The following is a 72089-nucleotide window of genomic DNA, read 5'->3' on the forward strand; positions in this document are numbered from 1 at the left end:
CCTCAATCAAATCTCTCTCCCTCTCCAAGGTAAGTGCCTCTCTCCTTTCTTTCTTCCTCCCAATCTTTCATGGAAAGCTTCATTGCTTTATTGTTTTATAAGCTTTCATGTAAAGCTTCAACATATCTCTCTATGGAAGCTTGTCTTTCCCTTCCCCTCTCTTTCCTTTCCCTTTATCCCAGGCCCATCACGTTATGGCTGTGATGAGCCTACACCAACTTTACATCAACTAGACCCATCACGTTATGGCTGTGATGAGCCTACACCAACTTTACATCAACTAGACCCATCCCCGCTCCCTCACATCCATCTTCCCTATAACGACGACATAGTAGGGAGTCTGGGGGGGTAGTAGAAGTGCTAGCGGGGGGGTCAGGTTGCTTTTACTTTGGCAAAAGCAACACTAGGTCTCCTGAGTCATTTCCCCAAGAGAGGGGCTCTTCATCCGCTCATTTTGATCCACCCCAAAGGAGCCCCATCCCACCATTTGATCCATGCACCCTACCATACAATGTGTATGTCAATGGTGACCTCAATAGATGCATGAGGGAAGCAAGTGATGAACCGCATGGATGTACTTGCTAGCCTAGAGTTCACGAACTCCTTTCTCAAAAGTGGAAAGCAAAGGATGAGATCTCAAAGCAATATGTCATTCATGTGCTCAAGGTGGAGTTCGATGTTCCACATGCACGCCTTTTCTTCTCGGAGGAGTCGATTTTTCTCTCTAATAGGAGAGAAAACATCAAGAGAGTGGCAAAGAACAATTTGGAAAAGCCTAGTGTTTACTCACAGGAGGAGTGGAGGCATGCGCGAAGCTTTGTGAGAAAGCACCGACATGCTTTTCAATAACAAGCAGCAAGGAGTGCTTCCCGACTACGGAATCCCGACTACGGAAGCGAGGGGCTTCACACTTTGGCTTGGGAGGCAAGTCCTTCATTGCTCGTTTCGTAAGTATCTATTTTACTAATCAATTCCTTCTCCTCTTTCATTTTGTTTTGTACTATATTGTTTCCTTTAACTAATGTATATTTTCTTAATTGTTTTTTGTAGAGGGAGGTTGTTGGGTGTGACCCAACAAAAGAGGAGTACGATTATGGATATAGATCCCTCCATCTGTGGGCGTGAACGTGTACGCAAGAATTACAATTATAGATACAGATTCCCCCATTTGCAATTGGAGAACGTGAACGTGTACGTGAGGTGTATGCTTGGACAAGTCCATTTTGGGGACTCAAGGCAATCGAGGTAAGTAGTGAAATAGCCCTTATCTTATCTATATCTAATCATCTTTTATTGTTTTACACTCACCTTGCTCTTGTTTGCATGTATGTAACATGAAGGGGACGAGAAAGAGGAAGATCCAAACTATGAGCATGAAGTGGGAGAAGGAAGTCAAGAGGAGGATGAAGACGATGATGAGCACTCAGAATCTGATGAGGATTCCGTCCTCTTCTTTGATTTATTTTTTGTGTATATGGCCAAAGTCTTGACAATTCGAGAAATATAATATATATTGGGCTCACTTGCATTCTTCTCACTTTATGTCTTTTTCAAGTTTATGTTTGTATCACAAAACTGTGACTCTCAAGTTTTAATTTTTAAAAAAAGCTAGGGCAGACTAGGGAGTCTGCACATGACTCCCCAGTCTATCCCAACTTTTTTCTTTCCACGTAGGTCTTTCGCTACTCAGCACTGAAAATAGCATGGAAATAGGCCCAACATCTCCCTACCCTTCAAGTTATAAAGCGCTGCTATTTTCGCTGCTACACTCTCATTCTACTACATCCCCCTTTGGCTCTCTTTGGTATCCTTTTTCCAACATCCACATCATGCACTGTCACTTGTTTTTCCCAATCTTCATTATGTACTCAGGCAATGTAGGCTTTGGGATAATTTCTTTAAATGTGCTAGCACTTGCACCAACCACATCATCTGTTGTACCCTATTATTAATCTTATCAATCACACTTTCAAATGCCTCTTGAGCATCGTTGTTGTTCTCACAAATGACAAAGAACTACTAGCATCAAATACAATCATGCAGTGTTATTTGTTTCCCAATCTTCACCATGTACTCAGGCATGTACTCAGGCAATGTAAGCTCTGGGCTATTTTCTTTAAATGTACTAGCACTTGCACCAACCGCATCATAATGTTGTACCCTACTAGTAATCAATCACACTTTTAACTACCTCCTGAGTAATGTTTTTATCCTTACAAATGACAAAGGACTACCAACATCAAATACAATCTGATTGTTGAAGTCTACAGCCCTAACCTTGTTTCCCTTTGCTACCTTAATCTCCATTAGACTCTTAAACTTTTGTAATTCCAACTTTATGAGACTACTAAGATAAGACTTCTGTAGGGCTTTTAGAGATAACGTAGAGAGAGGTGCTGCCACACCCAAAGAAAACTTATCATTAGTACTATAAGCAATGCAATGCTAGTGCCACTAATGCTAGGAGGATATTAGGCAATGCTAGCAAGGCTACCTGTCACTTACTTAATGCTAGGATTCTCTTAGGTAGTGGCAATAAATCACGAATAGTGCCACTAATGCTAGGAGGATATTAGGCAATAGCAAGGCTACCTGTCACTTACTTAATGCTAGGATTCTCTTAGGTAGTGCTAATGGGGCTACCTAACACTTAATGAGTACTATAAGCAATTATACTAGTAGTGCTAGTTGGTACTAAAAGCATTAGTGCTAGTAAGCATTGCTATTAGTGTTAGTCAGAACTAAAAGTAGTGCCAATAGTGCTAGCTAGCATTTCTAGCACTACTAGTAATGCTAGCAAGCACTATTAGCACTAGATGGATTGCTAGTAGTGTTACATACCACTAGTAGCACTCTAAAAGTACTGGAAGCACCAATGTTAGGAGGATCTTAGGCAGTGCTAGTAGGAGTAGCCAACATTGAGTACTATAGGAACTGCTAGTAGTGCTAGTTGGCACGAAACATAGTACTAGTACCACTAAGTACTAGTACTAGTAGCACTAAATGCACTACTAGTAGTGTTAGGCAACACTAGTAGCACTACTAGTAGTTCTAGACTCTAGTCAACAATAGTAGCACCTCTAACTATGATAGTAGTGGTAACAAGCACTGCTAGTAGTGCTAATTAGAACTAGTAGTGCTAAACATCACTAAATATACTAATAGCACTACTAGTAGTGTTAGCCGATACTATTAGCACTAACACTACTAGAGGTTTAGGGCATACCGACGTTAGAATACCGACGTAAATGTCGAACATCGGTATGCCCGTCGTAATCTTGGAGGGGACAAGTCGGGCGGGCTATTTTCAAAATTTCAAATACCGACGCGTATACCGACGTGTATACCGACGATTTTACCGTTGCGTATACCGACGCATATACCGGTGCATATACCGACGCGTATACCGACGCTCGTAAGTTTTTTATAGCCGAGAACCTATTGTTCTCTGTTTTTCACGGCGTCGAATTGCATCCAGAGAAGGTATGCGTTTCAGCATCTCCTTCAAGCTTTCCTCTTTTCTCCTCTTCTCCTTCTCCACTTTAACTTATATGCTCTTGCTTTTACTAATATGCTCTTGCTTTTGCTTTTTAGGATATAGGGCATTTAGGGTTTTGTGTTTTTTTTGGCTCTCTATGCATATTGAGAGCTCTCTATGTATGCATAGAGAGCTTCATGCATGCATAGAGATTTTAGGGTTTTGTATTACTTGTGTATTAGTTCTTATTCTTATGTTTAATTTACTAATTACTTTGTTTAATATTTTGTTTTGCAGCTCTTTCACCAATCTTTCACCAATCCTCTCCTTCAGCTTCGCAAAAAAGAGGTAGTCCCTCTTTCGATTTTTCTTGTTTATGCTTTTTTCTACATATTATTGCACCCCTGTTTTATGGTTTAGGGTTAGTTTAGGGTTCTTGCAAGCTTATACATAGGATTATTGCAAGATCTATGCATAAAACCTATCATAAGCTTGCAATCTCTATGCATAGCCTTCTTGCAAGCTTTATGCATAAGCTCTATTCATAGATCTTGTGAGCTTGTAAAATCTCTATGCATAAGCTCTATGCATAGGCTTTATTCATAGAGTTTGCAAGCTTATAAAATCTCTATACATAGGTTTCTTGAAAGCTTGCATGGACATTGTACATAGAGCTTGCATAGCCTTCTTGTTGAAAGCTCTATGCATAGCCTTCTTGTAAGCTTAATGCATAAGCTCTATGTATAGGCTTTATACATAGAGGTTGTAAGATTATGAAAGCTCTATACATAGGGCTTGTAAGCTTATGCAAGATCTATACATAGAGTTTATGCATAGAGCTATATGAATCTAGCTGAATGCATGAATTAAGATCTATGCATAAAGCTTAATACATAATGTTTTATGTATAAATCTTATGGATGAGCTTTATGCATAAGACTTCACATGCGTTATGTTTTTATGCATAAAGCTTTTTTTGATGTAGAGTGCCTTGCATGGATGGAGAGCATAAGCTTTTTGAATGTTTATACTCTCTTATACATATAACATATATTTCTTATGCTCTGTTTTTCTATGCATAAGGTATTCTCTTTATTCATAGAGTTTATATATATTATCAAGGTAAGCTCTTATCCATGTAAGACAAGATCATGTTTATTACACCATTGGGTGATGGTATTAAGGGGTAGGATAGTGCATAAGGCTTATAGCATAGAGCTTATGCATAAGACTTATGCATATGGCTTATGCATAGAGCTTATGCATAAGTCTTGCAGCCTTATTATGCAAGCTTATACTTAAGGCTTGCAAGCCTTACTATACATACGATTGCATAAACCTTATTCATAAAGCTTGCATAAGACTTACGTATAGAGCATTACACATAAGGCCTTTATAAATAGCTATTTATGAATAGAGATATCCCCTCTCTCCATCCTTGTTCTAATTACCTTCTTAATTTTGTATGGAGAGAAGATAAGCTAATGTATAAGTTATTTTTAAAATCTCCCTCAACGGCTGGGAAAAAGAAGCCCGTTTGACGCTTTTTTTAATATTTTTAAAATCTCCCTCAACGGCTGGGGAAAAGAAGCCCGTTTGACGCTTTAAATGTTATTTTTAAAATCTCCCTCACGGTCGGGGAAAAGAAGCCCTGTTTTATGGTTTACATAATGCTTTGTGTAATGCATAATGATTTGTATTTAATGAGCTACATATACATGATGTTATCCTGCTAAATGGAGCCTCTCAATCTTGAAGAGAGAATAGCGTGTCCATGCATGCGATGTAAGTACCAAATCTTTCGAAAACGAAGGATTTGCAACCAGCATATTCATGACGCTGGCATATTTCCAATGGAGCGCTTGCAAAATTTATGGTTTCAATCGTACAACCAAGCAAGTGTGCAGCCGCATCTTGATAACATTACGCCTATGAATTCTCGTCCCCAACAAAGGATGAGAATATCGAAGGAGGGAGTGACAGATGGAGCTCAATTAACAGCACCCGAGGGAATGGAAGAAGGTCAGGAAATGGAAGAAGGTCCAATGGAGGAAATGTTGGATGCCTTCATCGAGCAACAAGAAGCTCTCTTCGAGGAGTATGAACATGAAGATCATCAACCACGACATTCTCAACGGTCAAATTATGACCCAGAGGAAGAGGCCATGCGTAAACTTGCACGCCTTCCACTATACAATGGTGCCAACATATCTATATTGCGTGCATCTCTTACGATGCTAAATTTGCAGTCAATTTTTGGATGGTCTAATACAAGTGTCACTGAACTCTTCAAGTAAGTATTTTTTGGAGATTACACCTAATGTTGAAATGATAAATTTTTAACTTGTATTTGACTAAATCTTAATAGTAACGATCAGATATTGCCATACTTGCAGGCTTTTGAAAGACCAAATATTGCTCCCTGGCAACGAGATGCCTCCATCTCGTGCAGATGCCAAGAAGTTATTGAAATCCATAGGCATGTATTACAATAATATTCATGCTTGTCGCAATGATTGTTGCCTCTTCCGCCATGAATATGAGCATTTGCAAGAATGTCCCCATTGTGGCTCTAACAGATATAGAGAAGATGTTCAGGGGGAAGCTGTCCCGGTAAAGGTTCTTAGGCACTTTCCAATCATCCCAAGAATAAAAAGCATATTCAGGTGCAAATCTATAGCAAGCTTGATGACATGGCATGCCACAACTCGATCCACAGATGAAGTGATGCGTGTGCCTGCTGATTCACCTGCATGGAGACACATTGAAGAGAAATGGCAGGCTTTTAGCGGGAAGATCCTCGTAACCTCCGTCTTGGCCTAGCAATGGATGGTGTAAACCCTTTTGGTTTAAGGAGCTCTTCATGGAGCACATGGCCCGTTTGCCTTATGAATTATAATCTTCCGCCATGGTTAGCAATAAAGAAAGGTCATTTGTTGCTCTCATTAATAGTTCTAGGAAAGTACAAGGTTAAGAACATGGATGTATATTTGGAACCACTTATTGATGAGTTATGCACCTTGTGGAACGGAATTGAAGTGAAGGACATGTCAAAGCAGCAGAGTGGCCAAAGACTTGCAACTGTGCAAGGTATTCTCATGTGGACAATGCATGATTGGCCTGGCTATGGAGAATGCTCAGGTTTGTCTAGAATACTCAGGTTTGTCTATATCGGGTTACAATGCATGTCCTGTATGTGGTCCTCAACTTGATTCAAGATACTCAAAAGCATTACAAAAGAATGTCTACCAAGCACATGTTAGGTATCTTCCAGAAAATCATGAATTGCGGGATGGTAATCTAGGAAGACCTCCTCCAAGTGCACTGAAGGCAAGCGATTGGAAGATCAAATGGGAGGAATGTGGCAACTTGGCATGTCATGGGATGAAGAGGCTCTCTATCTTTCACCAACTCCCCTATTGGGGTGATCTCCTTATAAACCATTTGCTTGACCCGATGCATATTTTCAAGAATGTAGCTGACATTCTGTGGAAGACCATAACAGGAAAAAAGGAGACTAAAGGCCAAAGGGACGACTTGGAAGAGATAGGTTGTATGCAAGAGTTGTGGGCTCGCACTAGACCCAATGGAAAGGTGCTACTTCCAAGAGCCCCATGGGTTTTTAGTAAGACGGAGGAACAACAAGTCAAGAGGACAATTTCAGAGTTTCGGACTCCTACAGGTTGTATGCATTGCTTGAAAAGTGCATTTACAAAGGATGATGATCTTAGTGGCCTCAAGAGTCATGATTGGCACAAGTTTCTACAATTTGTGCTACCCATAGCAATAAAAGATTGCCTCACTGAAGACATTAGAGCTACTATCTATAAGATTGGCACATTGGTGCGCTGGATTTCTTCAAAAGAGATAAAGAGAGACACTTTGGAGACAGCGCGTTTAAACTCCATAGAGGCAGCCTGCATGGTAGAGAAGTTTTTCCCTACAAGTTTATTAACAATTCAGATGCATCTGCTAGTTCATGTTGTAGATGAGGTTGCAGTTGCTGGAACAGTCCATTCAAGATGGATGTTCTTTTTGGAGAGGTTTATGAAGACATTAAAGGGATTTGTTTGCCAAATGGCTCGCCCAGAGGGTAGTATGTCAGAAGGATGGCTGATACAAGAGTGACTTGTTTACATCACTGAATATTTAAGTTCTTCAGATCCAGAGATACCTCGACTATGGTCTCAAGAGTCTAACAGGCGAGTCATTGGTGAGGAACCTCAAGGCCAAGGCATTAAGAGAAAGATGGATAACAATTTGAGGGAAAAAATCAACAAATTTTGCATCTTGAACTCTCATGTAATGGAGAAGTGGATTGAGACATATGAAGCTCTCAAGCGACAGCGAGTACAAGATCGTTTAAGTTTCAGAAGGAATCGCACTATAAGAAATCTCCCATATCCAGAAGGTATGCAAGCTCTTCCGGACTTTCCCACAGGTAGATGGCTAGAAGCTACAATTTTAGAAGCCAAACGTGCTGGTTTAACTATAACAGAGGAGGAGGAGGAGCTTACAAAAGGATGCGATTGGCATGTAAGTGTTTAAGTTCTACATGTCTCTCTTTTTTTTCTCTACATGTCTCAGTGTTTGTTTGTCTATCAACAATCTTTATGTGCTATTTGTAGTATCACAAATATGGGGCGTTTTGGTCACATGGACGTCATTTTCGAGTAGAACGAATAGACCAAAGAAGAGCAACCTTTGATTGTGGTGTCACAGCATAGTTTGTTCAAGAAAGTCGTGCAAGTGCAAGTGCAAGTGATGATAACACAATTACTGGAATGCTTGATTACTTTGGAACCATTCAAGACATATTAAAGGTTAGCTTCAGAAGTTTTGAGTTGTTTATCTTTGATGTGAAGTGGTTCAAGGTAATCACGAATGGGCCACATGCAACTGTACGTAGAGACAAGAGTGGCCTCATCCAAGTGGACTCCACAAAGGTATGGACCGATCAGCAAGATACTTTTGTGCGCGCAGAGCATTGTGAGCAGGTTGTCTTTAAAGCGGATCCAAAAGATCCACGCTGGCTATTTGTGGTTCAAGTCGCCCCCCGTAGTAAGCAAATTTTTGAAGAATTTAAGCTACAATAGGGTGATATGGATTCACAGGGTGGTGGGGAGCAGCAAGAACAAGCCGATATCAACAATGAAGAGGAGCAAGCAAATGAAGAGGAGCAACTAGAGCAAGATCCAAATGAAGAGGTGCAAACCAATGAAGCTGAAAAACATGTTGAGGAAGAAGACATAGATGATGAGGACATCCTTCATCAAGGGACTTTTAATGATGAGGATGCTGAAATGTACATAGACATAGATCTCTTTGGGGCTACTGATCTTAATGAGGATGATAGAATAGATAATGATTTTTAAAATGATGTATCTTAATGATTATGCAAATAGTTATGACATATTTGTAATGATTTTATGACATTGAAGGTGCAAAGTGATATGGTTTACCATTGTTGTTTAGGAAAGTTAATGCTTGTCATATGGTCCTTTCATTGTTTACCATTGTTAATGTTTACCGTCATAATCACTAGTGCAGGTGCAAATTGATATGGTTTTACCATTGTTGTTTATCATTGTTAATGTTTGTCATATGGTTCTTTCATTGTTTACCGTGTAATTTTCATTTCGCACACGTTTGTCATATGGTTTTTTGTCCGACAGGCCATGGGTGATGACTCACCGTCGCTCGACTACAGTCCTGATTTCTCATTTAATCCTACACCGCAGGGCATGAGTCCCCAGCAGTTATATGGTTTTCTCTCGTCCATGACTCCAGAGCAGAGAGCCATGGCTCAGAGTTATTGGGGTTGTGGAGCAGGGACATCTGCCTCACCATCTGGCTTCCTGATGCCAGTTCCCACACCCGTAGGTACGACAGCAACTCGCACACCTCATACCACACAGCCTTCCACTCCTCTTACAGCTCGATCTACCACCTCTTCACATAGACGTCGCTCACGTGTAGGTCTTCAGGGGGAGGTTGTTGTGGTGGTAGTGCCACAGATGCTGTGACACCACCACCACGTGAGCGTCGTCCTTCGCTCTCATCTGTTGATAGCACACCCATAGGTTCACCTTCCACTCCCTGGGGTGCACATGACCATGACAACAGCAAGATATACACAATTAGGGATGGGGCACCAATAATGAATAGTGCAGGGAAGGCAATGAAGACACGCATTTGACAATTGTGCACTATACAGTTTCACAACTCTGTCATGACTAAATGGGATCAGCAAGATAAGGAGAAGAAAAATTATATAAATACAAAGATAAAGCAAGGGTTTCAGCCATCTGACCCTATGAATGTCGTCTCTAATGAGTGGATACAGTATACAGCTCGCATTTTGATGGGGCATCGTAGGTCAGAGGCGAGGGATGCATTTAGAGAGGGGAAAGAGAAACCTGTTTGGCTAGATGACAGGGAGTTGGAAGCCATTGCTCAGGAGCTCACAGAGACACCAGAGAGGTTTCAACAACAAAGAGAGGCGGCAAGGGCAAGACTCCAAATAGTAGGGGCTTCTCATCTTGGGAGTGGTGGTTACAAAACCATGCGCCATGAATTCGTAAGTATTTGTAGCAATTTTATTTATCTAAATGTATGTATGTGGGCTAAATGTTGATTTCTAAAAGTTATAATTGTTAATCGTCTGTGTAGGAGTTGGCCATGAATCGCCCACCAAGTAGGCGAGAGGAGAAGTACGCTCACAAACATGGCCTTGTGGCCTTATTTGAGATGCTTGAAGAAGAAGGAGAGACCGTCAATTGGGAGGCATTACCATGATGTAAGATGACCTTCAAACTATTGGTATATGATCAAAAGATTCTTGAGTATTAATGTTTAATTTAATTTCTTGTTTATCTGAAAAATAAAAAAACGAGCACGGTTGTCTTTTGTGCTCTATTTTAGACAGAATGGTGCTGTCTGTTTGCTGCTGTTGAGTCCTGTTCATTGCAGGCGGCCAGGCAACAGCCAGGCAACACTATTCTGTCTAAAAAAAAATTTGCTATAGCGTCGGTATATTCCCCGGTATAGACGCTGGTATAGTTGCCGGTATATGTGCTGGTATACATGCCGGTATTGTCGTCGGTATAGACGCCGGTGAAACGTCGGTATAGACACAGGTATAGACTCGGTATAAGTGTCGGTGTGGAAGCCGGTATAGACGTCGGTATAGACGCCGGTATGCGCGTCAGTATAGGCACCGGTGTAACGTCGGTATAGACACCGGTATAGATGCCGGTATTTATCCCCGATGCTTATACCGACGTCGTCGTTCTGGCGCAGATACCGACGTTTATACCGATGACGGGGCTTTTTTAGACCCCGTTCAATGACGTCGGTATAAGCGCCGATATTAGGCTACCATGTAGTAGTGTAAATGCACTTCCTGAGTAGTGTTAGATATCACTAGTAGAACTGGTAATATTGCTAGTCCATAATATAACACCAATAGATATCCTAGTAGTAGTAACAAACATTGCTAGAAGGACTAGTTAAAACTAATAACACTATTAGGATTGCTAGTCATCAATAAACATGCTAATAGCACTACTAGTAGTGCTAGCTAATGCTATTAGCACTAAAAGAAATTCTTGTAGTGCCAGCCAACACTGTGCTAGTCAACACTAATAGCACAAATAGCAGTACTAGTAGTGCTAGCTAGCACTATTAGCACATAAACAAATGTTGTAGTGCTAGCCAACACTACTAGTAGTGCTAATCAGCACTAATAGCTCTACTAGTAGCACTAAAAGAAGTGGTAGTAGTGCTACCAAGGAAGACATACCATTATAAATCTTTAAAATTCATAAATTTACCTATAGGATTCATAAATACTTTTGAATGGGCTGTTGGTGGTATTTTCTATAGACAGCCCGTTATATAGTAAGCCTCTTCCTCAAGGCATAAGGTAGCAAAGCATACCATATGGTATGGGTTTTTGCAAAGCACACCATATGTGGTAATATGAAAACACCATATGTGGTTGTATGAAAACATCATCTAGGCGTTTTCCTCACCTGTATGGTGAGGACACTATCCTTGCTCGCCTGTTCAAGATTTTGAGAACCCAAGGAGTTGTAGTGTAGAGCTAGAGCTACATGATGTAATATCTTCATGTAGCTTAGTGCAAATATCTTTGCCCCTTCTTAGATATCCTATAATTCTTTTCATGTTGATTACAGTCTTCCTTGAAGACAGTCCACAACAATAGATACTTTTTGCATGTGTTTTGTAGCTTTTCCTTGTCTAGTCACTCAGAGAGATCTACAAGATCTATGGTAGCCTTTTACAACTTAACTTCTATTTTAATTAGGACCTCCATGCCCATATGTACATGCTCTGATGTAGATGTATATAGTGGTATAGAGTATGTTGTGGTGATGGAACATTGGTAAAACCCTCCTTTGTCATTGTGTCACTTATAAGGGGCTTGCAAGCTTAAGATGTATCTCAGTGGGTTAATCCATGATGTTGCCTCAATCAATCCCTTTTCTTGTGGTAGTTTTCCATGACCCTTGATGATGGCAATCGCACTCTTAGCAAAGACAACCCACAAAACCTTGTATTTTGATTTATCCATGGCCATTTGTGTAGCTCAAAAATACTCAAGCAAACCCTCATGAAAAACTCAATGCCAATTCACTATTAAGGGGAGGCTCTTAATACACCTTTTGATGCATGTCTGAATGGACAGTTCTCTACACTTCAACTTGGAGCCCTTTCTAACCTCCATGAAAATGGATAGCCATTGTTTGTAAGGGATGTCAATATCTGTGAGCCTACATGGGCCTTAACCAATTAAGTGTTGAAAATACAAGTGAATAGGGTGTGTGCGGGAACAAGCCCTTGGTTAGAGGCTGTAAAAGAGAATGAGTAAATGTGAAAGAACCTGTGAAAAGGTGAGAAGAATCTACTCGGAGAGAATAAAGGGTAGCATGAGAAGATTTAGGAAGTGTGGAGATATTCTGGGAGATATTCTGGGAAAAGTGAAGAGGTGGAGAGAATCAGGGAAAAGAGGTGGAGAAATCAGTGGGATTAGATGCTTGATGTAAACTCTATAAATTGAGGCATTGCCCTAATCAGAATTTGCTGGTTTTTGAGTATCCATGCCTACATTAATCTATTTGTTAATTATCCACTAATTACGTCTTAATTATTTGCTAATCACTTTGTTAATGATATTGATTCTAGTGTTTGATCCACCATAGCTCATCACAATGCTCAAATTTCAACATGGTATCAGAGCCATGCCTAGAATCGATTAGATTTATGAGCCCATTATCTAATTAATTAGGATTAGTAGATAATTAGAAAATAATCAAAATTTTAGTTATTTTTCACTTCACCCCTTCACCCCCAGCCAGTGGAGGATCTCATTCATCTTGCACACTCACAATTAGGGCAAACCCTTCTAGCATATGGTAGCCAACATCCTTGAGCTGCAGTCAGTCGAAACGGAAGTGAAAACCACCAAAGCGTTTAGGAGAAATCGACGATTTCACTGGCGCCTTTTTTCTGAGCTATTTTTGACATTACTACTTCCACAGATCAAAGGTCTCTAATTCCTCTTAGCCCAAAGTGTTTTCAAGCATGCTCTACAAGCTGGTGAAGATAGAATTCAGTTTCATCAAGTCTACGGTGAGATCCAAGCTCTTCATCAAATCTGCGGTGACTTTGGTAAAACAGAGATTAAGCTTTCAATATTTGGTCAAATCTTGTGTTTCTTGGCTTAATCCTCTACTAGACTCATTGCTATTGATGCCTTTGAAAGCATTTGAGCTCATTTAAGGTCTAAGGCACCAGATCTGGACTCCCCGCATACTCTGTTTTCTGTACACAAAACAGAGCATTAATTTGCTAATCAGTGATTAATCAGTGCTAATCACTATATTTTGGTGCAATTGAGGGTTCAAATTAACCATTAGGTATCTGATACAGATCCCTATAACTTCAGATTGCAATTCGGAGTTGGTTTGATACTCCAACCATTCCGTACAACTTGGTTACCCTTGATTTAATGTAATTTCTGGAAAAATTGTGCTGATAAATTTGGGATAATCATCATTTTGCATTTAACCCTTGGTTAATGCCTGTAAATCTCACTCAAAATCAAGATTATTCACAGCCAGTTGCATTTGGGAATGTGCATAAGAATGAATGCTATACGCATTATGTATTGGGCACATTACATCAGTGTAAATATGGGATCAGACACTACCCTTGTCCAGAATAAGGCAAGAGGTAAGACCTCCCGCATAAATTTGGGTTTGCATTGCATAATGACACAAGATAAACATCAAAAACCCAAAGGAACTGTCAGCAAAACATTGAAACATGTTGCTCACATGGAGCAAAAAGACCTGACGGACAAGCTCATGGCCCCAGCCATGAAAGAAGATAAATATCTCTTTCCAAGAAGAGGATCCACACCAAGAAGATCTAAAGGAAGAATTAAAGGAAGACATGGACACGAGAAGAGAAGCTGCCCCCCCCCAAGAAGACTGAAAGAAGAGACGCACGCATGGAGAGAAGCTGGCACGACAAGAAGACTGAAGAAAAGAGAAGATGTGAGGCTCCAAAGAGTGAGGAGCCATGTGAAAATCTCTGAGAGAGATACAGGTCATCATAGATTTTCTCATGTAGCTGTTCTGTTATCATGAATTTTTGGTATCTACTATGTAGCGATATTATTTATGATACAAAGGTTATATGGTTAAATAGACAAGCACTTTTTTTTTAAAGGCCTCCTATCAAATTTGTAGTCAAAGGTTGTGACCATATGTGTTTTTAAGATCCTTAGCCCTAAACCTATGTTCTATCTATATTCACCTTATCGTAAGTATTTTTTTTCCTTAATTCTATGATTTATAAGATTTTTTAAATTTTTTTGAGATTTTATTGGCTATTATCTACTATTTGGAATGAACTTTTACAGATTTATTGGTGATAAAAATAAAAACAATTCTCATAAAAAATGTAAAAATATTTCAAAGTTAAGAAAAATAGCCCCCTAAAAGTTGATGTTTTACATCAAAGTTGATTCTTTTCCACACAACTCGATGTTTTGCATTAAAGTTGATGCGAAACATCAACTCTACCACAAAGCTTGATGTTTTGCATGCTTCGGAGAAGAAAGTTGGAGGATCTGAGGACGATTTTCACAAACGGCATGTTTTAGCAATTCAGTCTTCAATTGCATGCTCGAACGACCTATTCCACAAATTTTGAGTACCAACATGACTATGTTTCGATGCAATGTGACGTCTGCACATCGCATCGAAACATTATCATGTTGGTACTCAAAATTTATGGAATAGGTCATTTGAGCATGCCATGATAGATGGAATTGCTAAAACAGGCCGTTTGTGAAAATCGACCTCCGATCCTCCAACTTTCTTCTCCGGAGCATCTAAAACTTGATGCAAAACATCAAGTTTTGTGGTAGAGTTGATGTTTTGCAGCATCAACTTTGATGCAAAACATTGAGTTGTGTGGAAAAGTTAATATTTTGCATCAACTCGATGCAAAACATTACCTTTTCCACACAACTCGATTTTGCATCAAAGTTGATACAAAACATCAAGTTTTGTGGGAAATTGATGTTTTGCATAACGTTTGATACAAAACATCAAGTATTGTAAAAAAGTTGATGTTTTGCATATAAAGTTGATGTTTTACATCAACTTGATGCAAAATATCAAATTTTCATAAAAGTTGATGTTTTGTTTCAAGTTGATGAAAAACATCAACTCTTAGCTGAGAAGTTCTTACTCAGCATTAAGTTGGCCGCAAATGTTGTAGCTAAAACATCCTTATCATGTGTAGGACTCGAACCTAAGTCCCTACCTGATATTTTAGAAAAAGTATTTTGAAAAGTATAAACTTTTGTTTCTTAACGCGAGCTTTTTCATGCTTTCTAAACTCATTTAATAACTAAAATTACCATTTAACCCCCTTTTTGTCACATCAAGGACACATCTTCTTTTAAAATGAGTGTGTAATTATGTTTTGAAATTAGATAAATTTTAAATAGCTTATTAATGATATTTTAAAATTCATCTATACGTAACGAACTCTTTTAAAAAAAGTATATATTATCAATTAAGAAATTGTGATACTCAAGAGCTTCAAAATGGATTTTAATACTACTCTCAATGCTTCTCAAGCTTGAGGGGGATTGAGAAGAGAAACATTTGGAGATTTATGAAAAAGAAGACAATAATCCACACTTTACCTCCTAAATTACTTGATTCTTTGATCACAGTAGAGGCCCCCAACAAATGAATTGGTTTGGTATGTTGTTGGAGTCTCCAAGGAAGATTGAAGAGAGAGAAGCTCCAATCTCTTCAATTTGTAGAGGGTTTTTAGAGGATAATAGAAAATAAGCTTAACTTAGAGTAATACCGGCTTCACAGATGAGAATACAAAGGAATGAGGGTCTATTTATAGGTAAGGGAGGCCACTAACTGAGTCCAACTGAGTTCTAGAATTTTCTAGCTTCAGTTTCGCTGAATTTGGACGCTGAATTTGGACAAGATTTGGACTAGTTTGGCTCCCTTTTTGATTTGGTTTGATCTAGGAGAGAGAAGAGATAAAAATATCCTATTATTTTTTAGTTTAAAACTCATCCACACATGTGAAATATGCGCCTCCTTGAAGGGCCCCCTTTTCCTTACCCATGTGTCAAAAATGAATGATTACTCCAAAATATCTCTTTTTTTTATAAATTAATACTTCATAATTTTTAACTAGTAAACCTAGTACTTAGTCAACTCTTCATCTTATGTGGGCATTTACTCATTTTTGGGTATTTTCTTTTATTCTTTGGATTTATCTTATCCCAACACTTGGACCATAATAAAAAATAAATAAAAAATCTTGACTCTTAGGGTAAGGTCTTCTAAATCAATTTTTATTAATTCCAATTACACTTTGGAAAATCTATTTTGATTTTCTGTTTCAGGGAAACATTTTTTTGATATTTGTAGAATTTATTTATCCAAAAATATCCCAATATTGATTTACCACTCTCTAGAATTTCTTTTATCTCACTAGGCAAAACAAGAAAAAATAATATTTTCTTGTATTTAGAAACATAGAATGATTACAAGGAATTGAAGTAGAGGCTTAATCAATATTCAGCCCGAGGAGGAATCTTACATCCTCTCCCACATGAAAAACGCGAGATGTCCTCATCTTGCAAAGTGGGGGTAATCCTTCGCCACCAACTCTTCTTCTTTCTCCCAACTGGCGTCTTCTAGAGGGAAGAATTTTCACTTTACTAAGAATTCTCTGAGGACTCTACTCCTGAGAATCTTCTCCCAAACGTCAAGGATTTCCTCAGGTTGTTGGAGTACCATCTGGCCTTGAGTTGGAGAGATCAATTGCTCATCATCATCAAGCACGTGACTCGGGCTAGGTACATATTTCTTAAGCAAACTAACATGGAATACATCATGTACCTCTTAAGATGGGGAGGCAGAAGAAGTTTGTAGGCTAGATCGCCCACTTTCTTTATGACAGCATACGGCCCACAGTATATCTGGGAGAGAGCTTCTTGTACTTCCCTAAGGATAAGGAACTTCTTTTTGGTCGTACTTGAATGAAGACCATATCTGATTCTTCAAACTCTCTCTGACCTCTTTTTATCTGCATAATGCTTTTGTTTGTCTTGGGCTGCCTTTATATCTTTACGGATTAATTGCATCTGCTGGTCCATGTCATCTTGAGCATTTGTCTGGACATTTCGACTCTGATCAATGGGTCAGACCAAGTCAACGATGTAAGGCAATCTTGTGTCCATAGCTTTGAAAGGACTCATCCCAATGCTCCGATGATAAGAAGCATTGTAAGCGAATTCGACCAAATGCAGATGACTTAACCACTTCTTGGGTTCCCTGCTGCAGCATGACTGAAGGATATCTTCAATTACTTGATTCACCCTTTCTGTCTGGCCATTTGTTTTGGGGTGATAGGCTGTGCTGAGATCCAAGAAAGATCCTAATGCTTCAAAGAACGTAGTCCAGAACTTCGATGTGAATTTGGGATCTCGGTCACTTACTATCCCTCCTGGTGGGTAAACCATGCAATCTGAAGATCTTAAGGAAAACTCTAGCAACATCCACTCCAGAGTATGTTTCTTTCACTGGAATTAGATGGCAACTTTGGTCTACCACAAAAATGGAGTTGTAACGTGATTGCACTGAAGGTAATCCGGTGACAAAGTCCATACTGATGCATTCCCACTTCATCTGTGGAATGTCTAGAGGTTGCAGTTTCCCTGGCATCTTGACTCTCTCCGCCTTGACTCTTTGGCACATCAAGCATTTTCGCACATGATCAAGTACATTCTTTTTGAGCCCTGGCCAGAAGAAGCTTTTCTTCACAGACATATAGGTTTTTTATAAACCCTGGATGTCCAGCTATCAGGCTATCATGGGCTTCTCTCAGAATTCTTCCCTTTATTCCCTCAATATTGGGGATACATAGCCGATTATTATAATACATGCATCCTTCATCCAATTTGTACCCAAGAACTCGACTCATTTCCTGAGGAGTCTTGCTTTCCTGCATCAGAAGGGTAGCAATAGGGGCAAAGAATTTGTCCTACAAGATTTTCTCCTTTGCTTCATTGATCAATGGATTTGACACCACTGTTATTATTGCAAGCAAGGAGGCTTTTCTACTCAGCGCATCTGCAACCACATTTTCTTTTCCCGATCGATACTTTATTTCAAAATCAAATTCCTCCAAGGTCTGTATCCATCTCCTTTGACACATGTTGAGATTCCTTTGGGTGAAGATCCACTTCAAACTTTGATGATCTATTAATCAAGGTGAACCTTTGTCCCAAAAGATAATGTCTCCACAACTTTAGAGCATACACTACACTGAGAGTAACTCCAAGTCATGGACGGCATAATTCCTCTCATGTGTTCTGAGTTTTCTGGATTCATAGGCCACTGTATGACCTTCCTGCATTAGAGCACCGCCTAAGGCAAATCCACTGGCATCAGTACCTCAAAGGGTTTGGTAAAATCTAGCAATTTAAGAACAGGGTTGGTTACTAAGGTTGTCTTTAGCTTGTCAAAGGAACTCTGACACATTCCAGTCCACTGAAAAATTATACTTTTCTTGAGAAGGTTAGTCAAAGGGGATGCTATTTGAGCATACCTAGGTATAAAGATCCTATACCATCCGGTTAACCCTAGGAATCCTCTGACTTCCTTTACTGACTTGGGTTCTGGCCATTCAACTACTGCTTGGATCTTTGCGGGGTCAGGAGAAATCCCATCCTTTGACACTATGAATCCCAAGTATTCAACTTGGTCAACAGAGAAGGAACACTTGCTCTTCTTTGCAAAGAGTTTGTGTTTCCTTAGGATTTCCAAGATTTTGCGCACATGATCTTCAGCATTCTTTGAGTATACTAAGATATCATCAAAGAAGACAAGAACAAAATCATCGAAGTATTCTCTGAGAATATCTTGCATAAGACAATTGAATGTCGCTGGGGCAGTAGTCAATCCAAACGGCATCTACCCGGATTTGAGATCTATCTTTGTGAACATTTGGGTCCCACTTAACCGATCCAAAAGTTCACCAATCCTAGGAATAGGATACTTATTCTTAATTGTTAATTGATTCAGTCCTCTGTAGTCTCAATATAGAGTCTTAACGTTCCATCTTTCTTCTTTTGAAAGAGAACGGGCGCACCCCAAGGTGAGACACTGGGTCTGATGAATCCCTGTTCTAACAGTTGTCCTAATTGTTTCTTAAGTTCTATGGCTTCAGGGAGTGGCATTTCGTATGCATGCTGGGCTACTGACTTAGCTCCGGGGGTTAATTCGATCTCATGATCTACTTCACGAGATGGAGGCATCTCAGTCAGCTCTTAGGAAATACATCTGTGTACTCACTTAACCACTCTGGTTCTTTAGCCTTGCATTTTATGTCTACTAGATTCATTTTAACGACATACACAACTTGCTTCTTTCGGAGCCCTTTTAATAATTTGGAAGCCTTGACTAGTAGCACTGGGGATCCAGAAATTCCAATTCCTTGAACTTTACTCCCGTGAAGGTCAAGGAAAGAGATGGTTCCTTTGTGACAATGAATGTCAGCCTGATTCTTTTGGAGCCAATCCATTCCAAGGATTCCATCTTATATTCCGAGGGGTAGGACTCTAAACTGGCACTCTGTTACGTTCCCATCTAGGCTAAACTAAATAAGGTGAGTCTCAAGGTGAGTGAAAAGAATCTTCCCACTGGCTAATTCCACTTGCATAGGTTTCCCTGATTTTTGATTTAGGACTGATTTACGCAGACATCCTGGGAAATAAAAGAATGAGTACTGCCTGAATCAATCAAAATCTTGAATTTCTTACCCTGGTACTCTACTGGAGTCTGGAGGATTGAGAATTGATGGTTATTTCCCTAATGCTCAATTGCTCAATTGCTCAATTGCTAATTGACGGTTATTCCCCTGATGCTCAATCGCTCCCCTCCTGCATAGATCTGTCCTTTCTCTTCCTCCACTTCCTCAGCTATGGTGACTGCTCTGGCTGCTGCAGTCTGAGGTGGAACTCTCTCTCTTTGGTTATTCCAATTTTGGGAGGGTGTTCAAAAATTGCTTTGCATGGAGGCTACTGGGCTGAGCTGGCACACTCTTCTTGGGTTACCCTGATTTTGGCGCGGGGGACCCTGATTGGACTGATATGAAGGAGTCTATCTCGAAACTCTGCGACCCTGGCTTCCTTGGCCCACAGAAGGAGATGGGCAATCCTTGAGCTAGTGCCCAAGTCCCTGACATCCGAAGCATCTGTTCTCGCTTTGAAGCTCTTCCCTTTGCATTCTAGAGAGAGCCGGAGTTCCTGAGAATGTACTTCGGGGGAAAGGTCTTCCTTCATTTCTGAAGCTTCCCATCTCCACATTCTGGTTAGGACCTTGGTGTCTCTTTGGAGAGGCAGAAAGTTGGAAGAACTTCCCAAAGTCTAAAATCTCTTGAAGGATGAGGGAGCTGGCTTTGGCGGGACTTTTACGATAAAGGCTTTGTCAAAGTCCTTCGCCATTTTGACAGCTTTAGCCATGGACACTGGCTTGGCATTTTTGACCAATGTGTCCAAGGGTTCGTTCATTCCCCGAATGAATCTAGCCATGAGTTGCTCTTCATCTAGAGGTGGTGAATATTTAAGTAGAAGAGCGAAGGCCTGATGATATTCCTCGATGGTTTTGCTCCCCTGCTTCAGCTCTAAGAACTCATTTATTTTGGTTTCCAAAAATCCAGGGGGACAAAATCTCTTCCTTAAATAGGTTTTAAGGTCATTCCAATACTGAGTATTTCAGTCCAGACGGTTGGTGTCACAATGGTTCCTCCATGCCACCCTTGCTGTTTCCACTATCTTCAGCTTGGCAAGAGCCATTTTGCTTCGCTCATTGTAGCCGGTGACGTCAAAATATTCTTCTATGGCTTCCACCCATTTCTCCACAGCCTCGCCTAGGTTCTCCCCTTCTCCTTTGAAGGGTCCTGGCTGAGTTCTATGAAGAGCCTTGCAAACGTCAGGGTCAAGCTCATCATCTTCATAGAGAGGGTCTGGCTGACGACCACGGTTTCCTCGTCTCATGATTCTGCCAAAAATGATATATTATTAAATTTTTATTTTTAATATTATCCACGAGATCCTAAGACTTAAGAGGTTCAGAAAACAATTTCTTAAACAAGAAAAATGATCTTATTGGAGATCTATGACATATGTCCGATAACAGATTTTTCTTTATCTCAGTTCATCCATAAACAGTCACTTATACAGCACGGAATTTTTCTCCAGAAAACATTTCTTTATTTATATAAAAGTTTCAATATGTACATAGAGCAACTCGGCTCCAGAAATCAAAATCTCCTCGCGAGATGCATAAGACGGCGGTACTGTGGGCCATAGCCATGCCCTGATACAAACGTTCACTTACTGCCAAGGGAGCTATTATCTTCTCCTTAGGAAGAAAGCGACTAAGGAGTCTGTAGATTTGGCATGAGAGTCTGAAATTTTGAGGTGTTGAATGATATAGAATGACACCATGTACCACTTTTAACTTTATCAGAATCATGGCCAATGAGAGGTTTTGCCTCAGCGTTACACGCCGGTCGCAAGAGGCGTGGACATACTGCAAACCACTTATGCTGTCATCTCTCCTCTGCTGGGTCAGGAAAATATAAATTCTCGAAATGGCGTGCAAGTCTGACTCGGCTTGTTCGAGTTGCAGTGGAAGAGATGAGATGTTCGAAGAGGCGAACGCAATCATGTCTTGTGAGATTGGGTGAGGTCGGGAATACCAGATAAGTATGGAACTTCCATCTAAAAAAACAATTTCTTTGATTAAAAATTCTTTATTAATGAGACTTACGGAATGCAAATACACTAGACTTTGATTGGGTATCTGGTGCACTATGAGAAAGATGTGAGGACCCAGTGGGCTTTGTTGGAGAGGGTTGTCTTGTTTCCTTCACTTTCTTAGATGATTTTGTAATTGTTGTAGGAGATTTGGAAAGCCCTCTCTTTTTGGTGGAAACTTTGGACATGGATGGAGATACTTGTGAAGACTCCAAACCAATAGGTGTTCCTAGTGAGGTAGATCTTTGAGATGAAGACTTTGAACCACCCACTGGGGATGGTGACCTTGGTGAGGCATGAGTTGGCGATGGGGAAGAAGCCATTCTAGAACGGTGGGATAATAGAGACCTTCAATTTCTATAAACCAAGCCTTCACGCTGTTGCGGATACATTGGAACAATGAAATGAGCCACAACGTTTATATACAACATTTATATACCTTGTACAACAACAAATCATGGAAGGCCACGTGGAAGGTATCATTGATGAAAGATCCAGTAAGAACGAGCGACGTATCACTAGCCATTGGAGACAACAAATGGAATTGTGCCATATGTCCAATGGTTCGTGAGGTATATATAGAGATGTGGGACCACATTATTCATTTTTGACTTCCATAGAGCTCCGTCCTTGCATGCGACCACGTCATTCCCAAAGGGAAGTTTCCACGTGCCTTCAGGTAATCCAGTGTAAGCTTCTCGCTTCCATAACGATGCAAAGGGATCAAAAGTAGCATGCGAACAATGTTCTAGGGGTGAGACGACAAGGTTGTAGGGGCCCCTTGAGTTTGTCATAGAAATTAGACATAACACCTGATGTTGTAAGTGGCCCCCCAAGTCCGGTGCTAGTGCTTCTAGAGACAGAGCTGTGTTTTTAGCCGTCCACCGTAAAGGTGCGGGGAGGTATTGAAAGCACCATGCGGTTTTGCCCCCTATCGCACCGCGGCAGATAATGTTGTAGTGGTGGTGAGACAACAAGTCCGATTCTTGAAGCAATATATGAACCCCTATCACTATGCAAACCTCTCTTAAAAACTATAAGTTACCCTTAGGAATGGCTATGGAATGCTTAGATCTACTTCAAGTTTGTATATTTGAATATATTGTAGTGATGTTTGATGCTTGCATGTGAATGTTTGCTCAACCAATAGGCTAATTCATCTTTCTTAATGGAGTAGAGAGCTTAACAAGAAGGCTACTTTTCCCTTCTTGATAATGTCTACTCCTTAAGATTGCTTTGATCAATAGCTTGTTTTGTTATAGTAATAGTTTGTTTCATTCACTTATATTTGTCACCATTTTACAATAGCTAGTTTCATTATGTCTATTTGACAATAACTTGTTTCATATGATAATAGCCGTCTCCGTAATGGCGCGAATCCCCTGCTTCTTCAAGGGAATTACAACCTACTCGCACCGTAATAACGGAATGTTCTGCATGTCTTTTACTGGAAGTACTTTATTCATTGATCATCCATTGAAAAAATGTGAAAATACCTTATCCAACCTCCTAGGATCAAGGGGATTCCAACTAGTGTTTCACCCAGCTTTCTCTAGTAAACCTAAGCCCTAATAGCCTTAGACATTTGCAACTTTCACTAAGACACAATATGAATATATGGATTCTAGATCACACGTTACACTCTCTCTTGATCAAGCATCCACAGCACATAGGGTGTGCTAGACCAACGATACATAAACAACAAAAAATGCACATCGGCTAGAAATGAACACAGTAAAAAACACTAAGATGATGGCAAGGAATCTCAAAAGATACACTCAATGAAGTTGGCCTCACGCTTGGCCTTGTCCTTATCTCCATTTTTGTTGATGTTATCCTCCTCGTCATTCTTAAAGCAATCCTTGATGACATGTCTCTTCTTTTTGTATTAGTAACAAATCCTTGGGGGTTTCTTGTCTTCTTCTCCATGGCTACAAAGGCTTGCTCCCCCTAGGTGGAGCATGGGTAGACCTAGGGTAGCCTTGTTGGCTTGCTCTCCCCAGGTTGAGCATGGGTAGATCTAGGGTAGATGTCACTAAGGTGAGGGTGAGGTTAGGTTGGTTGGCAATCACAGAGACAAATTGTCCATAAGATAGAGGCGTATTAGAAAGGGACGACGTTGCCTCACATCAAACATCAATGTATTGCCTTGTTGGATAGTGCCCCTGCTTGGAATGGGAGGAAGGGAAATGGAAGAGGGAGCAAGAATTGTACTATATAATGTGTCAATCCCTCAACTAGTTGGTATAAGTGAGGGTTAATTAACAAGCATGCGGTTCTTGATCTTTATCGAGTTGGGTGGGACTCTATGTAGCTCATGTCGCTGATCTCCCATAAACGTTTGTCGCTGGGCCAGAGAAGCCTTTAGTATGGAACGAGAAAAAAAACAGGGACTGCATGTAGTGCAAGCATTTCTGCTATCTATCTGAAACAGTGGAAGAAAGGCTAGGCTACTTGTGAATCGGAAAGACGAAATTCAAGACAGAAAAGAGATCATAATTATTATGGTTGGAGTAAGAGCATACGCACCCGCACCGTTTTGATCGAATATAGTATTGAAGCCGTAAAGGATGCAATTTTCAACAGCAAGAATGCTTTGCCTCAGCTGATCACGTAGGTAATTCTAATTTTCTGCCCCCTATCTAGTTGGGAGATTAATCCCTAACAAGAATAATATGGGCAAAGTGGCAGTTTAGGATTATGCAGAAAAATGCATGCACGAAAAGGTTGTGCATGTATTGGTTATCTATGCGGTCCTTCAACGCGATCGCAACGACACTGGCGTTGTATCTCATGATAATCTTAGTTGTTGAGAATGTTGAACCCACGTGCTACACTTACATATTTATGAGTGACCCCCCGAGCTTCGGACATCATGCATGTCCGATTTGTGGACCGTCACTTATTTCAAAAAGACCCTCTACACTAAAGAAGGTGGTGTATGACAAACGTCATCGATTTTTTCCTCCTTAACATCCCAAGTATGTGCCACATGATGTCTCACCACTTGTGATGAGAGGTAGAGATTGGTTTGAGGTATGGAGAAGCACCCCCAATCCACCACCCACCAATGACACTCAATCTTCTTTCAACTTCCATATTGGTATGAGTTGAAGATCAATCATCTCTTAGATCCCATGCAACAAATATTTGGGACCATTTACCTGGTAAAAGAGATACAAAGGGTGCAAGGGATGACTTACAAAACATTGGACGCCTTCAAAGTGCCTAGCCAATGGTAAGTGTGAGTGGTAACGTGATTGCCTCTTTTCGTACACCAACGGGAGTAATGCATTCATTGAAGGGTGCCTCCACAAAGACCAAAAAGAAAGAAGAGGTACAATTATATGGCCTCAAGACACATTTTTTTTAGTATTAAATCTTTAGGCTTAAGAATAAGCTATAGTTAGTGATTTGTTTCAAGGGAGAGAGAGAGAGAGGGGGGGGGGGGGAAGAGGTTAATAAATTTTATCCCTAAAAAATAAATAATAAAAGAGAAATATTAGAAATTACAGTTTCTTCCAAATTAGAGTCTTGGTAAGAAAATATTAGTAAAGGAGTGTTAGTAAGTTAGTGGGAGTTAGGGGTAGGAGCTAGTAGGGGGTAAGGAAGGAAAAGATAGGAAGGGGTGGGTAAGGTTTCAAAATAAAAAAAAGGAGCAAATCAGGTTGGGAAGGGGTATAAGGGGAAAGCAGGTAGTAGTGGGAAAGGGTAGTAAGTGGAGGGAAAAAGGGGGGTAGGTGGAAATGAATGGGGAAGGGTACATGGAAAGAGGGGAAAAGGTCTGATTAATGTTTTTTTAAAATATTTTAAGAGTGTACTCTATCCGTGGGCTGATTTGCTACCGGCGCTTGTCTTATCTCCTCAGTGCCTCTTGCTCTTGCATCTCACCTCTTAGATCCGCACTCTACTACTCTACCTTGGCCGCGATGCCAACAAGCACAAGAGCCGCCTCTTAAAGCGATCTCCCTGCGCGCTGCCTGCCTCTATGGCGAGCTGCCTGTATGCTCCCTATACGCGGCATTGTTCCTTCTTTTTCCTGTTTGCTGCTACAGGGTGGTGACATGTAGAGCGAACCATGTGGCTTCTTCTCTTTCTATCTGCTACAGGCTCTTATAGCAAGCTCCCTTCGTGCTGCATGTACGCTGCCCCTTCTCTTGATTGCTCCGTCAAACCACTTCACGCATGTGCCTTGTGCTGCTCTAACTTTTGTGATGGGCTACTCTCCCTGTGATGCCGTCTAGTTGCACCGATAGTTGGAGTGTCGCTTGCGCCACTAAATAGGTGATGTTATCCGTATATTGATTGTTGTTGTACACAGTTTCTGGATGTTTGCGATGTTTTGTTTTTTGTTTTTCGAGCCGGGGGCTGGTTGCCGATGCTGCATGCTGGCTATTGTACATGGTTTCCAGCTATGCACACTCATTGTTGTTGTATGATGTTCTCTCTACTGTGTCAGTTAGCTGCTTGCCATGGCTAGTTAGTTGCAAGGAGATCAAATTCTCTCATGCCTCCATAGCACCCGGCTTTTGAAGCACCTTTGACCTCACCTTTGACCTGTGGTCTTTTTGTAGAACTGGACCTTTCGAGCACTATCATGTGGGTGGGTGTAGCTAGTACCCAATTTGCATATATATATATATAGTTTGAAAGGAAACTCAAAATTCTTCCTGAAAATACCTGTCTTCCCTTTTCTTTTTTTTCCCAGAAAAACATGATCTTGGCTATCACTCCTTGTTTATTTGAGTAAACTTGCTTATTTTTTTTTCTGAACGAGTCATTTCTTTGTGATGTCTTTTCTACATTTAATATTGCAATGTTATTTAAACAAGCTCAAAAATGAACTCAAGATACCACACTTGTGAATTATTTAGCGCAACTGTTCTACGAATCTAGCATGTAGTACAATTTCCTCTCATTGTGCTTTCACCTCATGAAAATTTCCCCTTGTACGAGGGTCTCATGGGTCTCGACCGCTATTGAAGGCCTTGCTCTGATAAGATACGAGTACCCGTCAAGATTGTGGTCGTTGGATATTATAATGGGTGGAATAACAAAACACAAAGGCTGCGTGTATCTCTTGGGCAAACTTGAGAGTACAGTTTCTACGGCCCACCAAAAATGGGTGATTCTTATTCAAGATTTGATATACGAATATCTTTCAAGGAACCTTTCTTAAATATATATATATTTTTTTGCCCACAAATTATATTTCATAAGCTTTCTTAGAGAGGAGCAGTCGTTACTATATATTTTTGCCCAAAAAAAATGAGAGATTTGTCAAGAACCTAGTTAAGGTTATTAAGTTTGTGTGTTCTTCTTGCAGATGTCTTCTATAGCTTGCCTCAAATTTGAAGGGTGTCCCCATTATTTCATTTAAAGGGGAGAAATTCAACCACTTGTTCTCGGCAGGGTTTTTTATTCATGGCAACGGCAGTTAATTATCAGCAGCAAGTGGATGTTATATTGAAGAGAATTATAAAGAGCAAATGGCTGGTGATGGTTGCCGGCCTGTACGTGATGGCTTCTGCTGGCGCAGCCTACGACTTCTCTGTGTATTCGCAGAGCATCAAGGCGTCCTTGGGACTGAATCAGAAGGATCTCAACACCGTCTCCTTCTTCCTTGGCGTAGGTGACGGTGTTGGCTTCATGTCAGGATTGCTCTTCGATTCTTGGTCGCCCTCCGGAGTTATGGCAGTGGGTGCTATGCTCAACGCCTTTGGATACGTGATGACTTGGCTTGCACTTACAGGGCGGTTGTTCTCTTCCCTCAGCAAGCTAAGAGCGTGGCATCTTTCCTTGTTCTTGGCTTTGGGAGCCAACGCACAGACCTTCCCTGAGACGGCAGTCACGGTGATTTGCCTGACGAACTTCCCTCAAAACCGAGGGACTGTTCTAGGCCTCGCCAAGGGATTCTATGGTCTCAGCGGTGCCATCCTTCCCCAGATTTATTACGCTGTGTTTGGTGACAACCCTGTCTCGTTCCTCTTGCTTGCAGGATGCCTTCCCTCCATGATATCCCTGCTCTGTATGTTCCTTATGCGATATGTGGATGGTCATGGACGTGAGGAGGGTGATTCAAGGACTATGCGGTCCTTCAACGCGATCGCAACGACACTGGCGTTGTATCTCATGATAATCTTAGTTGTTGAGAATGTGGCTTCTCTGTCCAGGCCACTCATTGGAGGTCTCACATCACTTATGCTGGTCATTTTGTGCCTGCCATTGTTGGTGGTGGTGTGGTCGGAGACCAAGAAGTTAAAGGAGGACCGACAAGCTCAGGCACAGCTTGACACAGCTGCAGTGGAGTCCAGAGTGCAACTCAAGGAGTTGGAATTTAGAAGAATCCTTACAGAAGAAGGTGCAAATGATCACGATATCCTTCAAAGATTAGGAGATTCAACTACAGTATCAGCTGATCATCAGGTAATTACATCTGTGGGAGATCATGAAAGTGATCGGGAGCCTCCGCCCACAGCTGATGACCCTGCATCAATTAACATAAGCAATGAATCAATTACCGGCCAAGAAGGGATCTGCATGCGGCTCACTAATAAATGCAAAACATGGATTCATTTGTATCTATGGGCTCCTTCCCCGCCAAGAGGTGAGGATCACTCCATTGCACAGGCGTTAATGTCTTTGGACATGTGGATACTTTTTTTAGCCTTGACTTGTGGCCTCGGTGCGGCGATGGCATTTCTCAACAACATGGCGCAAGTAGGATATTCACAAAACTACTCTGCTATCAAAATCAACACATTGGTTTCGCTAGTCAGCATATGGAGCTTCTTTGGCCGCATTGTAGCCGGTTCTCTCTCAGACATGTTCATACATATGGATGGCACTCATTTCGCCCTCACAAGACCTGCTGTCTTCTCCATCTCTGTGGCAATCTTGGTGCTGGCCAATCTGCTATTTGCGCTGGGCGTAAAAGGTGCACTTTACATTGGCTCTGCTATTGTTGGTTTGTCCATCGGAGCTCAGTACACCTTGACTGCATTGATTGTATCAGAGCTCTTTGGCCTCAAAAACCTTGGTACAATCTACACTGTACTAGGTTGTGCAGACCCATTAGGGCAATATGTATTATCTGTACGAATAGCAGGAGTTCTCTACGATGACCAAGCTAGAAAGCAACAGAGCACATCAGGGGTAGGATTAACACAATCAACAGTAACGCTACTTTGCAAGGGAACCAAATGTTTCCGGTCTACGTTCTTCATCTTGACTGGAGTAACTGCATTTGGGACACTGTTGTCTGTCGTGCTCACACTACGTACAGTGGCATATTACAAAACCCAGGCCTCTAAGAAACTTCAAGAACAGAGCTGTAATAAAGAGGCCCCGTTTTAGAATAACGGAGACACGATTATGATTAGGTCAATAAGCTCTCTTTTTTGAAGCGCATTGATATATTGGATTGCATATATTTCAATACTAAGAGTCTAAATAGAACTTTACTATTACACACATGCAACTCATATGTGCTTGTAACAGAACTTTTGTTGTATGTGGATCTAGAATGGAGACTCTTCAATTAATACACCTTCTGTGAGTCCTATAGAACCAAATGTCTTACTTTGCTTACTTTGCGTAAGATTGAGTGTGCTGCGTTAGACAGACCGTGCATTATGTCGTGCTCTGTGTGTGTGAGAGAGAGAGGGAGTATCATATGTTAGGAATGTACCACACGTCTCCCTTGAAATCTTCCATAACGTGTGTATGCCTCCATATGCAAACCAAATAAAGAGGGTCCAAGAGTCACAAGGGTGTAGTGTTCTTAATTCACACCATTTTCTTGAATTTTTCCTAGAATGGTTTAATGTGTCTATATGGAGCATTTCCTGATCGAAATTGTAGTGTTGGATTTTGGATCAATGTGATAGGCTTTTAGGTGTCTTTGTCCAAGAGTCATGCACGGAGGTGCCATATTTTGTCCGTAGAAAACTTATTTTTTTCAAAAACCTCCCCAATATTTGGCAGTGGTACAAGTGGGTGAAGGAAAGCAAGTATTTGATATTGGATCCAACAGGCACAAGTGGGTGAAGGAAAGCAAGTATTTGATATTGGATCCATCAGGCACAACCTTGGTTGACGACCAAACACATACAAAATTAGAGTCATTCTACCTTGACACTAATTTGATGACCAAACATATACAGAATTAGAGTCATTCTACCTTGAAAGTTTGCATGTGTTTGACAACCAAACACATATAGAATTAGGGTCATTCTACCTTAACACTTTGATGCCCTGGTTATGGTTTTGGCTTGAGTGTCTACATGAGTCATCATCAGTTTAAGACTTGCAAGGATAATGAATCCATAGAGGCAATGAAACATTGAATTATGGAGATTGGGGCTAAGAGGGTAGACATAAGACCAAGGTAGAAGGGCTACAGAAGAAGACATTGAGAGAGATGAAGAAGCCGCTAAGAAGATGCTCGGGCTAAGCTCAAGAAGTAGCTGGCCAAGTTGAAGGTATACATTGTGATGCAGTTTTCACCTGTTTTTAATAGATTCACTTGGTGTGGAGACGAGAGAGAGAGAGAGATAGAGAGAGAGAGAGATTCCTTCCAAGGTGGAATACCGCTTGTTTAATTTGAAAACCACCTGTAAAAACCACCCAAAATATCGAATAAGCAAGAGTTGTAATAATTAATGTACCTGTTGAGAACTTGAGGTCTATCTGATGGAGCATTTATAAAACCATGAGTTGTCCCTAGGGGTACATAATAAGTTGTTGTCTTTGTCCTAGCTCTCACTAGAACAGACATATGTTCATCCTTCTTCTGGTTCTCTTCCTCATCTTCATCATAGAGGACGGCGATGAAGATAAAAGTCTCTTTTGGGTGAAGGCTTCAGTTGTTACAGTGCCCTGGGGATGAAAAGTGGCAATGGTCCCAAAACTTGGTCGAGTTTGAGTTTGTATTTCTTTCTCTGCAATAGCATCCAACATTGTGTTGGTAGGCTTGACACTTGCAGCACCATCTCTCTTCTCATGTTGTTGTGAAGCCTCCACTTGTTGAAAGAGGGAGTTTTTTCGAGGTAAAGTAGTAGCTTGGGCTTCCTTTATAGTTTTTTTAGAATGTTTCTTGTCTTCTTTGTAGCTTGTATTTGAGGAGGCGAATCAAATCCTAGAGTCAACGGTGGGCCTCATAGAGGACTTCTTCATCTCCTCACCCCTTAGACTTTATAAATATAAAGAAATAGATTTAGCAAAACAATTATTAGTTGATTCAATCAATCAAATCCAACAAAAATTTTGAATGGAGACGAAGATCTTGCCTTAGATGAAGGCTGCCTTCTCTTCTATCCTCCATATTCACATCAATAGATTCCAATGGTCACAACATGGTATAGACAACGTACACAAGCTGCGTAGCACAAAATCAAGCAAAGATATCATTGATAGCAAGAAGATATGCACAAGCGAGAAAGCGTCCAATAAGAAAGCAATCAATCTTTAGGGCTGAAGTGCTTTTAGGGCTATTTTACTAATAAAAAAAGTTACTTTTGAATGATTACATCATGATCACTATTTTTGGCATGCTTATGTGAACAAAGTTGATGCACCACATCAACTTCTCCACACAAACTCAATGTCGTGCATCGAGTTTGTGGTAAACTTGATGCATAACATCGAGTTTGCATGGAGAAGTTGATGTAGTGCATCAACTTTATGTAAGAAACTATGCTTTTTTTAGGCCTAAAATAGGAGTCGTCTCACACAGTCACCATGCATGCTTTTTTGGGCTCACAATCACTACATGAATACCAATTACTCAACATTGCCTAGATGGAATTTAAAAACTAATTAAGGATTCATGGAGTGCCATTAAGGGAGATGGTGGAGGCCAATGAACTGAAGCCAAAGAATGTGTTGAGGGTTAGCGACTCTACGGTGACAGTGTGGAGGTGGAGCTTGGAGGATTGGAGCTTCTCAAGTGATCTTGGAGGCCTCAAGGGAGATGTTTGTATCACCAGAATCATCAACATGAACGAGGAGGTTGGTGTTCTGTTTTTCTTCTTTTCAAAAATTTATAGAAAAGATAAAATAAGGAGCTATTGACTGTGCCTTAAACTTGTATTACACTCCTTAGCATGGCACAATCATCTTGGAAGCAGTTGGATAAGGATTTTGCACCCAAAATCACCTTAGTCATGTGGGAAGTTTTCACGTGAAATTATGAGAAAATAGTTCATGACGTGAACCGTTTTCTGCAACTTCACGCCATGAAACGCTCCTGATATCAATGCCGTGATTCATGGGATTACCTTGCCAAAAATTGGTAGCCTTATCCTGAAACCTCTGACACCATCATGGGGTCTGATAAAATTAAGAATCATGAACGTGCAAAAAATCGTTCACGACGTGAACTATTTCAAAGTCCTTCACGGCGTGAAACCGTTTTCATTTCACGACGACATGAACCATTTTAAAACCCTTCAGGACGTGAACCATTTTCAGTTCACAATGCGAACTAATTGCTTTTCACGACGTGAAACCTTTTTCCTTCACGGCGTGAAATTTTTTTGCAATTTTACACCTTAACCAAATCCAATTCATGAACCTAGTATTGTCGGATTAAGGCTAAGGAGGTCTTGAAAACATTGAAAATCATAACAAGGTAACGTGGAAATCTAAGTCCAAAGAAAAAAATTTAAACACGTGAAAGTGAAAAAAATCATTCAGGACGTTAACTACTAATACTCTAACACTTCACGCCATGAGCTATTCTTTGCAATCTCATGGCCTCAGAAACAAGTCGATAGAATCTAACCAGAATTTTATTGGGGTAGTAAAATAGCTTATCAAATAATATTCACATGCACTTGAGGTCTGGAAAGATCATTGGAGATGACCTCACTCTTCAGGATAGTGCAACAAATCACCCAGGATCTTCCTATAAAAAATGGTGTGGGTTCAGGCCACTCAGTAAGCACTACCCATTGAGTGTCTTAAGGAATCTAACCATCGTCGAAACTGGTAGGGAAGAATCCATGGAAGAAGGGTTGTGATACTTTGGGTTTGGGGAAGAGGAGAAACCACCATGTACAAATGTCGAGCTCAGACCCAGAAGCCACAAAGACCCCTACGGTGACACAAGCCTGTGCGATGGGATCCCCGGTGAGTGAAAAGAAAAGACCAACACAAGGACCGAAGATGAACTACCTGGGTCCATACGCCTAGGCTTTCCATGGTGCCATCATCAGCAAAGAGATCCACATGGCACATGGAAAGGTGGCTTTGCAGTATCACAGCTCGGAGTGCCTCTAGATTCTGGAAGAGGCAGAAGTTAAAGACAAGCTTGAGAAGGTGGGCCTCGGGAGGATGGCACAGGTTCTCCCTCGGAACATAGACACAAAACTATGTGCAGAATATATAAAGATGTACGACAAAGCCACCAAAAGGGGGACGGTGACAAAAGTAGATGGCACCATAGAGCAAGTATTGATCACAGAAGAGTTGATATGTGAGGCCCTACAGCTCCCACCACCAATCAAGAGAGGAAGGAAAAAGAAGACTGAAAGAAAGATGACAAGCATCATACCAGATGTGGCTGAAGAAACGTAGAGAATTAAGATTGAACTCACATAGGAAATCAAGTCGTACCAAGAAGTACTAGGGAAGCAAATCCAGTGCAAGAGAGGCCACACAAGAAGAGAGGACGAAAGCACAACAAATGACTCCTCCTCAAAGCCTAGCTCAATTCATCTTCAAGAACCTGTCTCCTCTGAAGATTTCTACTATGTCAGACACACTTGTTGCTGCTGCGGGATTGCAGCCATAGCTTGAAGCAGAAGCAGTGCCAGTGGAAGAAACCCAAGAACTTGAAGAAGCTACATTGCTCCTAGTGCAAGTCACATAAGCGCCATTGGAAACAGGCAAAAGGCCAAGGGCTGTAGATACACCCAGTCAAAGCAAAAGGAGGCGTCTGGAGGACAAGGAGGTGATACCAGAGACTTCATTCCTGCACAATCTAGATTATGAAAAATTCTTTTAAGAAATTGTGAAAGGACTGGATGAGCTGCCACATCAAAGGCTGGAAGGGGCAGTGGTCATAAGTGCTTCACTGTAGGATCAAGAATAACGAGTATGGTGGTGCCATCTTCTCATGACCCATATGCTTCATGATCGCAATGCCACACTCTAGAAGCAAGTTCAAGAGGCAAACAACCAAGTGCAGACCTTGCAATAACACCTAACAGCGATAGAGGCCACCTATGGTGGTGCCATCTTCTCATGACCCATATGCTTCATGATGGCAACGCCACACTCTAGAAGCAAGTTCAAGAGGCAAACAACCAAGTGGAGATCTTGCAATAACACCTAACAGCGGTAGAGGCCACCCATAGGGATGTGATCCTGAAGAGTTTAAATGTAACCGAGGAGCAAGAAGCCAGGTACCAAACGTTGGAAAACAAGAATTTGGTTATCAGCCAAACTATTGTGCAAAGAATTAAAGAGAGTACAAATTTCAAAGCGCAGCTAGAGTAGGCTAAAGAACAACTTCAAAAGGAAGTCACCCATAACCAAGAGCTAGCAGCCATCCATGCCCAGCAGGTACAGGAGCTGAAGCACACTTCCCTAGCCAAGGAAGAAGAGCTACAAAGCCATATCCAAGCCCTATCCTTAACTCTAAAGGAAGCACAAAACAGAGTGACCCACTTGCAAGAGAACAAAACAACAAAGCCAATGTGCGGAGAAGATTAGAGCCCTTAATGACAGCATCAACACCAGTCAGACAGAGATGCAGAGAATGATGATTGCACACCAAGAAACAATGCCACAAGTAACCCAAAAGCTACAAGATAGTCAAAAATTGGCTACAGAAAGACTTCAAAGAATCACTGAGGCTTAGGGAAGAGAGGCTACCGCCAAATGAGCGCAAGAAGAAGCAACAAGGCGCTTTGAGGAGCTAGATGCTGCCAAGATGGTTAGAGAAATAGCTATATCAAACCTCCTCAACACCAAGGATTCTCGTATCCAAGAATTGGAACGTCAACTGGCCATCCAAGAACGAAGTCAACAGAACCAACAGATGAACTGCGCGCCTACTCCTTGAGCAAGCCTCGGAGATAGGTCAGTTGCTAGTAACTCCTCGGGCCCCTCCTCAAACTCTTACTCTCTTTTTGTCTACAACCCTCTCATTGCTTCAATATGATATAAACATCTCTAAGGACCTAAGCCGAGGAGAACTAACACTCATTGAGCAAAATACTAAACGTGATGATCCCACTATCATTATGGGAATTTTCAGGGGGGAAATAGTATTAACTAATCCTCCGGATATTTACTTTTATCCCTTGCACCCAATTGTGCTAAACCTTTGTAACTCTAAAATCCTAGACAATAGTGTTGAAAAATTAGACCTATTTATTAGATGATATTCCTGACCCACCGATCAACTACGAGGTTGTAGCCAAGAGTTATCAATGGATTATAAGCCATGGGCGGCTAGAAGTATACAATACTCACCAGCACTTAAACCTATGTGAATCTTCTTTATATCACCCTTTTGGTATTCTAAAACTCTATCATAACATCTAGAAGCATCTAGAGGCAATGTTAACAAATGTCCTTTTACACTTTTGATAAAACACATAATACTGAATATCCTAACATAAGTCCTAAGGATATCACTAAGCTCCAAGATTTTATGAAACTCCACAAACCTAGCCACCCACCTCCAAGCTCAGGCCATTGGTTAGGAAGAGACATCAAGTTCATCATCTAACCCTACTTACCCTGTGTATTCTAATGTAGCCAGTAAATTACTCAATCTGTATCCTAATGCTCCTCCTACGGACAAGTCAAACTGCATTTTTTCTACTCTCCCTTCTCATTGACCTTTAGAATTTCCCACACTAACACTCTCACCCCTGAGGAGGTACCAGCACCTAACCCGTCTCCCCCGCGACAAACTCAAGAGGTACATCACACTCTGCCACAAGACACCATTGAATCTTTTACTAATGATACTATTCTAGAGTCTTTGTCTAGTGCAGAATATGAAGGATTCATAAGAGCTAGGAATCCACTGCTAAAGCCAAAACTTATATTCAAGGTGTTAATGCAAATAACACCATTTGAACCAACTCGATGGATTTTACCAGAGGCATACTTAGATGTCACACCAACAAAGCAACCATATGTACCGTATTCTCTCCGAGCACCTCGCCCCAAATTAGAAGAACTGCTACCTTTGGCTGGAGAGGGCACTTTATGGTCTAACGTGGCATGGCACACCAAGTTAGCAAATCCACAATTGGCTGACCTATTGGAAATTAGGATGGTGACATTTATGATCAGCTATTGCTTCCACAAGTGGAGGAAGGCTCACCTAGTCCACACAAGAGGGGGGTATACAACAATTATCATAGATGATGCAAACCCCAAGCTGAAAGATTTCGGCATACAGCTAGGCTGGAGAAAGGAGTTCCTCACAATCGCAATATACAACCATGAATATATGTGTGTGCCACCAACTCAACAAGTTGATCCCTTGTACATGCCACTAAAGAGAAGATGGACACCTTTGGTATAAGGCATTTTCTCATAATGAATGGACACAATCCCCCTTTATGCTATTGAGAGCTCTTGTTTGTGTCTTGAGAGAGATTGAGAGAGAGCATTCTAGCACTTGTGCCTCTTCTATACTTGTATGTTGCATGCTTGTGTTGGAGAGTGAGAGAGAGTGATGCGTGAGAGAGAGTGATTACCTTATGTGATGGTGCGAGCGACTCTATGGTGACAGTATGGAGGTGGAGTTTGGAGGATTGGAGCTTCTCAAGTGAGCTTACAGGCCTCAAGGGATACAAGTTCGAAGCATTGGTAAGTGCCCTACAACAGCTGTGTGCTATTACTCTTCCCTTAGGTGAATGCATTGATTTCCCTCTTCGAGATATGGTAGCCCATAACAAGAATCTCCAAAGTATGCCCAATTTATTAGGGAAGAGGTATGCTCAATCAATTAGGAAAAAGGTATGCCCGATCTATTAAGCAATAGGTATTTGTATGGAGAAGATTTTAGAAATATTACCTTTTACTTTAGCCTTAATGCCTATTAACCATTGCTTCAGGTATTTCCAATATCAGGTTGGGAAGGGGTATAAGGGGAAAGCAGGTAGTAGTGGGAAAGGGTAGTAAGTGGAGGGAAAAAGGGAGGTAGGTGGAAATGAATGGGGAAGGGTACATGGAAAGAGGGGAAAAGGTCTGATTAATGTTTTTTTTAAATATTTTAAGTGTGTACTCTATCCGTGGGCTGATTTGCAACCGGCGCTTGTCTTATCTCCTCAGTGCCTCTTAGATCCGCACTCTACTACTCTACCTTGGCCGCGATGCCAAGCACAAGAGCCGCCTCTTAAAGCGATCTCCCTGCGCGCTGCCTGCGGCCTGCCTCTATGGGGAGCTGCCTGTATGCTCCCTATACGCGGCATTGTTCCTTCTTTTTCCTGTTTGCTGCTACAGGGTGGTGACATGTAGAGCGAACCATGTGGCTTCTTCTCTTTCTATCTGCTACAGGCTCTTATAGCAAGCTCCCTTCGTGCTACCCCCTCGACTATGGCGAGCTGCATGTACGTTGCCCCTTCTCTCCGTCTAGCCCACTTCACGTATGTGCCTTGTGCTGCTCTAATTTTTGTGATGGGCTACTCTCCCTGTGATGCCGTCTAGTTGCACCCGATGTTATCCGTATATTGATTGTTGTTGTACACAGTTTCTGGATGGTTGCGATGTTTTGTTTTTTGTTTTTCGAGCCGGGGGCTGGTTGCCGATGCTGCATGCTGGCTATTGTACATGGTTTCCAGCTATGCACACTCATTGCCGATGCTGCATGCTGGCTATTGTACATGGTTTCCAGCTATACTGTGTCAGTTAGCTGCTTGTCATGGCTAGTTAGTTGCAAGGAGATCAAATTCTCTCATGCCTCCATAGCACCCGGCTTTTGAAGCACCTTTGACCTCACCTTTGACCTGTGGTCTTTTTGTAGAACTGGACCTTTCGAGCACTATCATGTGGGTGGGTGTAGCTAGTACCCAATTTGCATATATATATATATATATATATATAGTTTGAAAGGAAACTCAAAATTCTTCCTGAAAATACCTGTCTTCCCTTTTTTTTCCAGAAAAACATGATCTTGGCTATCACTCCTTGTTTATTTGAGTAAACTTGCTTATTTTTTTTCTGAACGAGTCATTTCTTTGTGATGTCTTTTCTACATTTAATATTGCAATGTTATTTAAACAAGCTATGTGCTTTCACCTCATGAAAATTTCCCCTTGTACGAGGGTCTCATGGGTCTCGAGTCCCATAGTATAAATTTGAGATTTTCATAAAATTACCATTGGTAACATATTCCAAATTTTGAGTTACAATTTGGTAATTTTCTAGATCTTAAAGTTTCCAAAGATCTCTTCATTTCTTTCATATATGCTAGATGTTGTATGAGTTTCAAAAAATTAAAGATATTTCTATCGATTATTGAGAGAACTTGGAAAAAATAGCAAGATATTATAGTGCTTTCTACTTGGTGAGCCTCAAGTTATCAATTAACAGATGTGAGTGGGAGCGGGGATGGGTCTAGTTGATGTAAAGTTGGTGTAGGCTCATCACAGCCATAACGTGATGGGCTTGGGATAAAGGGAAAGGAAAGAGAGGGGAAGGAAAAGACAAGCTTCCATAGAGAGATATGTTGAAGCTTTCCATGAAAGCTTTTATAAAACAATAAAGCAATGAAGCTTTCCATGAAAGATTGGGAGGAAGAAAGAAAGGAGAGAGGCACTTACCTTGGAGAGGGAGAGAGATTTGATTGAGGGAGAGGTGGAAGGACTTGGTGGGAGGAAGTGCTGCTGAATCCGTTGTCCTAGCATGTGCAAGAACGAGAGGTAGGTAAAAAGGAATCCCATGACGATGATTTGGGCAGCAGGAGTCTCAGTTTTTCGAGGTCGTTGCTCAACAGTAAAATTTTGTTGCTAATTTAACTGTAAAATTTTGCTATTAATGTCACTACTATAAACGCTACCTAGTAGTGCCTTGCCAGTTTTGGATAGCTCATGTGTTTTTATACTAACACATAATCAGTTTTGGCCTGGTTTCCGATGTCTGACAGTGATTAGGGTATGGAAGTTGGTTATGAAGCATGGTTGAGAGAAACAATTTGTTGTATGTGTGATCAATGCAAGGGCCAATATTTACGACAACATCGTATGATAATTGAGCATCTCCGGACATATGGGCTTCATGAGGCATTGGCACAATCAAGTGTGGATGATAATATGGAGGGGAACCATAGGACAGTGTTACACAACATGCCACACCATTCTATGACATCGAGTAGATTCCAAAAGGTGAAAAGACTTCATAGAGAAAGCATGGCTGAGAATCATCTTCGCCAACCAATGAATGAGGTGCCTCTGCCATTTCCACATGAGGAGGAAGAGCATCTCATCATGGAAGACATGGTGAATGAATTATTTGAACGAGAGGTCATAGATGATAGAGAGCAAGCTCCAATGTCACAAGAGGAGGAAACCTTGCATAGAGAGGCAAGCACCCCTTTGTATGAGAGATGTTCGTACTCTACACTACTGTGAGCAAACTTGGGGCTATTAAACTTACAAGCAACTTATGGATGGAGTGACGCAAGTGTCACAAGTTTATTAGGTAAGATTGCCTCATTCTATTCTCTTAAATAGAAAATGTCTCATGTTTTATATACTCTCCTTGTAGATATCTTCACATATGATTTCTTAGGTTATGTTGTAGGCTTCTCAAGATGATTCTTCCCCCTCAAAATCTATTATGAGACTGACGAGATAGGTCTTATAATATGCTCTCTATGTTAGATATAGATTATACAAAAATACATGCATGTCCCAATGATTATATGCTATTTAGAGGGGTTAATAAAGATGCAACACAATGTCTGCAATGTGGAGAGAGCTACTATAGGGATGATTTGCTAGGAGACAAAATTCCTCGATAGGTGTTGAGACACTTCTCTATCATTCCTCGCATTCAACACATGTTTAAATGTAAGGGGATTATAGAACTCATGACATGGCATGCTACTTATCGCACAGCCGATGGCATCATGAGGATCGTAGGCTGATTCACTGGTATGGCAACATGTAGAGCATAAATGGCGAACCCATGACATGGCATGCTACTTATCGCACAGCCGATGGCATCATGAGGATCGTAGGCTGATTCACTGGTATGGCAACATGTAGAGCATAAATGGCCAGAGTTTAAAGATGAGCCCTGTCACCTACGTCGTCTTGGCTTGGGCATGGATGGTGTTAACGCATTTGGCTTCAAGTCCACATCATGGTCTACTTGGCCTATTACATTGGTGAATTACAATCTCCCTCTATGGGTGGCAATCAAGAAAGGTTATCTATCATGCTTTCTCTCCTTGTACCAAGCAAGTATAAGGTGGCAAACATGGATGTGTACCTCGAGTCTTTGATTGAGGAGCTTGAGACACTATGGCAAGGTATCAAAGTGCATGATTTCTCAAGGCCAATAAATAGGCGTGATATGGAGATGAAAGGAGTTTTGCTTTGGACGATGCATGACTATCCTCGGTTCTCGGAGTGCTCAGGTGCATACTTAAACTGGATAACTTTAAACTTTAACTTTATATCTCTACCTCTCAATCATCTCAATTTTAAAATAGGTTTGGCAACTTTCGGACCTCGGGGGGTTCACTATATATAAACTCTCTATATCACATGCGTTCAAGGCCTAATTAAAAAATCCCTTATCTGTAATTTTTTTAATAAATAAAACACACCCTTTTTCTATTCAATCTGAAAATACCCCCTTTAAATGGTGCCCTTCTGTATGTAAAAAATGTGTAAAAAGGGCATTTAAAAAACCCCTTCTGTTGAACCCACGTGCTACACTTACATATTTATGAGTGACCCCCCGAGCTTCGGACATCATGCATGTCCGATTTGTGGACCGTCCCTTGTTTCAAAAAGACCCTCTACACTAAAGAAGGTGGTGTATGACAAACATCATCGATTTTTCCCTCCTTTACATCCCAAGTATGTGCCACATGATGTCTCACCACTTGTGATGAGAGGTAGAGATTGGTTTGAGGTATGGAGAAGCACCCCCAATCCACCACCCACCAATGGGATGTCTAGACACTCAATCTTCTTTCAACTTTCATATTTGTATGAGTTGAAGATCAATCATCTCTTAGATCCCATGCAACAAATATTTGGGACCATTTACCTGGTAAAAGAGATACAAAGGGTGCAAGGGATGACATACAAAACATTGGACGCCTTCAAAGTGCCTAGCCAATGGTAAGTGTGAGTGGTAACGTGATTGCCTCTTTTCGGTAATGCATGCATTGAAGGGTGCCTCCACAAAGACCAAAAAGAAAGAAGAGGTACAATTATATGGCCTCAAGACACATTTTTTTTAGTAAAAAATCTTTAGGCTTAAGAATGAGCTATAGTTAGTGATTTGTTTCAAGGGAGAGAGAGAGAGAGAGGGGAGGGAGAAAAAGAGGTTAATAAATTTTATTCCTAAAAAATAAATAATAAAAGAGAAATATTAGAAATTACAGTTTCTTCCAAATTAGAGCCTTGGTAAGAAAATATTAGTAAAGGAGTGTTAGTAAGTTAGTGGGAGTTAGGGGTAGGAGCTAGTAGGGGGTAAGGAAGGAAAAGATAGGAAGGGGTGGGTAAGGTTTCAAAATAAAAAAAAAGGAGCAAATCAGGTTGGGAAGGGGTATAAGGGGAAAGCAGGCAGTAGTGGGAAAGGGTAGTAAGTGGAGGGAAAAAGGGGGGTAGGTGGAAATGAATGGGGAAGGGTACATGGAAGGAGGGGAAAAGGTCTGATTAATGTTTTTTTAAAATATTTTAAGTGTGTACGCTATCGGTGGGCTGATTTGCTACCGGCGCTTGTCTTATCTCCTCAGTGCCTCTTGCTCTTGCATCTCACCTCTTAGATCCGCACTCTACTCCTCTTAAAGCGATCTCCCTGCGCGCTGCCTGCCTCTATGGCGAGCTGCCTGTATGCTCCCTATACGCAGCATTGTTCCTGCTACAGGGTGGTGACATGTAGAGCGAACCATGTGGCTTCTTCTCTTTCTATCTGCTACAGGCTCTTATAGCAAGCTGCCTTCGTGCTACCCCCTCGACTATGGCGAGCTGCATGTACGCTGCCCCTTCTCTTGATTGCTCCGTCTAGCCCACTTCACGTATGTGCCTTGTGCTGCTCTAATTTTTGTGATGGGCTACTCTCCCTGTGATGCCGTCTAGTTGCACCCGATGTTATCCGTATATTGATTGTTGTTGTACACAGTTTCTGGATGGTTGCGATGTTATCCGTATATTGATTGTTGTTGTACACAGTTTCTGGATGGTTGCACCGATAGTTGGAGTGTCGCTTGCGCCACTAAATAGGTGATGTTATCCGTATATTGATTGTTGTTGTACACAGTTTCTGGATGGTTGCGATGTTTTGTTTTGTTGTTGTATGATGTTCTCTCTACTGTGTCAGTTAGCTGCTAGCCATGGCTAGTTAGTTGCACCCAGGCCTCCATAGCACCCGGCTTTTGAAGCACCTTTGACCTCACCTTTGACCTGTGGTCTTTTTGTAGAACTGGACCTTTCGAGCACTATCATGTGGGTAGGTGTAGCTAGTACCCAATTTGCACATATATATATATATATATATATATATATAGTTTGAAAGGAAACTCAAAATTCTTCCTGAAAATACCTGTCTTCACTTTTTTTTTTCCCAGAAAAACATGATCTTGGCTATCACTCCTTGTTTATTTGAGTAAACTTGCTTATTTTTTTTCTGAACGAGTCATTTCTTTGTGATGTCTTTTCTACATTTAATATTGCAATGTTATTTAAACAAGCTCAAAAATGAACTCAAGATACCACACTTGTGAATTATTTAGTACCACACTTGTGAATTATTTAGCGCAACTGTTCTACGAATCTAGCATGTAGTACAATTTCCTCTCATTGTGCTTTCACCTCATGAAAATTTCCCCTTTACGAGGGTCTCATGGGTCTCGACTGCTATTGAAGGCCTTGCTCTGATAAGATACGAGTACCCGTCAAGATTGTGGTCGTTGGATATTATAATGGGTGGAATAACAAAACACAAAGGCAAAACACAAAGGCTGAGTGTATCTCTTGGGCAAACTTGAGAGTGCAGTTTCTACGGCCCACCAAAAATGGGTGATTCTTATTCAAGATTTGATATACGAATATCTTTCAAGGAACCTTTCTTAAATATATATATATTTTTTGCCCACAAATTATATTTCATAAGCTTTCTTAGAGACGCACATGAATTTGAGGAGCAGTCGTTACTATATATTTTTGCCCCAAAAAAAATGAGAGATTTGTCAAGAACCTAGTTAAGGTTATTAAGTTTGTGTGTTCTTCTTGCAGATGTCTTCTATAGCTTGCCTCAAATTTGAAGGGTGTCCCCATTATTTCATTTCAAGGGGAGAAATTCAACCACTTGTTCTCGGCAGGGTTTTTTATTCATGGCAACGGCAGTTAATTATCAGCAGCAAGTGGATGTTATATTGAAGAGAATTATAAAGAGCAAATGGCTGGTGATGGTTGCCGGCCTGTACGTGATGGCTTCTGCTGGCGCAGCCTACGACTTCTCTGTGTATTCGCAGAGCATCAAGGCGTCCTTGGGACTGAATCAGAAGGATCTCAACACCGTCTCCTTCTTCCTTGGTGTAGGTGATGGTGTTGGCTTCATGTCAGGATTGCTCTTCGATTCTTGGTCGCCCTCCGGAGTTATGGCAGTGGGTGCTATGCTCAACGCCTTTGGATACGTGATGACTTGGCTTGCACTTACAGGGCGGTTGTTCTCTTCCCTCAGCAAGCTAAGAGCGTGGCATCTTTCCTTGTTCTTGGCTTTGGGAGCCAACGCACAGACCTTCCCTGAGACGGCAGTCACGGTGATTTGCCTGACGAACTTCCCTCAAAACCGAGGGACTGTTCTAGGCCTCGCCAAGGGATTCTATGGTCTCAGCGGTGCCATCCTTCCCCAGATTTATTACGCTGTGTTTGGTGACAACCCTGTCTCGTTCCTCTTGCTTGCAGGATGCCTTCCCTCCATGATATCCCTGCTCTGTATGTTCCTTATGCGATATGTGGATGGTCATGGACGTGAGGAGGGTGATTCAAGGACTATGCGGTCCTTCAACGCGATCGCAACGACACTGGCGTTGTATCTCATGATAATCTTAGTTGTTGAGAATGTGGCTTCTCTGTCCAGGCCACTCATTGGAGGTCTCACATCACTTATGCTGGTCATTTTGTGCCTGCCATTGTTGGTGGTGGTGTGGTCGGAGACCAAGAAGTTAAAGGAGGACCGACAAGCTCAGGCACAGCTTGACACAGCTGCAGTGGAGTCCAGAGTGCAACTCAAGGAGTTGGAATTTAGAAGAATCCTTACAGAAGAAGGTGCAAATGATCACGATATCCTTCAAAGATTAGGAGATTCAACTACAGTATCAGCTGATCATCAGGTAATTACATCTGTGGGAGATCATGAAAGTGATCGGGAGCCTCCGCCCACAGCTGATGACCCTGCATCAATTAACATAAGCAATGAATCAATTACCGGCCAAGAAGGGATCTGCATGCGGCTCACTAATAAATGCAAAACATGGATTCATTTGTATCTATGGGCTCCTTCCCCGCCAAGAGGTGAGGATCACTCCATTGCACAGGCGTTAATGTCTTTGGACATGTGGATACTTTTTTTAGCCTTGACTTGTGGCCTCGGTGCGGCGATGGCATTTCTCAACAACATGGCGCAAGTAGGATACTCACAAAACTACTCTGCTATCAAAATCAACACATTGGTTTCGCTAGTCAGCATATGGAGCTTCTTTGGCCGCATTGTAGCCGGTTCTCTCTCAGACATGTTCATACATATGGATGGCACTCATTTCGCCCTCACAAGACCTGCTGTCTTCTCCATCTCTGTGGCAATCTTGGTGCTGGCCAATCTGCTATTTGCGCTGGGCGTAAAAGGTGCACTTTACATTGGCTCTATTATTGTTGGTTTGTCCATCGGAGCTCAGTACACCTTGACTGCATTGATTGTATCAGAGCTCTTTGGCCTCAAATACCTTGGTACAATCTACACTGTACTAGGTTGTGCAGACCCATTAGGGCAATATGTATTATCTGTACGAATAGCAGGAGTTCTCTACGATGACCAAGCTAGAAAGCAACAGAGCACATCAGGGGTAGGATTAACACAATCAACAGTAACGCTACTTTGCAAGGGAACCAAATGTTTCCGGTCTACGTTCTTCATCTTGACTGGAGTAACTGCATTTGGGACGCTGTTGTCTGTCGTGCTCACACTACGTACAATGGCATATTACAAAACCCAGGCATCTAAGAAACTTCAAGAACAGAGCTGTAATAAAGAGGCCCCGTTTTAGAATAACGGAGACAAGATTATGATTAGGTCAATAAGCTCTCTTTTTTGAAGCGCATTGATATATTGGATTGCATATATTTCAATACTAAGAGTCTAAATAGAACTTTACTATTATACACATGCAACTCATATGTGCTTGTAACAGAACTTTTGTTGTATGTGGATCTAGAATGGAGACTCTTCAATTAATACACCTTCCGTGAGTCCTATAGCACCAAATGTCTTACTTTGCTTACTTTGCATAAGATTGAGTGTGCTGCGTTAGACCGTGCATTATGTCGTGTTGTGTGTGTGTGAGAGAGAGAGAGGGAGTATCATATGTTAGGAATGTACCACACGTCTCCCTTGAAATCTTCCACAACGTGTGTATGCCTCCATATGCAAACCGAATAAAGAGGGTCCAAGAGTCACAAGGGTGTAGTGTTCTTAATTCACAGGGATGCACACCATTTTCTTGAATTTTTCTTGGAATGGTTTAATGTGTCTATATGGAGCATTTCCTGATCGAAATTGTAGTGTTGGATTTTGGATCAATGTGATAGGCTTTTAGGTGTCTTTGTCCAAGAGTCATGCACGGAGGTGCCATATTTTGTCCGTAGAAAACTTGTTTTTTTCAAAAACCTCCCCAATATTTGGCAGTGGTACAAGTGGGTGAAGGAAAGCAAGTATTTGATATTGGATCCATCAGGCACAACCTTGGTGGACGACCAAAAACATACAAAATTAGAGTCATTCTACCTTGACACTAATTTGATGACCAAACATATACAGAATTAGAGTCATTCTACCTTGAAAGTTTGTATGTGTTTAACAACCAAACACATATAGAATTAGGGTCATTCTACCTTAACACTTTGATGCCCTGGTTATGGTTTTGGCTTGAGTGTCTACATGAGTCATCATCAGTTTAAGACTTGCAAGGATAATGAATCCATAGAGGCAATGAAACATTGAATTATGGAGATTGGGGCTAAGAGGGTAGACATAAGACCAAGGTAGAAGGGCTAAAGAAGAAGACATTGACAGAGATGAAGAAGCCGCTAAGAAGATGCTCGGGCTAAGCTGAAGAAGTAGCTGGCCAAGTTGAAGGTATACATTGTGATGCAGTTTTCACCTTTTTTTAATATCACTTGGTGTTGAGACGAGAGAGAGAGAGAGAGAGAGAGAGAGAGAGAGAGAGAGAGAGAGAGAGAGAGAGAGGATCCTTCCAAGGTGGAATACTGCTTGTCTAATTTGAAAACCACCTATAAAAACCACCCAAAATCTCGAAGTGGTTTTTTTGTTTTCAATCCCTCTTCCTGATCGGCCATTGCAGATGCATTTCTCCCAATGCAAAGGCTTCAAAATAACCCTCAACACATTCTTTGGCTTCAGTTCATTGGCCTCCACCATCTCCCTTAATGGCACTCCATGAATCCTTAATTAGTTTTTAAATTCCATCTAGGCAATGTTGAGTAATTGGTAGTCATGTAGTGATCGTGAGCCCAAAAAAGCATGCATGGTGGCTGTGTGAGACGACTCCTATTTTAGGCCTAAAAAAAGCATAGTTTCTTACATAAAGTTGATGCACTACATCAACTTCTCCATGCAAACTCGATGTTATGCATCAAGTTTACCACAAACTCGATGCACGACATTGAGTTTGTGTGGAGAAGTTGATGTGGTGCATCAACTTTGTTCACATAAGCATGCCAAAATTATTAGTAAAATAGCCCTAAAAGCACTTCAACCCTAAAGATTGATTGCTTTCTTATTGGACACTTTCTCGCTTGTGCATATCTTCTTGCTATCGGTGATATCTTTGCTTGATTTTGTGCTACGCAGCTTGTACGTTGTCTATACCATGTTGTGACCATTGGAATCTATTGATGTGAATATGGAGGATCGAAGAGAAGGCAGCCTTCATCTAAGGCAAGATCTTCGTCTCCATTCAAAATTTTTGTTGGATTTGATTGATTGAATCGACTAATAATTGTTTTGCTAAATCTATTTCTTTATATCTATAAAGTAGCGGTGAGGAGATGAAGAAGTCCTCTAAGAGGCCCACCGTTGAGGCTCTAGGATTTGATTCACCTCCTCAAATACAAGCTACAAAGAAGATAAGAAAGGAACATTCTAAAAAAACTATAAAGGAAGCCCAAGCTACTACTTTACCTGGAAAAAACTCCCTCTTTCAACAAGTGGAGGCTTCACAACAACATGAGAAGAGAGATGGTGCTGCAAGTGTCAAGCCTACCAACACAATGTTGGATGCTATTGAAGTACAAACTCAAACTCGACCAAGTTTTGGGACCATTGCCACTTTTCATCCCCAGGGCACTGTAACAACTGAAGCCTTCACCCAAAAGAGACTTATATCTTCATCGCCGTCCTCTATGATGAAGATGAGGAAGAGATTCACCAGAAGAAGGATGAACATATGTCTGTTCTAGTGAGAGTTAGGACAAAGACAACAACTTATTATGTACCCCTAGGGACAACTCATGGTTTTATAAATGCACCATTAGATAGACCTCAAGTTCTCAATAGGGACATTAATTACAACTCTTGGTTATCTTTAACATGAGTGGTCTTACTGGGGCGATGGTGGTATTTGTTTCATCATTGCAAGGCATTCTAGCAAGGGTAATCTTCTTAAAGGTCAAAAGTCTTGTGGAAAAGTGTGAAAGCTGGATTATATAGGGGAAGAGAGAGATAATGTTGTTTCTTTTATTGTTCATGATACAAACAACACTAGAGATTTTCTACTAAGCCAAAATAATCTTCAAGCCGGTCTTTGTGGTCCTGTGCAACTCACTTGTGCCTTGGAAAAATATGACAATCTGTTAGTGAGCTTAGGACCTTTCTTGACTCTGGCTAGTGTAGCCTCTGATGTTGCTAGCTTAGAGGTTACCCCCCAATAGGCTCCCAAGGTCTTCTGCATTCGACTCTCAAAGGAAAGGAGGGCAACAGAGAGAAGTTAAAAGGACTTCTATGTCTATAAGCTCTCGAGGTGAGAGGAAATCTCATTAAAAAAGCAATTCCTCAAGTGAGGAGGATTCTGATTCTTTAGATAACAACAAGGAGCCTGGTATCATCACTCTTGGTGGTGAGCTTGGCACAAGTGCACTCCAAACTCAAAAAAATAAAATAAGGGAGATAATTAAACAGCAAAACTTGTGCTAATGGTAGGATTTTAAACTTGTCAATGGAAAAGATACATCGACCACTTATTGATACACCATTTGGTAGAAGATTAATGGAGATTAGAGAACCTCACACAGTACATGTCAATAATCTTAAGAAGAAAATGAAGGTAAATCCCCATGCCACAATGGTTTCATTTATTGTTTTGGTATACCCCTAAGATTATCCCAGTAAAAATAGCTTCAAAATGGTAGAATGTTGAATTACAACTATCATGCCATTGGGGACTCACACTCTACTAAACCTAGGAGGGATCTATTAAAGGAAAATCCAAATAGTCCTTATTGGAGGCTCACACTCTACTAAAGCTAGGAGGAAAGCTAGGAGGGATCTATTCAAGAAAAATCCAAATAGTCCTTACTATAGCACTGTAGATTGTAAAATCTATGCTACTCTCATAGTTGAAGAGGCAAAACTTCTTGCATGGGATCATAATAATGATAATGAGTACCATGCAAAGATGTCTTAGGTTGAGAAAATTAGGTTTTTCACCCCATGAGTTTGAGGAATATGTGGCACGACACTAGAAGGTTGATGGCATATTATAAAGACATTGTCTTTTGGAGGTTTGTGTTCTTCTGGAGAAAGAGGAGCTCTCATATGGACTCAGAAATTATGATCCTTAATTTCAACTTGCTTTTCGTACAGGACAGATTTGGAATCTTTTGAATAGAATCTTTTCAATGTGGGACAATAAAGCTTTGAAAAAGGGTCGAAGGCCTCTAAAAGGTCAAATGAATTTAGTAACTTGGCTAAAAGTCATGGTAAGAAGGTGGATACATCAATTGAAGGCCTTGCAAAAGACATGAAGCTTAATCCATGGCGAGCACTTCAAGGAGTGAAGGATCAAACACTGCTAGTTTTTCTCATTTTGAAGAAGCTATCACTTGATGAAATGTCTTTGGAGCTACAAAAGTAAGTAAAGTTTTTAGTTGTTCATTTTTTATCTTCTTAATGTAAATTAAGTACTGTGTCAGTAACTGCAACTCTAAGAAAAGAAGCACATGGTCTAGAGTCTCTTGTTTGGTATGATTTCAAGAACTTATGTTTTTAGTTTCTTTTCATTATTATTCAAACACTTTAGATTTATGTTTCACTAAATTTGATTCTAGGGTCAAAACAAATACAGATCATGTTCCTAGTTTTCGTTTCAAAAGTTCCATTGAAATGCTCACGGCGGTTGACTATTGGGATGACATTGAGCAAAGATGTGTTAAATCACATGTCAATGAGTCTGGATGCTCCAATGTGCTTTCTTTTCCCGTAATAACTAGGAAATTAAGGCATGTGACTGAGTCCAAAGCCTTGGTGAATCCCTACCAGAAGCCTTAGCATTTGATGGACCTATTTTTGTGCAGCAGATGACTAGATACTTGAATTGGTATACACGTATTCTTGCTTCAAAAAATCATGTTTAATTATATACTTTCTTATTATTGATTGTGTGTTAGTTCATTTTTTTAAAACTGTAGGGTAAAACTATGACGTGCAGTTAAGAGAAAGAGAATCTGCATTGCAGTTGAAAAGGATGAGATCCAAGTAGCCTTTATTTCTATGCGTGTAAAGGGTGCTATGGAACTACTAGATGAAGATCAAGGGGTGGGAGCGGTCTCCATTGATGATGCTAATGAGAAGTTCCGTCAGCATCAAAAAAACCTATGCCTCCCCTCTCTGATGAGCCTGGGGAATTAGCATCTCTAATAGAAAATGAGAATCTTACTTTGATTCTCCCTGTTCCCCAAGGAGAAGAAAACAATGACCAATCCAATAAAGAAGAAGAAGAAGATCCAAATCAAGTGCTAGATGTTTAGATTTTTAAGTCTACTACTTTACATAATTTAGTTTATCATGACTCTACTACTTTACATACTTTTAGTTTATTGCTCTCGAAACCTTCAATAAGTTTTATCTCATCTTTGTAGGAAGAACTTTTATTTCATATTATTTAAATTGGATTTAAAATTTGAATCTAGAAATAGATTCAAGCATGATTGTAGGGTTTTTGTAAATGATCTATTCTAACCTTTTTTATCACTTGTCAAATAATGTGTATATTTGTGTATAGTGGTAAACTTTGTTCCAATAAAGTTCATTAAAAAAAATTCTCTTTCATTCATGAAATTTATAAAATAAATTTTAATTCAAAAAATTGGTATTTCTTTAAGTTGTAGAGGGGGACTTCTTTTATCCCATTTAGAAGTCAAGTTGTTTTTATGTTAAATATTATCAGTTCATAAATCTATGGAGGTCACCACGTGTGCTCTCTTGAAAAAAGTGTTAAAATTCATGTAGTTTTGTTAATGTAAACATGGAATTCTAGATGTACTTTCAAAAAAAATTATGTTTTGAAGCTATTTTTAAGCTTTCACTCACTTTGGGAGGGAATCTTTTTAGGTAACCCTCGTCAACTACCTATTTTACCTGATACATGAAATTGAGCTAGTGTCTTCTCTACTCTTGCAACTCTTTCATGAACTAGGAATTAGTGAGTGAGGAGAACATTGTCACCCATTAGATGTGGAGCTAGTGTAGTATGATAACATATGCGGGAGGGACATGACAAACGCGCCCTCTATATGAGGGTTGTTGAGCTCTTGAGCTCTTGGGGCTTGGTTGGACTTGCCAAGGTCCACAACATAAGTCAGAGTGACAAGGATGAAGAAGATTTTAATACCTCAACCTTGATCAAAGTGTAAGCGCTATACTTTTGCCCTTCATTTTATCTCTACAAGCACATTGCATAGGATCCTTATATTTTGTTGAATAATATGCAAGACTAATAAGCACATTGCATGGGAACCATATCTATATTGTTGACTAAGTTTAAATTAATGATGTGTATGAACTTCTATTTGTAACTTGATAGAAACACTTCCTAAGAGTATATACATGGTAAGGTGGTACACTTTTTGTGCTTAAAAGCATATGGTTTGGATGTAGACAAATAGGACATTGCAAGGCCTTACAAGAATATTTATAATCTTGCAAAAAAGGAAAACCCACTCTACAAGGCCTTATTATCAAGAGTACTTATAAGCATGCAAAAAAGGAAAATACATGTCAATTACAAGTGTAAGTTCTTTTTCACTTCATTTCTCATCCATTATTCCACTTCAAACTTCCCTCCCCATGCCTGCTCCAACCTCCTTCATAATGGTTGGAGCTACCCCTAAGACCTCACGCCTAATGCAGCACTTTGGAGCCACCCCTAAGACCTCATGCCTTATGGCCCTTGGGAGAGTAGGCACTATGACTTCCTAGCCCATAACCTTTGGAGCCACCCCTAAGACCTCATGCCTCATAGCCCTTGGAGGCACTATGACTTCCTGGCCCACAACCTTTGGAGCCACCCCTAAGGCCTCATGCCTCATAGCCCTTGGGGAGAGTAGGCACTGTGACATCCCAAGCCACAACCTTTAGCAGCATTGAAGATGGTGATGTGAACAATGAACCCTTGGGTCTATCAACAAGAAATGTAGGTTTATGATGTAGCATGCATTAATCATACATACTCTCCCTCCTCCACCTATCTCTATCCACTCTGCATAGATTTCTTCCTTACATAAATTTGTATTTGAAAACCTATGTGCCTTCCATTTTGTTATATATCTTAGTTCAAGCCAGAAGATCATCTCACAACAACCTTTAAAAGCTCTATTTTCAGCTAAAAACTGAGTTGCGATTGATCTCCAACCTTCTCTAATTCTTCACACAAATGGTCCCCTAACATAGTCAAATTTGGTGCAGATTTGTGATGGTTCTAGTTTTTGAAGATTCTTCACATAGATGGTCCCCTAACATACTACATCTTTGGTTGCAGAGGGTCTTCTATCTGAGAAGAATGCAGGGGAGAGGATGAGCTTGAGATCCTTGTAAGCAAATACACACACTTGAATAGACAAGAACACAAGAGTGATAGATGGTTACATTTTTTTATGTTCTCTTTTCTTCTCTATAACATAAAGAGAAAACACTGCATACTATAAGGGAAATTATGCTCCTATTATAACATACAAAGGTCAGTCCATAGTGTGAACTTGACTGTATAAATTGGCGCTATAACTATGCCATAACTCTAGTACACCAAAGTGGCTATTACATAGCCTATAAACCACTAGCAACATGTCACCCATAATCTCACCAACCCAATTAGTGTCATGTGGAAGCTATCACCCAAGCGGGTCATCAATGTTCATAGCACTAGTTTATCTCGATATCTCATCAACACCTCCCTATAGTTCATCTCCACACATTGCACTCCAAGTAAGATCTTAAACCTACAAAGCTTCTCTATACCCAATGCCTTTATGAAGATGTTAGCAGCCACCTGATACTAACATCACATGCTAGAACCTTCTTCCTCACAAAATGATAATACACCTCAATGTGCTTCATCCTAGCATGATAGAGTGGGTTAATGGCTAGTTGTATGCTACTCATGTTGTCACAATAAATAATAATAGTCCATTCACGGTCTCACACCTATATCACCAAGTAGCTTTTGAAACTAGGCTACCACACAACATGTATCGCAACAGCCCTGTATTATGCCTATGTACTCAACAAGGTAGCTGCCGGTTGTTTATTGCTACTCCAACTCATAACAACACTCTCAAAAGTGAACATAAATCCACTGGTAATTCTTATGTTTGGGACACTACTAGCTCAATCAGCATTTGTATATCCATGTAGCTATATCTCTCTGATAGAAAAATCCATAATCAACAGTGAACTTTATGTATCTGAGAGTCCATCTAGCCACATTCAAGTGTGGCTTCCTAGGAGCTTCCATAAGTTGATTGACAAGTCCAACATTATAGCTTAAATCTGGTCTAAGAATGGTCATGTAGATCAAGCTACCCACTATGCACATGTACATTGTGGGGTCCTCCAAAAGCTCACCTGTATCTGCGGGGAAAGCTTAGTGTTATGTTCCTATGGCACTAAAAAATAGATTTACAACCTATCATACCATACTTTCACAACATGTCCAAGTCATACTGCCTTTGTAAATGCAAGTTCTGACAATGTTAAACACTTCCCAAGTAGCCAATTCTCCCAAAAGGAGGACTAGCTCACACCTTTGTGGCCTTTATTGAGAGCCCGGTTGGCACTAGACCTACTGTCAAGGTGTGGTCAAAGCATGGGGGAATGTTAGAAAAACAGTCTCCCCGGGGTTGCACTACTGAGGCCATGATGGAGGCTTATTACTGGGATATTAGATCTCGATGTGAAAGATGGGAATTTCTTTGAAATGAAAGGAGTAGATAGTTGAGTTTTTGGGGGTGATGTATGACTGGTTTTGAATAGTTAGTATAAGTATATGTTATTGGTTCCCCAAAAAAAAAGTTTAGAAGAGAAAATTTCAAAATAGTGCCTTTTTGTGTCCCCAACCGAGGCCTTGTCTAGAAGGTTTGAAGGGGCTTAAGGCTTCAAATTTCAGGAGAGCGTGCACATGAACACGCCCTTATTAGACTGGACTGTGGACTATAGTCTGTACACAGAGTGAAAAGTGGTTCATTATCAGCATAAAAGCAGAGTGCAGACAGCGTGCGCGAACAAGGCTAGCAAATTGCATGGGTGGCAAAACAATGCTCGAAAAAAACTATTTTCTCAAAAATTGGAAAACCTTCATATATAAAATTAAAAAATTATCAATGAAAAGTTTTTTTATTTTTAAGGTATTATTTCCTCAAATTTTACAAGTATTGGCACCTTCCCTCTATAAATTTGCAGATATTTTTTAAAATTTGAAGGTGAGACTAAACCAGGGTTTTTTTCCAGCACTGACTGGCAAAAACCTTTACGTTGAGGGCAGGCCGCCGCACGAACCTTGAATTTGGGCCTATGCGTCACAGGGGAGAGTAGTAGATACTAGAATCCACGTAGGGCGGGCCCGCGGGGCCCAGCATGGTCGCCATCACGCGTGCTCCGTCACGTAAGAAAAGGTGCACTGGCTCCAGAAATCCAGACGACGAGTGCCAGGCTGCCAGCCTGCCCATCAACCGCACTACGACAACAAAATTTAGCCGGCCAACAGGTAGCTGACCAGCCCTTGAATTTGAAGGGCGACGGCTTTCCGTGCAGCATACCTTAGTAGTGGAAATTGGAATAACAAGTGAAAATTTGAGTGTGTGCGCGTGTGAGCGCACGAGCCAAAGATTTACAAATAAATCTATGGAGGGTTTTCTAAATTTTAAAATTAAATCCAACTAGATTGAGAGAGAGAAAGAGAGAGTGTGTGTGTCAAATCCATAAGAGTGCTTTAAATAGTGAAAATTTTGAATCAATCATACTAAAGCAAATTGAAAGATCTTTTAAGAATAAAATAAAATTCAATCATACTAAAGCAAATTGAAAGAGCCTTTAAAAATAAAATAAAATTCATAATATAAAGAAGACTCACGAGAGTGGTATGGAGAGAAAAGTCTCTTCATCTTGGTTAAAGCAAATTGAAAGGGCTTTTAAAAATAAAATAAAATTCATAATATAAGGAAGAATCATGAGAGTGGTATGGAGAGAAAAGTCTCTTCATCTTGGTATTTTACATCTCTTACATAGACATTTGTTTGAAATGTAGGAGCTTTGTTCAAAATGCAAGAACCCGCTTCTCTTGGTAGATTATCCCCTTCATCTAAGGTTATAAACCCTTCCTTCGCTTTGGGCTCTTCATTAATGGGTTCTAAGTTTGGAATTTCTCCCTCACTTCTACCCATGACTAATTTTGGCTCTTTATCCTATGATTGGAGTAAGTTTACACTTCCCATCTCCTTTTTTTCAGCTCTAGAGTATCGAGATCTTGTTTTCTTAAGCTCAATTCTTGTAGTTGTTATTCCACCTCAATTCTTTTCAAATTTAATTCTACTTCCTCTGCGGTTGGGAAGAGTTCTTGACCGATCCTGGCTACACTTTCCATGTCTCTTCTCATTCAGGGGGTGCTAGTGTTTGACAGCCTCAAATTTGAAGTTTGGGTAGGTGCTTCTTGCCTTAGACCAAGTCCAGAGCTGGTTGATGGACCCATGCCCACAGATTGTGCTTCTTCATCATTGCTAGTTTGGAGACCAAAAAATCCCCGGGCTATATCAATGATACCGTTGGAGCTGGTAGGGGAGGGTGGTTTCTCCTCTTCCCCAAACCCAAAGTATCACAACCCTTCTTCCATGGATTCTTCCCTACTAGTTTCGACGATGGTTAGATTCCTTAAGATGCTCAATGGAGTGCTTACTGAGTGGCCTGAACCCACACCATTTTTGATAGGAAGATCCTAGGTGATTTGCTGCACTATCCTGAAGAGAGGTCATATCCAATGAGCTTTCCAGACCTCAAGTGCATGTGAATATTATTTGATAAGCTATTTTACTACCTCAATAAAATTCTGGTTAGATTCTATCAACTTGTTTCTGACGCGTGAGATTGCAAAGAATAGCTCATGGCATGAAGTGTCAGAGTATTAATAGTTAACGACAACAAAATTTAGCGGTAGCTGACCAGCCCTTGAATTTGAAGGGCGACGGCTTTCCGTGTAGCATACCTTAGTAGTGGAAATTGGAATAACAAGTGAAAATTTGAGTATGTGCGCATGAGCCAAAGATTTACAAATAAATCTATGGAGGGTTTTCTAAATTTTAAAATTAAATCCAACTAGATTGAGAGAGAGAAAAAGAGAGTGTGTGTGTCAAATCCATAAGAGTGCTTTAAAAAGTGAAAATTTTGAATCAATCATACTAAAGCAAATTGAAAGATCTTTTAAGAATAAAATAAACATTAGGAACTCAATGGAGTCTTTTTGGGCCCTTTAATTTGCCATTGCCTAATGGAGGTGATTAAGAAATAGACAAATAGGGAGATTACATGTGGACTGACACCAATGGTTTGTAAGAGCCTAGAAGGTAGTGGTCAAACTTAGAATAATAGGCTAAATAGGCTCTTTTTAAATTTTCAAAATCAACTAAAACTCAAAAATTCAAAACGTATATGCATTTTTCCCCTATTTTATATAGAAAAAGATAGCTGCAGCCTGCCAGCAGCCTGCAGCCATCATTAACTAAGGCCTCCAAAGTGATAGAGGCCCAAAAACGAGTTCCCATGCATTCAATGCACATTCCCTTCACTTTCCACTATCCCTCTCTCCCACGTTCCCTCCAAAACGCTCTCTCTTCCCCCTTTCTCATAGCAAGGCGTTGTTCACTCTCTAGACTACTTCTATTAGCTATCTACATCTTGATCTACCTCTCTCTTCACTCAGAAACCCAGATCTATAGCTATGGAAGCTTGATCTGCAACCTCCTCTTAGAAGCTATGGAAGCTTGATCCTCTGATCTGCAACCTCCTCTTAGAAGCTATGGAAGCTTGATCCTCACTTACATTTCCTTCCTTCATCCTTCTTCCTTGTCCAACCTCCTTTTACAGAGTGTAACAGCAGAGCTTAGCTATGGAAGCTTGATCTGCAACCTCCTCTCAGAGGCTATAGAAGTTTGATCCTCACTTACATTTCCTTTCTTCATCCATCTTCCTTGTCCAACCTCCTTTTACAGAGTGTAACAGCAGAGCTTAGCTATGGAAGCTTGATCTGCAACCTCCTCTCAGAAGCTAGGGAAGTTTGATCCTCACTTACATCCTTCTACCTTGTCCAACCTCCTTTTACAGAGTGTAACAGTGGAGCCAAGCTATGGAAGCTTGAGTTGCAAATGCTTTGGCTCTCATAATCTTACTCATTGTCTCCTCTCATCCCCTCCAATATCCTCTTTCAAAGTGCAGTAATAGCACAGCCAAGCCCTTGGAACTTGCTCTACAACTCCTTCTCTTTTTTACATCTCCCTAGTCTAAGTTTTTTTCTCACTATTTTTCTTTGCCATCAAGGTTTATAATCTCTCTAATATATACATCTGATGTCTTCTTCTAGAGCTCGAAGGCCTCCGATCAGTATTCAATCTCTCTCTTGTAGCAGTGGTCAAGATGAGGATGGGCACTGGAACATCAAACAGTACGAGAAGTGGAACTGGATTACGATGCAGCCTAGTACAAGAGGAAGCCACAAGGTGTCAAAGCGATACGTTGATATACAAAGTCACCATTGGAAAGGGCGGATATTGGAGCTCAAACAAAATCGTGATGGAAAAAAGCTAGCTAAGGTCCAACATGTTTACAAGGCAACAGAGCTGAAACTAGCAGACCATGACCAACGTCAACGATTTCCTGCAAATTGTAAGTTATTTCACCACTTTATATTCTTGTTTTTAAATCAATTGTGTGCTAATAATGGTATACTGAGCACTGCGTTGATTGTTCTTGGGTTCCTGTGCGTAGATATTTTTCCCTCAAACTATAGTGAATGGGAGCCTATGGAGGCAATTTCAGGAACCTTTGAAGCATACCATGTGGAGCTTGGTAGTTTAATCTTTGGAGGGTGTCCAGCTGCACAACTTCTTGCACGAAACATCTTCTTCTATGAGGATACATATGTGGTTCCCACGACAGCAAATGGTACTGGAAAATTAGTTCCAAAACCTATGCCAACTCTCACATCTATTGAATGGCCAATTCCAGACAATGCTTCAGTGGCCATGGCTTGTTTGCAGATCGAAAGCAAGGTGCAAAATGCTATGAAGTGCACATATGGATCTCACAAAGCAACCATAACCTGCTTCATACCTCTACACCTCTTTGTGTACCTGTTCCGTACAAGTGACACACATCGTACCCCAACTTTATGGATTGCAAAGGGGGAGAGAGCTCTGACTTGTTTCTTATCACCTGCATGGGATAAAAAAGTTGTTCAACACAATGGAGACACCATCAGATGCGGAGTAATTGTTGAGAAGGTTGTGATGCGCTATCATATTGCTAAGCAACAGTTGTCCATTGCGTTTCCTTACAGGCGATGGAAGCTTACAAATGGAGAATGGGAGGCGTTAGACTCCGACACAACCTCTACAGAACAGGGTGTGCTACATATATCCATGCAAGGTGGGGATGTAGAAGATGTTACTGTGAATGATGACTGGTCCCTTGCCAACTTACGTGACTACTTAGTTCTTCGATTCTCACTCAGTGGTGATTTTGCTTTGATAATCAATGGTAGAGTAGTGCGCAAAAGGCAGGAACGATCTTTTCTTTGTAGAGAAATTACTTTCCCTGGCTGTGTAGCTATCAGATAACCACTGGATATGTAATCTTGAATTGAAGTAAATACAATTTCAATTTTTTTGCCTCACTGTCTTATTAAGGTTTTTCAATTGTCTTGTGCAGTTTTATTTTTTTGTGATAGTGTAAGGTTGGTCACAGAAGCATCTGTGGCGTGAGCCACTAGTAAATTGGAAATGACCTTGCGATGGAAGGATACGTTCTTGCTTTCGCATACCATTTTTTAAAATTTTTTGGTACTTACAAATTTTAAAAGTTTTTAAAAATTTTATAACAAGGTTGCCCATATATAAACGATACTTTACTCATTTACATCAATTGACAATTATCGTTCTCTCCTAATACTTGCTCTCAATTTCGCACACCTTTCTGTATCGCACACTCTCTATTTCCTCCAATCACTCATAGCATGGCACCTCTACTTGATGCACTTATTGCACAGCTAGGAAAGCTTGAGTTACTTCATAGGGTTGATGAGATCGTCCCTATGTTTGAGGGGGCAATTGATGTACGTGCAACAATGCATCTACACGCGGATGCTTTTACAGATGTCATTCAGTATATGGATGAACACGTCAGCACGTACTCCATCATGTTTGAGGGTGATGAGGGCTTATGGGTTCCAGTTGACCTCATCAGGTACATATTCAGGGAAGAGAAGAATTTTAGATTTCGCCTATCCAGGTTTTTAAAATCCCTCACAGAAAAGGACTACAGAAATGAGGAGGAAGACTTACTCCTGGAACTACAGATGGGCAACATCGGCACTTCTTTCCTAAGCTGGGACATGGTTTTGGTCCTTCTGTTACAAGAGGGTGTGGCGAAAGAAAGTGGCAAGGAAAAAGAAAAGGGCAAAGTAAAGCTAATGGAGCAGGTCCAAGAGGCCCATGCTGAGGAAGAGAATGTTACAGAACAATGGGAGGCCTCAATGGCATTGGTGGCTCTACAAGATAATGTCCCCGAGGAGGTTCCGGACCTAGTTCTAGAGGGCGATGAAGTACTCGAGGAGGTCCCAGACCTTGTTATCATCAATCTGCATCCAATCATTATTGATGGGAAAGAGTTTTTGTTTTTGGATGACATTGCCAAGACACTCGGGTTACGTGAGGATGAGGCACTTTCTATTATTGCCGTGAATGCTGGGGGTCAAGACAAAGGAAAAGTAAAAATTTCTTTTGAAGATGACAACCTCACAAAAGCGCTTGCATATGATATTGGTAGCAGTACCTTGGAAGTTGTAGTGGCCAAAGCGCTCGTCGAAATAAAGAATGAAGTGCAATTCTATGAGAGCGTAGCTGCCTTTGAACCACACATGCCCTTGGTTGCTGGCGATGCTCAAGACCAAGGAAGCATAAACCTGACGAATGAGCAACTAGTTGCAAGTGACGAGGCAACTGAGGTATGTCCTTACTTCTTAGTTGTAAAGCAAATTATTTTTTGTATCATTTCACGCTTCCTAACTTCTATATTGACATGTTGACAGACTGCTTTTGAAGTGGACAAGTTTGCTATGCGCGTAGGAGGAACGCGGCCAAAGTCAGAGGGTCGAGATGCATCCCTTTGGCACTACATACCTGCCCTGAGGGCCGACATAGTGCGGGTTTTTCATTTAGAATATGCAGAGATCGCCTATGCCGAGCTCCTAAAATGTAAAGCACTTAGTGCTGTCTTGTCAGAGAACCCCCTAGCCTCGAACATAAATAAATGTATTTTGGTAGCTAGGGAAGCTGCCTTGTATTGCTTCACGGGCAACCATCCCGGCTCAGTTCTAGGCCATTGTGCCCTTTCTCAGGCTCAAGGAATCAATGAGCCGAGTGATGTATTCCAAAGCTTAGGCCAGAAACCAGCCTCTAGAACTCTCTCTCCTGAGCTCTTCCAAGAGCTTATTAAAAAGATGTAATGCAAACTTCTCTTCCAAGTTTAATAAAATTTTTTTGTTGTGCATTGTAAGTTGTGATTTTTCCTGGCGTACTTGTGATATACCATTTCAAGCCTCGCAATTTTAAGATTTTGTTCATGTGTTCATAGGAAAAATTGTTTAGGATTTTTTTAAATTGTGATCGTGATTAAAAAAAGTAATCGAGATTGGGTTAGAGCGGTATGAAAAAATATTGTATTTATAGATGTAAACACACTCACATATATGTATATGTGTGTGTATATATGTGTGTGTGTATATGTGTGTGTATATATGTGTGTGTGTATATGTGTGTGTGTATAAGATTTTAAGGCTATTATCAGATATATATACATATATATAATATTTTATATAAATATATAAGATTTTAGGGCTGTTAGGGCACCTAAAGTGTCTTATGAGAATCACCAGACCGTTTGATATCAAAAAAAAATAAAAAAAATACCATGTGCGCTACGGCGCGTAAATCGGCATTTTGACCTGGTCAAAGTGCCGATTAACACGCCGTAGCGCACATGGTAAATTTTTTTTATTTTTTTTATTTTTTTGACCCTGAGGCTCAAAAGGCACTCTATAAGGGTCTCTAGGTGCATTTATAATGGTCACTAGACCATATATATCAAAAAAAATAAAAAAAATGCAATGTGCGCTACGGCGCGTAAATCTCCATTTTGACCTGGTCAAACTAGAGATCAACGCGCCGTAGCGCACATGGCATTTTTTTTATTTTTTTTTTGTTTTTTTTGCCTTGAGGCTCATAAGTTTCTCTAGTTGACTTTATAGGATCTACATTTTTTGTATATATAAATATTCATATATATGTGTGTGTGTGTGTACATATATATATATATATATATATATGTGCATATGTATATATATTTGTATATGTATATATATGTGTGTATATATGTTTGTGTGTGTATATATATATATTTGTGTGTGTGTGTGTTTGTGTGTGTTTTGTCCTGTGTGTATAGTGCTTTTATAATTTTTAAATGAAATGTTCATTGGCACTGAGCATACAAAAAAAATGGACTCAACAAAGAATGTAACAAAACTCAGAAAGTTTTCATTAATGTCTGAAAAAGCTACAAAGGAATCTGGGAACATTACAAAATTTTGTAGGGAGAATTACAAAATGGGTTAGCCTATTGAGGTAGAAGGCTATGCTCTAAACGTAGACGCAGGGCTAGGGACATATCTACAGGCTTCAAAGTAACTCTCTTGGCATGTACCATAGCCAGCACTGAGTCTTCAAAAACAGAAACTACAATATCTTCAGCAGCTTCTTGAAGAGCTTCAAGAGCTGTGCTCTGTATGCGGTCAACCCTGTCAGAATATTTTTCCATTGTTTCTCTCACCAGTCGAGAGAATGGTGCCTTGGGGATGAGAAGATCTGTGCTTTTCTGATATTTCCTAATCTCTCGTAGCGCGACTGTCCCTGGCCTCCATTTTCTCTTCTTCTTTGTAACTGGTGGAGGCGGTGGTGGTCTTTGATTCTCCCACGGTGGTCGTTCAGACCTGAACTTCTTCTTCTTTTGTGCACGCTCTTCCTCTTCTTGTTGGTCCCGAAACTTGCCCTCCATTCTTTTACCACACTTCTTGACTGGCCGCCTGGATGTTGTGGCTGCCTGTGGCTGTGCTTGGCTTGCCCTCCTTGCGTCCTCTTTGGGCTGCTGTCTCTTTTGCATTTCTGTCTCCCAAGCTGCCCTCACAAGAGCAAACTCTTTGTCAATGGTATCTTTCGTGATGCCGTAGGACAAGAGCTCGACCTCCCTGTTCTGTAAGATAACCTCTAGCTGTTCTAGGGTGTCGGCCTCAATAACAATCTCCGGTGGCTGCCCTTGACCTTCCTCGGCTTCTTTTCGACGCCGTTCTTCTTCTGCTTCTCTACTAGGCCCTGCTTCTTCAGCTTCCTTCCTGCGTTGTGCCTCTTCAGCCTCCTTCCTGCGCTCTTCTTCTCTCATCTCCTTTGCCTCTTGCTCTGTTACGATGGGTAGACTTGTCCTTTTTGCTGTAGCAGGTAGTGGGCCGAGTTGATCGAAAAACCGCAAGTCTTGCTCCTGTTCTTCTGGCATGGCCTAGGTATTTACGAGTGCAAGAGATAGTGGGAGGGCAAGAGAGAGTAGAGCACAAAGAAGAAATTGAAATGTGGTTTCTATAAATGAAAAATGACTTAAATATGTCTATAAATTTAAAACTTTTAGAAAATTTAAAACTTTTTTAAAACTTTTAGAAAATTTAAAAACACAAAAAGATTATAATCAGAGAGTTTAAGCCCATGAGGAACCACACCGACGCTTGCTTGCTACCCACTGCCGTAGTCTCTCCCTAGCATTTGATCTGTTGTATCCTTCAGTTCTTCTTGCATTAACAGTTTTCATTATTTGACGCCTAAGAGACAAATTACCGCGACTTTTCTGCCTTTTTTTACCAACCAGAACGCGATAGAACCAGTTGAACATTTCATGGAGTGCATTACTCTTGACTTTGCCACCACCATGGCGAGTGCCCTTAAAATACACGGCCTTTGCTTGGTAATGTGATTTCTCCATGCCTTGATTGCTCCAAAGTGCTAAAGAGCCATATCTATCGAGAAAGTATGGCCCATGTGCATACAATATATGCTGCATAGAAAATTACAAAAAGTCAACAAACAGTATGAAGAACATACTACAAGGACACAATAAATACAACATTACCATGTAGTGAGTAATGTGTGTTTCTCCCCAGGCCTCGACCATTTCTTCTGTGAATCTACAAGTGGCTTGTTTAAGTGCCTCAATACCATGGTCATCCAGGTGAGGTCGCTCTAGAAGATCGACCATTTTATTACACACCTCCCATACATGTGCACGTTTTAGGCCAAGCCTGGCATCATTTCCTCGATATGTTGTGACATCACATATCTTCTTCCAAATTTCAAAGTCAGTGTGGCTATGAGAACCCAAGTGGTTTGATAGCAAGTGTCTTGCCTTTGATCCACCCATGCAAATTTTATTAGGGTTGTCTTGTGTAGGGTTTGATTTTCTGTCCTTTGTCAAGACCACTGCTCCAGCATGTAATCCCATAGAGGAAAGTACACTCTCTAGTGCACGTATTGACTCTTCTCGTCGATCTTCGGGCTCCATGTTCCAGACATAGTTTATGTGGAGCATCAAAAGCTTATCCAAAATCCTCAGTCTTGCATGTAATGTGCACACATGCACCTGACATAGTGGAATTTCCAAGATTGGGTTCCAAGCATTGTCCTCCTGGTCACGACTAGGTGGCTTGCTCTGGTCACAACTTAATATGCCATTATGCCATACCTTTGATCCTTTCCTCTGTTCAGCATCAAAAACGATTGCTTTTTTTGCACCCACCTGTTTTTGACTTTTGCCTTTGCTAGGTTGTTTCCCTTTTACTCTTGAGTCTACTGCTGTCTTGGAATGACAACAGTAAACACATGAGAATATAGTATTCGCACCTGTTTTACAACCCAACATACACTTTAAGGTTTTTAGATCGCCACCCAAGTGCCATTCAATGTTAAAGCAGCCTATTCCGGGAACATCAAGCTTCTGACCATTGACCTGACAAGAGACGACATGTTGAATGCCAGACCGTTCAAAATACCACCTCAAGGTATCATGGTTCTCTTTTGGGAGGACCCATGCTGCTTGCCACCAGATGTTCTTCTCTGATTGAATGCCGTAGTAGTCTTGCTTATGCCCTTGACCCCTATTGTTGCTGTCTTCAGTTGCATCCAACTCTTGGGTCTCTAAAGGCCTTCCTCTAAGTGCTCGGCTCATCAAGGTTAAACTAACACGCTCCAGTCTTTGACCTTTAACCACTTGACATTCATCCAGCTTCAAGACAAACACGGCATTTCCACCTGTCTCTTCAAGTGTGAGGCCATAGTACTGAATCATTGCTTTTTGTAGCACTTCCATGTCGATGTAGACATTGTTATATGCATTGTATTGAAAGGGTTTGATTGTTGGCATTGGCATAATATCCTCCACCCACTTGTACCCACCCTCGAACATGGATGCAATATCACCATTAGCACACTTCTTTGCCATCTGTAAGCTATAAAGTGTTGGAAGCAAGGATTGCGTAACTCCCTTTGCTCGCAACCCTAAAGTGATTGACCTGTACATTGCTCTGTAACCTTTCTGGCTAATACCTGCTGAGTCACATATATCAAGCATCTCTTTGGGGGTGACAATTTCTTTGATTTCCTTCAAGAAATGTTGACGAAGGGTCTCCCGCAGCTTATCATTACCAGAACCTGTTATCATTTCCATAATATCCTTCTCCTGAAGGACATGCTGAAGAAGGGAGGCATTAACATTGTCCTCAGCGTTGTTACATCCTAGTATAGCTGTTGCACAAGCCCTACAATCACAATGGTCAACCATGAGAGATGCTTTATTCATTAATTGCTTCTCAAAGCTGCTATAATTCCTACAAAAATTTTTACCTGGTTGTTTGTTTACGCCTCTTGCATGCGCCTGCTGTCTTTGAAAGCAACCCAACAGCTTTACGTTTTCTTTGCCTTGCGTGATATCCCATGGGAAGATGAGTGAAATGGTGAACACGACGCCGAAGATTACGAGTGGAGTGTTGAAGACGAACATAATTATCGGTAAATTGATTTATTGTGCGCACACGATCCGCTAGATTATTCTTCTGCACCTCCAGCTCCTCTGAGAGCTCTTTATTCCTCTGCATCAAACCATTGATCTGCTTAGTCGATGCCGCTTGAAGCTGGTCGAAGACAAATTGTGTTTGCCTCTTTTCAGCTGCCTCATCTAGCCACAGCATGTGTAATCTCCTACAATAGCCAAGAAGCCCATTGAAACCATCACCAACAAACATAAGAAAACTTGTAATGCTTTTGAATGGTGGAGGGGCACCAGATATTGGATCTGGTGGATAAAGATTTCCATCAATCCAAAGATCAATGGCCTTTGCTCCTTGCATTCGAAGCTGATCGTATGAAATATTGGGTGCAACATGCCTACTGCGTAGGGTTGCGTATTCTGTCTCCAAATCAACCTGAAGGCGGATCTTAGAAGGCTTATTGGTGATGTCTTGTAGTGCCATCTACAAGAAAGTAGGCTTGTAAGCTTGGGTTGAATAGGAGTGGAAGGAGCAGGATATGGTATCAAAAAATAATGGGAAGAATGGAGATGAGGGTTGCTTCTCTAGAGCTGCATTGTGGATAGAGAAAGAAGCCAGAAAGGGAGCCAAAGAAACATAGAGAGGGTTGGCAATGGTGAGACGAAAATGCAAAGGAGATAATGCATCATGGGAAGCTTCTTTAGTGCAAGCTATGGCTGCTAAGCAATATAGAGAGAGAATACTTCATGAAAAGGTTCTTCTGTGCTACAACTGTGGGTTTGGAGGGAGAACAAAGTATTGTAGAAAGAATGCTCCTGGTAAGCTTCTTCCTTGCAAGCCATGGCTACTACTGTGGGTTTGGAGAGAGAAGGCTCATTTAGGAGTACAGACCTGCTAGCTATGGAGAGAGGACCAAGTTCTGTAGAGAGAATGCTCATGGTAAGCTTCTTCCCTGCAAGCCATGGCTACTACTGTGGGTTTGGAGAGAGAAGGCTCATTTAGGAGTACAGATCTGTTAGCTATGGCTTTTGGAGTAGAGAAAGACGCTTTTTTCCATGGAGAAGGAGTGCAGGGCGTGTTAGAGAGAAGATTTAGAGAGAGAAAGAGATCTGGTGTACACACAAAAAAGGGGGGAAGAAAGTGACGAATTTTTGGAATGTTTGGAGTTCGAAAAGGTTGCTGCAGGCTATGATTACTGACTGACAGCCCATTACAAAGCTTTAAAGTCACCTAGGTGGCCAGATCTAGGAATATCTCCTTTTTTTTATTTTTTTTTGTTTTTGTGAAAAATCAAAAATATGCTTTTAGGACTAGGCTTCTAGGCTTGGTCAAAGATGGATTAGCATTTTAAGCATTTCACTAAACGTCCAAATTAAAGGGCCCAAGAAGACTCCATTGAGTTCCTAATGATTCAATCATACTAAAGCAAATTGAAAGAGCCTTTAAAAATAAAATAAAATTCATAATATAAAGAAGACTCACGAGAGTGGTATGGAGAGAAAAGTCTCTTCATCTTGGTTAAAGCAAATTGAAAGGGCTTTTAAAAATAAAATAAAATTCATAATATAAGGAAGAATCATGAGAGTGGTATGGAGAGAAAAGTCTCTTCATCTTGGTATTTTACATCTCTTACATAAATGTGTGACAGACCACATATCATGAGAATGCAAACCCCAAGAGAAATGAACACAAAATCCAACCACAAATCCCAATTATCATCACTCTTCCTAGAAGAACCCCAAGGCTTTAAATATTCATTCATAGTTTTTCTCGAGAGTTTCCCTAGGGAAATTGTAAAATCGACCACTAAGGCCTTTGCCTTTGGCAGGCCAGTAAAATTCAATACATAAGGAAGACTCACGAGAGTGGTATGGAGAGAAAAGTCTCCTCATCTTGGTATTTTACATCTCTTACATAAATGTGTCTCTTTCAGTCTTCTTTTTCCTTCATCTCTTGATGTCCTTCATTATCAGTTTAGTCTCCATGAGTATAGCTTGTCCTTCTTGCACTTTTGCAGTAGTCAGCACTGGTTGCTCTGTGAGAGAGGAGTGCCAATTGCATTCGTTCTTCTGCTTCTGGTTGTGGGAGAGGCCTCCAAGCCACATGGTTCAGTACCTGTGTCATCAGGTATGGGTTGCAAATCTTTGACTGATGGGCCTTAAGGTAGTTCTCCATCTCCCTGTAGATGTAATAGGCCCAATCCTCCTCCTTTTCTTCATGCACCTTTGCTATTCGGTTTAGTGGCACCCTGTTGTACCTATCCACTAGCTTCACTTGCATGATTAGTGACATAGTCCTGCATGCCTTTTCTATGACTTCATCCCTGATGTTCTCGTATTCAGCTCCATTAGAGTTGTAGAAGCTCTTCTTCAACATGGCATCTAGGGACATCTTGTCAAAGGCATGTGTATGTATCTTGACTGATGGTGGGAGCTGTAGGGCCTCACATATTAACTCTTCTGTGATCAATACTTGCTCTGTGGTGCCATCTACTTTTGTCACCGTCCCCCTTTTGGTGGCTTTGTCATACGTCTTTATATATTCTGCACATAGTTTTGTGTCTATGTTCCGGGGGAGAACCTGTGCCATCCTCCTGAGGCCCACCTTCTCAAGCTTGTCTTTAACTTCTACCTCTTCCAGAATCTAGAGGCACACCGAGCTGTGATACTGCAAAGCCACCTTTCCATGCACCATGTGGATCTCTTTTGCTGATGATGGCACCGTGGAAAGCCTAGGCGTATGGACCCAGGTAGTTCATCTTCGGTCCCTGTGTTGGTCTTTTCTTTTCGCTCATCAAGGATCCCATCGCACAGGCCTGTGTCACTGTAGGGGTCTTTGTGGCTTCTGGGTCTGAGCTCGTCGACATTTGTACATGGAAAAAAAATCAGTCCATAGACTGGTGGGGCATGTGCCACGCCTTGTTGTTGTCTTTTTTCTCTCTTTTTTTTTTAAAAAAAATGGTAAGAAGGTTAATTGTGATGGGAAGTGTGTTAGTGGGGTGAGAATGAACGCGGTATGTTAACTGTGATATGACAAGGTCAAATTAAGTACTCTGAAAGTGCAGGTGTTAAAAGCCATGAAAGTGCAAGCCGTGAAGGGTATTCCCGTGAAACGGGGTAAATCTATGCGAGTTAGTTCCGTGAGTTGGATTTCCATGAGTTGGAAATCCGTGAGTTGGATTTCTGTGAGTTAGAAATCCGTGAGAGTTATTTTCGTGAGTTGGATTTCCATGAGATGGAAATCCATGAGTTGAATATCTGTGAGGTGTTAATCTGTGAGTTGGAAATCTGAGGTGAAAATCAGTGAGTTGGATTTCCATGAGATGGAAATCCATGAGTTGAATATCTGTGAGGTGTTAATCTGTGAGTTGGAAATCTGAGGTGAAAATCAGTGAGTTGGATTTTCATGAGGTGGAAATCAGTGAGTTGGATTTTTGTGAGGTTGCAGGTATTTTGGTGTAGCCGCCGTGAGTTTGCAGGTTTTTTGGCGTAGCTGGTGAGTTTGCAGGTGAAGTATTTAGGGTTCGTTTTTTGTAAATTTGATTAATGCATTATTGGATTAGACCACGGAGCGGAGTTTTGTGTAAGGATGATCACGAGGCAATCAATGATGATGACATTGATTGACAATCAAAGACATTTGTTTGAAATGTAGGAACTTTGTTCAAAATGCAATCTCTTGGTAGATTATCCCCTTCATCTAAGGTTATAAACCCTTCCTTCGCTTTGGGCTCTTCATTAATGGGTTCTAAGTTTGGAATTTCTCCCTCACTTCTATCCATGACTATTTTTGGCTCTTTACCCTATGATTGGAGTAAGTTTACACTTCCTATCTCCTTTTTTTCGGCTCTAGCCCTTCGAGTATCGAGATCTTGTTTTCTTAAGCTCAATTCTTGTAGTTGTTGTTCCACCTCAATTCTTTTCAAATTTAATTCTACTTCCTCTGCGGCGGTTGGGAAGAGTTCTTGACCGATCCTGGCTACACTTTCCATGTCTCTTCTCATTCAGGGGGTGCTAGTGTTTGACAGCCTCAAATTTGAAGTTTAGGTAGGTGCTTCTTGCCTTAGACCAAGTCTAGAGCTGGTTGAAGGACCCATGCCCACAGATTGTGCTTCTTCATCATTGCTAGTTTGGAGAGCTAGTTGATGGACCCATGCCCACAGATTGTGCTTCTTCATCATTGCTAGTTTGGAGACCAAAAAATACCCGTGCTATACCAATGATACCGTTGGAGCTGGTAGGTAGGGGAGGGTGGTTTCTCCTCTTTCCCAAACCCAAAGTATCACAACCCTTCTTCCATGGATTCTTCCCTACTAGTTTCGACGATGGTTAGATTCCTTAAGACACTCAATGGAGTGCTTACTAAGTGGCCTGAACCCACACCATTTTTGATAGGAAGATCCTAGGTGATTTGCTACACTATCCTGAAGAGTGAGGTCATATCCAATGAGCTTTCCAGACCTCAAGTGCATGTGAATATTATTTGATAAGCTATTTTACTACCCCAATAAAATTCTGGTTAGATTCTATCGACTTGTTTCTGAGGCCGTGAGATTGCAAAGAATAGCTCATGGTGGAATGAAGTGTCAGAGTATTAATAGTTAACATCCTGAATGATTTTCTTCACTTTCACGTGTTTAAAATTTTTTCTTTGGACTCAAATTTCCACGTTACCTTGTTATGATTTTCAATGTTTTCAAGACGTCCTTAGCCTTAATCCGACAATACTAGGTTCATGAATTGGGTGTAAAATTGCAAAAAAAATTCACGCCGTGAAGGGAAAAGGTTTCACGTCGTGAAAAGCAATTAGTTCGCATCGTGAACTGAAAATGGTTCACGTCATGAAGGTTTTAAAATGGTTCATGTCGTCGTGAAATGAAAACGGTTTCACGCCGTGAAGGACTTTGAAATAGTTCACATCGTGAACGATTTTCTGCACGTTCATGATTCTTAATTTTGTCAGACCCCATGATGGTGTCAGAGGTTTCAGGATAAGGCTACCAATTTTTGGCAAGGTAATCCCATGAATCACGGCGTTGATATCGGAACCATTTCATGGCGTGAAGTTGCAGAAAACGGTTCATGTCATGAACTATTTTCTCATAATTTCACGTGGGAACTTCCCACATGACTAAGGTGATTTTGGGTGCAAAATCCTTATCCAACTGCTTCCAAGATGATTGTGCCATGCCTAAGGAGTGTAATACAAGTTTAAGAAGGCACAGTCAATAGCTCCTTATTTTATCTTTTCTATAAATTTTTGAAAAGAAGAAAAACAGAACACCGGGCCTCCTCGTTCATGTTGATGATTCCGGTGATGCAAACATCTCCCTTGAGGCCTCCAAGATCACTTGAGAAGCTCCAATCCTCCAAGCTCCACCTCCACACTGTCATCGTAGAGTCGCTCGCACCATCACATAAGGCAATCACTCTCTCTCTCCAACACACGCATGCAACATACAAGTATAGAAGAGGCACAAGTGCCAGAATGCTCTCTCTCAATCTCTCTCTCAAAACACAAATAAGAGCTCTCAGTAGCACAAAGGGGGATTGTGTCCATTCATTATGAGAAAATGCCTTATATACAATTGGCCCTTATTCACACTTGGGTGCCCAAAACCTACTTAACTAAGACCTTGGGTGGCCAATATCTCATAATGTATAACTTTTATAGTACCTTTGCATGACACTTATTAATCCCTCAAATGGAGGAGTATACTTGTTAATAGAAAATGGGACTAACAATTCTACATGAAGCAAGTGGAGTACATGACAACCTTGAAGAATCATTGAAGCAAATATCAACAAGGAGGAATCAACGGAATTTCTTTTCACATCATTTGAAAGAATTCATAATTACCCAACCAAGTAAGATCGTTGTGTTGAATTTTTTTTACTGTGTAAGAAACTTTCAATTTTTCTTATTATTAGAGTAAATGGCTTCTCAAGGTGGGAAGGATGAAAATGGAGAGAAGGGGGAAAACCCAATGCCCTCTTTCCACATGGAGGAGGATATTACCCAAAAAAAAAAGAAATAGATATGCAAGATTTAGATCTTAATGAGTATGAGGATATAGAAATGAAAGAAAAAATCTCTAGTATAGAGAATAAACTTGAGAAAATGATGGGTCTTATTAGCTCCTTAATAGAAGGGGAAGGATTGGGAGTAAAAGAAATATCTAAAAATACCATTAATGAGGGAAGGAAAAAAACTCTAAAAAAAGGAAAATGAAACCACAGTTGAAGAGGGTCCCAAAACTAGAGACCAGGGTATGGTATTCAAAGATTTAAAGGCACCCACTTTTAGTGGAGAAGAGAAGGAGATAAATAAAGATGCAGTGCGTATCTTTTTTAAACAAAAATGGCAAGATTTGCATCTTTTAAGAAATGTGCCTAATCATAACCGTCCCATTGAAGCTAGCCTATCCTTACAAGGCAAAGCTTATTAGTGGTGGGATGAGTTTAGCAGAAGCTAGGCAAGTATCCGATTGTTGGGATTTATTCAAGGAATTATTCTTAAAGGAATATCTTCTTGAAAATGAAGAAGATCAAAGTTGGGAGGAGTGGGATAATTGTTCTATGGAACAAAAGAATTTAAATTTCACTCAATATATAGCTTGCTATATAGAGAAATTGTCTTAAAACTTAAAGGCATATACAATTTTCAAAAAGTAAGAGGATTTATTAGAGGCCTAAAAAGGGAGTACAAGAAGGAAGTTCGCTCCAAAGAGCCAAAAAACTTAGATGAGGCTATAAGATTTGCAAAACAATTTAACGATACCATGGGTAATGGTAATCGTAAAGAAAAAGATAAAAAAATTAATATAAGCCTCAAGGAGAAAATTTTAGCTCTAAAAAAAGACAGGGTTT

At 40.7% G+C, this 72089-nt stretch overlaps 2 protein-coding genes across 5 annotated transcripts; both read left to right on the forward strand.

The window, feature by feature from the left end:
• The first annotated feature begins 25739 nt into the window (after window positions 1-25739).
• On the forward strand, window positions 25740-29427 carry LOC147605358 (protein NUCLEAR FUSION DEFECTIVE 4-like). 3 transcript variants are annotated; one of them, XM_086793526.1, is made up of 2 exons: window positions 25740-26168; window positions 27211-29427. In XM_086793526.1, the coding sequence occupies exon 2, from the start codon at window positions 27309-27311 to the stop codon at window positions 29238-29240; it is 1932 nt and encodes a 643-aa protein (XP_086649652.1). In that variant the 5' UTR covers window positions 25740-26168; window positions 27211-27308; the 3' UTR covers window positions 29241-29427. The 3 variants fall into 3 exon arrangements, with proteins under 3 accessions (XP_086649652.1, XP_086649654.1, XP_086649653.1); XM_086793528.1 differs by having other exon boundaries at window positions 25762-25886; XM_086793527.1 differs by having other exon boundaries at window positions 25775-26024.
• Window positions 29428-41863: 12436 nt separating this feature from the next.
• Window positions 41864-45392, forward strand: LOC147605359 (protein NUCLEAR FUSION DEFECTIVE 4-like). 2 transcript variants are annotated; one of them, XM_086793275.1, is made up of 2 exons: window positions 41864-42073; window positions 43334-45392. In XM_086793275.1, the coding sequence occupies exon 2, from the start codon at window positions 43432-43434 to the stop codon at window positions 45361-45363; it is 1932 nt and encodes a 643-aa protein (XP_086649401.1). In that variant the 5' UTR covers window positions 41864-42073; window positions 43334-43431; the 3' UTR covers window positions 45364-45392. The 2 variants fall into 2 exon arrangements, with proteins under 2 accessions (XP_086649401.1, XP_086649400.1); XM_086793274.1 differs by lacking the exon at window positions 41864-42073 and adding an exon at window positions 42272-42322.
• The last annotated feature ends 26697 nt before the right edge of the window (window positions 45393-72089 follow it).

This window comes from Cibotium barometz, chromosome 59 (genome assembly GCF_041138505.1).
Source record: "Cibotium barometz isolate CiBa-2024 chromosome 59, ASM4113850v1, whole genome shotgun sequence".
NCBI lineage: Eukaryota > Viridiplantae > Streptophyta > Polypodiopsida > Cyatheales > Cibotiaceae > Cibotium > Cibotium barometz.

Excerpts from the sequence above, each read along its gene's own strand:
- LOC147605358 (XM_086793526.1), top strand. The coding sequence starts at position 27,309 with ATGGCAACGGCAGTTAATTATCAGCAGCAAGTGGATGTTATATTGAAG.
- LOC147605359 (XM_086793275.1), top strand. The coding sequence starts at position 43,432 with ATGGCAACGGCAGTTAATTATCAGCAGCAAGTGGATGTTATATTGAAG.